Raw genomic sequence first — 72,089 nt, 5'->3', positions numbered from 1 at the left:
ATTGTGCAATTTATTTTTATCGTCCAAGATTTAAAGTTACACTTATTCAATCCCCCCCTTTCTAAGTGTTTTTCTATCCTTCAATTGGCATCAGAGCGCCGGTTCTAAGGTGCAAGCACTTAACCGTGTTTAGAAAAGATTCAGGAAGAGAAAAACGCTTCATTTAAAAGATGGTTGATGAAAGTGAAAGGACTACACCTACACCTGCATCTACATCTGGCTCTGCTGAGCAATACAACGGTAACAATGGTTATACTAGACCGCCGGTATTTGATGGTGAAAACTTTGAATACTGGAAAGATAAACTGGAAAGTTACTTTCTGGGTCTAGATGGTGATCTATGGGATCTTCTGATGGATGGTTACAAACATCCAGTAAATGCTAGTGGCGTAAAGCTGTCTAGGCAAGAGATGAATGATGATCAGAAAAAGCTATTCAGGAATCATCATAAATGCAGAACTGTTTTGCTGAATGCTATCTCTCATGCTGAGTATGAAAAGATATCTAACAGGGAAACGGCCTATGATATATATGAGTCCTTGAAAATGACTCATGAAGGAAATGCTCAAGTCAAGGAGACCAAAGCTCTAGCCTTAATCCAGAAGTATGAAGCCTTCAAGATGGAGGATGATGAAGACATTGAAAAGATGTTTTCAAGATTTCAAACTCTTACTGCTGGATTGAGAGTTCTTGACAAAGGATACACCAAGGCTGATCATGTGAAGAAGATCATCAGAAGCTTACCCAGAAGATGGGGTCCTATGGTGACTGCATTCAAGATTGCAAAGAATCTGAATGAAGTTTCTCTGGAAGAGCTGATTAGTGCCTTGAGAAGCCATGAGATTGAGCTGGACGCAAATGAGCCTCAAAAGAAAGGTAAGTCTATTGCATTAAAATCCAATATCAAGAAATGCACTAACGCTTTTCAGGCTAAAGAAGAAGATCCTGAAGAATCAGAATCTGAAGAAGAAGATGAACTGTCCCTGATCTCCAGAAGACTAAATCAACTCTGGAAGACCAAGCAAAGGAAGTTCAGAGGCTTCAGAAGTTCAAGGAAATTTGAACGTGGAGAATCTTCTGATGAAAGAAGATTTGACAAAAAGAAGGTCATGTGCTATGAATGCAATGAGCCTGGACACTACAAGAATGAATGTCCAAATCTTCAGAAGGAAAGTCCCAAGAAAAAGTTTCATAAGAAGAAAGGTCTTATGGCAACCTGGGATGAGTCAGAAGATGATTCAGAAGATGAGCAGGCCAACTGTGCGCTGATGGCGACAGAAGATGACGGATCAGAATCTACATCAGAATCAGATTCTGAAGAGGTATTTTCTGAACTTACTAGAGATGAGTTAGTTTCCGGTCTAACTGAACTTCTGGAACTCAAGTCTCAGATTAGTCTCAAATACAAAAAGCTGAAAAAGCAATTTGAATTTGAAACAAAGAAGCTTGAGTTGGAAAATTCTGAATTGAAAGATAAACTTTTAAAACTATCCAATAATGTTGGATCTCCTTCTGATTCAGAAAAATCCACTCCCAGTCTAAACCATATTCTGAAAGAATATGATTTAAGTTTCAGAAAGTTCTTATCTAGAAGTATTGGCAGAAGTCAGCTAGCTTCTATGATATATGCCGTATCTGGAAACAAAAGAGTTGGCATTGGTTATGAGGGTGAAACCCCATACAAACTTGAACCTGTTGATGAAATGAAAATTACATACAAGCCATTGTATGATCAGTTCAAGTATGGCCACTCTCATGATATTAGGCACACCTCACATGCACAAAGTTTTCACATAACACACACTAAGAAGCATGTGACACAACCTAGGAAATATCATGAAACTCACATTAAGAATTATCATGCTGTTCCTTCTATTGCTTATAATGTTAAACCCAAGTTCAATCAGAACTTGAGAAAATCTAACAAGAAAGGACCCAAAAAGATGTGGGTACCTAAGGATAAGATTATTCCTATTGCAGATATCCTTGACTGCAAAAAGGACAAGGCACAACATGTCATGGTACCTGGACTCTGGATGCTCGCGACACATGACAGGAAGAAGGTCTATGTTCCAAGACCTGGTGCTTAAGTCTGGAGGAGAAGTCAAGTTCGGAGGAGATCAGAAGGGCAAGATAATTGGCTCTGGAACTATAAAGTCTGGTAACTCTCCTTCCATCTCTAATGTACTTCTTGTAGAAGGATTAACACATAACCTCTTATCTATCAGTCAATTAAGTGACAATGGTTATGATATAATCTTCAATCAAGAGTCTTGCAAGGCTGTAAATCAGAAGGATGGCTCAATCCTATTTACAGGCAAGAGGAAGAACAACATTTATAAAACAGATCTGCAAGATCTTATGAGTCAGAAGGTGACTTGTCTTATGTCTGTTTCTGAAGAGCGGTGGGTCTGGCACAGGAAATTAGGTCATGCTAGTTTGAGAAAGATCTCTCAGATTAACAAACTGAATCTTGTCAGAGGACTCCCTAATCTGAAATTCCAATCAGATGCTCTTTGTGAAGCATGTCAGAAGGGCAAGTTCTCCAAACCTGCATTCAAGTCTAAGAATGTTGTTTCTACCTCAAGGCCATTAGAACTCTTGCACATTGATCTGTTTGGCCCAGTCAAAACAGCATCTGTCAGAGGAAAGAAATATGGATTAGTCATCGTAGATGATTATAGCCGCTGGACATGGGTAAAATTCTTGAAACACAAGGATGAGACTCATTCAGTGTTCTTTGATTTCTGCATTCAGATTCAATCTGAAAAAGAGTGTAAAATCATAAAGGTCAGAAGTGATCATGGTGGTGAATTTGAGAACAGATCCTTTGAAGAATTCTTCAAAGAAAATGGTATTGACCATGATTTCTCTTGTCCTAGAACTCCACAGCAAAATGGGGTTGTAGAACGAAAGAATAGGACTCTGCAAGAAATGGCCAGAACCATGATCAATGAAACCAATATGGCTAAGCATTTCTGGGCAGAAGCAATAAACACTGCATGCTATATTCAGAATAGAATCTCTATCAGACCTATTCTTAATAAGATTCCCTATGAATTGTGGAAGAATAGAAAGCCCAACATTTCATATTTCCATCCTTTTGGATGTGTATGTTTTATTCTGAACACTAAAGATCATCTTGGTAAGTTTGATTCCAAAGCTCAAAAATGTTTTCTTCTTGGATATTCTGAACGCTCAAAAGGCTACAGAGTATACAATACTGAAACATTGGTTGTAGAAGAATCAATCAATATCAGGTTTGATGATAAGCTTGGTTCTGAAAAACCAAAGCAGTTTGATAATTTTGCAGGTTATGATATTGACATATCAGAAGTTGTTGAGCCAAGAAGCAACGCATCAGAAGCAGAGCTTCTCAGAAGCAAAGAATCTGAAGATCAAGTATCAGCTTCTCTGGAGGATCTAAGTATTTCTGAAGAACCGTCTGTCAGAAGATCATCCAGACTCATCTCTGGTCATTCAGAAGATGTCATTCTTGGAAAGAAGGATGATCCAATCAGAACAAGAGCATTCCTTAGAAACAATGCAGACTGTCAATTAGGTCTTGTATCTTTGATCGAGCCAACTTCTGTTGATCATGCTCTAGAAGATCCAGACTGGATAATTGCTATGCAAGAAGAACTGAATCAGTTTACAAGGAATGATGTTTGGGATCTTGTTCCTAGACCAGATGGATTCAATATAATTGGTACAAATTGGGTCTTCAGAAACAAGCTCAGAATGAGAAGATGAGAAATTCTTACGTATGAGTATCCTTTGATATGAAATTTTTTTAAGAAGTTCTGATAGAAATCAATTAGAAATTGTGATTCAGTTATTACTAACGATTCAGTGTTTAAGTTGATTCAGAATCTCTCTAAAAGCAAAACAGCTGTAACTGGCTATCCAGATGGTAAACACGTGTTCACTATTCCTGGACAAGCGTGCGTGCAGTTGAGGGGACGTCTACTTAGGTAACTGTGCAAATCACGTCTTTTGTCATTATTATCTCTCCTCATGTCACGTAACATTAATTGCTTTTCATCATTTACTCTCTTTCAGTTTTTTTTTTATATACTCTTCAAACGTTTCTTTTCCCTCTCATATTTCTCTCTCTCTGCATTCGGTTTCTTTTTTATCTCTCTCTTTTCATATCATAAACCCTAGCAGTTTCCAATATCTGAAAATTCATCATGAATCCATCGTCAAGCTCTGGGAATCAAGACAATGATAGGAAACAAAAGAGAAAGGCATCTGCTGAACCAGAAACCAAACCTAAAAGAGTTAGGATCTCCTATGATCCTCTCAAAGTGTATCAACCCCCTGACGGTTCCCGTCAATCTCCTCCCTCTTCAAAGACCTCCACCACCTCTTCCTCCTCATTCATCCTCTCGGAACCACCTTCTTCACCATCTGATATCTCCTCTCCTTTAACCCTTCCATCAGATATTTCTTCATCCCTCTCATACCCTTTTCCCACCAGAACACCTAATCCCTATAGTGTTGTTCTTCCCGATTCAAGGTTCACTGTCAACCCTCCAACCCCTACCACTCAAACATATCTGGAGCTTTTACATGCTGATGTAAATGGCTGGTTGGAGATTCTAGGTGCTGCTCACCTTAATCATCTGGATGAGTATGCTTCAAACAACCTCTGGAATACCTTTCGTCAGGATTTTCTGGATAAGGTTACAGACACTCAGAGAAGGATTATGTCTGAAGCTCCTGGTGTTCGTGGCCTCCGGTTGGAAGTTGGTGAGAGCAGCCACCACTGTCTCATCAGGAACAGAAGCGTTCTTGAAGAGAAGATACCTGCAGATGAGTTGGAAGAAGAAAATCTCTGCAGAGATATCGTGGTATGGAAACCCCGGTCTTCTGTGCTCTGGTTTCCTGTGCTGACTGGAGATTTTCAGTGGCTGTTCAACTGGTTCAGAATGAATCCCTCTGAAAGAGCACCTCACATGGTCTTTCCAGTAGTGGTTTATCGTGCTGGAGATGCTGGTCCTACTCCTCCAACAAACCTAGCAGCTATTCTTCAAGCGTTGGAAGATGGAACTTCTGAGCTGCCTGAACCAATATTTGCCAAGGCTCCTTATGAGTCAGACTCAGATGAGGAAATGGGAGATGCTCAAGCTGAAGATCTTCCAGAAGATCACCCTGCTGAGATTGCTGTCCCTCTGGGCAGAAATACTGGTGCTTCGTCTTCTGGTGAAACCTCAGCTCTGATGGAGACCTTGGAAACTCTTCATCAGAATCAAGCTATGCTGGCTTCTCGTTTGGACGCGCAAGAAGCAGCCAATGCTGAGTTTCGTTCCTTCATGACAAGGCAAGCTACAAGCACTGACGGGATTCATGATGTTCTGGCACGGATTTTGCGTAGGCTAGGATCTTAGTCTTTTGGTCTTTGTAGTTTCCTTTCCTTGTTGCATCTGTTTTCCTGCATTCCTTTCTTGTAAACCTTTTTAATTATCAATGAAAAAGTTTCCTTGGTTTACATTCCTGTGATTCTATTCGTCTTATGCATCTGAATCTTTTGAAATATTCTTTTTGATGTTGTGACAAAAAGGGGGAGAAGATAAATGATAAATGATTTGATTAAATCTATCAGTTGCTGGGTAAAGGCTCCCACACATTCACTAACAAGAACTGCAAGTTCTATATGGTTTAAGTGTTTTGCAGGTACAGAGAAGTGAAGTGAATCTTCAGAAGCAAACACTAGAAGCAAAACCATAAGGAGCGTTATTCTGTAAAAGGAATAAGCTCTTGGAAACTGAAGCAAGCTGAGTGCTGTCAAGCTTCAGAGATCAGAAGCAAGAAAGAAAAATGAATCATGATAATAGAATTTGAATATATTGTCTATCCTGTTCTGACAAAATTCTATTTGCTCTAATACATATAATGTTATGGCTCTGATACATTATTTGCTCTAATACACGTTTTTAGCCTAAATGCTCTGATACATTTGGCTCTGATTTATATAATGTGTTCAAACATACATTTTATGTTCTAACTCGTTCATGCTGACTTTTGTCGTTTAGTTTTTGTTCTGTAACATTTCAGGATGTAGAGATGCTCTGATGATGCTCTGGTACATTCAACAATGTTCTGATACAAATCTAGCATGAAGCGATGATTGGTAGACATTCAAAGTTCTGAAGCTATCCGAGGGAAGCAGAAATCAGAAGATGTGAATGCTCTAAAAGATCCAGAAATTCAAGTTCTGAAGCTGTCCTGAATGGAAGCAGAAGTCAGAAGCTGTGAATGTTCTGAAGATCAAAGAAACTCAAGTTCTGAAGCTGTCCACGATGGAAGCAGGAATCAGAAGCTGTGAGTGTTCTAAGGATCTAAAGAAATTCAAGTTCTGAAGCTGTCCAATGGAAGCAGAAGTCAGAAGCTATGAATTCTCTGAAGGCAGAAGCTTACATGATCGTCTCTACCGAAATAATCAGGGAAGTCTTTTATCAAAGTTCTTCGAGTATTTATTTCAGGGGGAGATTATTTATCTCAGGGGGAGATTGTTAATCTCAGGGGGAGACATATTCATATGCTTATGCTATAGCTGTGTAATTTGTCTTTTGCCGTCTACTCTTTCTGATCGCAAATTCATATCATTTATATATGTTTTTGTCATCATCAAAAAGGGGGAGATTGTTAGAACAAGATTTGTTCTTATCAATTATCTTAGTTTTGATGATAACAATAATATGAATTTTGCTTAAGATAATATGGTACTCTAATCCAATGCAATTTCCCTTTCAGGAAATATATAAAGAGTACGCATAATTCAGCGCTCAGAAGATGTGTCTCAAATGGTTCAGCATGCAACATCAGAACATGGTCTGGCAAGACATCAGAAGATGGTCGAAGCAGAATCAGAACATGGGTCTATGGAAGCATCAGAAGAACATGAGATCAGAAGCACTGAAGATCAGAAGATGGTATCACGCTCAGAAGCACTTCAAGATCAGAAGATCAGAAGATGCTATGCACCAAGCTGTTTTGACTCTGATGATATTCAAACGTCTTAATCACAAACATCAGATCAGAAGGAAGTACAGGTGGCAGACTACGCTGACTGACAAAAGGAACGTTAAAGCTACTAAAGGCTACGTCAGTAGACACAGCGTGAACAAGGCTCGAGGTAGTTGACAAAAGCGTATAACATTAAATGCAAAGCTGTACGGAACACGCAAAGCATTAAATGCATTCAACGGTCATCTTCTCAACGCCTATAAATATGAAGTTCTGATGAGAAGCAAGGTTAACGATTTTCGCACCAATACAATTCAAATTAACTTGCTGAAACTCTGTTCAAATCTAAACTCAGAATCTTCATCTTCATCAAAGCTCACTACATTGCTGTTGTAATATCTTAGTGAGATTAAGCTTAAACGTTAAGAGATATATCACAGTTGTGATTAAAGCTTTTTAGAAGCATTTGTAAACTCTTGAATTGATTACATTAAGTTGTAAGGAACTAGAGTGATCGTGTTGATCAGTATACTCTAGGAAGTCTTGGCAGTTGGCTGAGCAGTTTGTAACTAGAGTGATCAGGTTGATCAGAATACTCTAGAGGAAGTCTTGGCAGTTGGCTGAGCAGAAAGTCTTAGGAGTGAACTAAGCCTAGAGTGATCGTGTTGATCAGTAGACTCTAGAAAAAGTCTTAGGAGTGAACTAAGCAGTTGTTCCTGGAGTGATCAGGTTGTGATCAGAAGACTCTGGAAGACTTAGTTGCGGCTAAGTGGAAAACCATTGTAATCCGTGCGATTAGTGGATTAAATCCTCAGTTGAGGTAAATCATCTCTGCGGGGGTGGACTGGAGTAGCTTCGTTAACAGCGAACCAGGATAAAAATAATTGTGCAATTTATTTTTATCGTCCAAGATTTAAAGTTACACTTATTCAATCCCCCCCTTTCTAAGTGTTTTTCTATCCTTCAGCTTTTAACGTTCCTTTTGTCAGTCAGCGTAGCTTGCCACTTGTACTTTCTTCTGATCTGATGTTTGTGAATACAACGTTTGAATATCATCAGAGTCAAACAGCTTGGTGCATAGCATCTTCTGATCTTCTGACCTTGAAGTGCTTCTGAGCGTGATACCATCAGAACTTCAGTGCTTCTGTTCTCTTGTTCTTCTGATGCTTCCATAGACCCATGTTGTGATTCTGCTTCGACCATCTTCTGATGTCTTGCCAGACCATGTTCTGATGTTGCATGCTGAACCCTTTGAGACAAAGCTTCTGAGCGCTGAATTATGCGTACTCTTTTATATATTTCCTGAAAGGGAAATTGCATTGGATTAGAGTACCATATTATCTTAAGCAAAATTCATATTATTGTTATCATCAAAGCTAAGATAATTGATCAGAACAAATCTTGTTCTAACAACTTGCATATGAAGTTATAGCCTAAATACTTGAAAAACACTTTAAAATTTCCAAGTGTTTCAACTTTGACTTTTGTTGACTTTTTTATTCTTGATTAATTTTCCTTGATCAAATGACTTTAATAATCATATGTTGGTGATTTTGATCTTTCAAAGTCCATAGTTAACCAAATTCCTTAAAAGTCAAAGGCAGTCTTGAACCGTTGACCTTTTCCAAATGAATTGCACTCTTGTGAATTTCAATTGAATCAAGTTATCCTCTTCAAATCAATGACATTAGTGGATTATAATGTTGTATAGGAGATCCTTGAATCATGTTTTGAGCTATGGATCCATGTCCTGATTAAAAGTCAACTCCCTATATGAATTAGGTCAAAAACCCTAATTTGTGCACTAGGTGAAATTGGAAGTTGTTAATATTGAATTGAGCCACTCTTTTACTTGGATTTTGATGAGGACAGCCATTTGAGTGTATGAGAATGCTTGAGCTTCTTTGTGGTTCTCAAAACCCTAATCTTGTCGGAGTCTCTTGATCAGCCATCTACCTTGGGGAACAAGCAACAAACAAAACACAATCTATTTTTTTGTATATTTGGTTAGCAAATGGTATATGGACAATGATGGTAATGATGATGATGATCATACTATGCGAAAAATGATGTGGGGTCTCTGGGTAAAAAATTAAGGTACAACTGTTGGTTATTAGACATTAATTATTTTTACTAGAATTATCGATCATAAAAATTTAATTAAAAACATGACAACAAAATAAAATAACATAAAATAAAATAGAATAAAAAAACCTAATTGAGTTGTCTTCCATCTCAATAGTGAGAGAAGTTCCGTATGTGTTTTCATAGGATGTCATTTCTCTACCTTCTGGAAGAGAAGTGGAATTCTCCATGGACTTGGTCCTTGCGACATGACCTGTTATATTGCATTATATATAATGCCAAAGGGAAAACATGGATTGTTTTATCCAAGTAAAGGTGAATCTTGGACATGTTGCATTCTTAGGATTTTACATATTCCTAAGGAGTGGGACTGTAAGGACTTGCGGGGTGATGACCTCAAAGAAACCTATCCAATTATCTGACTATCATGTCTATAGAATATGGGTGGATGACCTTTGTATGACGGTTGGAAGTTCACTTATGTACATGGCCTCAAATTTCGACCCTCAAGCGAGGGTATCAGAAGTATATAATGTTTGTAACATCCCTATTAACACTGAATACATGATTTATCCCTTCAGTCATGTGTGGGATTTATGATTATCCTAGTCTCGACGTATAATTCTGATTGTATGCTCATGAAACACTGACTAGAGTTATCATGAGATAAAGTAGGATGGCCAATGATCCGCACACCATAATTGTCATTTGAGAGCTACTTCTGCCATCCATGACCTACGAGTTACAGGGGATGGATGCATTCCGAACTCATTTCCTGATGTATGGGATCATGTGGGGTGGCAGTAGGATAGACTAGATCCTGATGTTATGCTTATTTGAAAACTTTGAATTATCCTTATTGTGTTAATGATGTAGGTGTTATACAATTGTGGAAAATCCACTTGTTTCAATAGAGTCATAGTGAATCCCAATACATAAATGCTTGAATCAAGGTTTACATATAATCATGACATCAAGGTCGGCTTAGTATTGTGGTTACCCTATTATTAGTTGGTGGACCGTGATGGGATACGTACATTATTTTATTGTGTGAATCAACATGTGAGACTATGTAGATGGTGTAAGACCCCAAATTTAGTTAATTATTTTTATTTTAATTTATATTTATTTATTTTATTTATTTGTGTGATATGTGTGTTTTATAAAAACTATTGTTATTTAATTATATTTATTTAATACTAGAAACAATACAATTATGTATTTATTTGAGATAATTGAGTTTATTGGAATAATTAAATAATTATGTCATTTTAATTTAACTAGAGTATTATTTGAATTAAATAATGAAATAATATAGAATAGAAATTAGTGAGTGATAGGTGTGTAAGAACAAGATTGGTTCTGCATCCGGCCTTAAGTTTTGATGATAGCTTTACATGTTATCTTAAAGAACAATTGTTTACTCTAATGGTTTCTTTCTAGTGTGTAGCTTTTGATTTACACGTTCTGAATCTGGTAAGAAGGTGTGTGACGTCATCATGTTTTGAACTCAACACTCTGGAAGACTACCTTTGTTGTGTTACAACATAAGTCAAGATTCTGGAATGCTAATTATGCAACGGTTCTAAGGAACATTAGTAGAAGAGCTTCTGATTGTGACTTTGCAAGGAAGCTTTGGAGGCCTTCTAAAGCTTTGCTTCTGTTTTCCCAAGTTCTAAAGATGCTGAAGACAAGGTTCTGCTGAACAAGTTCTAGAGATCTGAAGACATCACTTCTGAAGGCTAAATGCTGAAGACAAGGTTCTGCTGAACAAGTTCTAAAGACTCCAAAGACTTAGGTTAAGAAGACTCAGGTTCTGATTACTTCTACAACATGCTTCATTCAACATACATCAGAAGCCTCTGAAGACTTAGAAGATCAAGACTGACTTGTACTTGTTGTATACCATTCCCGCCATGACCGTTGGGGACAAAACAACTGGTTTTATGTTTCCTATTCTACCTTCCAATGGATCTATCCTTCAGCTATAAAAGGAAGCCTTGTAAGAATTTGAATACAACGAATCAATTCTACAAAACTACACCAAAACGATGCACAAACCTTGATATAATTTTGTATAGTTTTGTATTCTTAGCAAGGAGCTTTTGTTCGTATCTTGCTATCAACACTTATGTGTTGTTATACTTAAACTTGTGTAATCTACTTATTAAGAGCATCTTTGTATACACACTTGTAATCAATGAAAGTTGATAGATTACTTGGGGGACTGGTGTTAGTCAGAACTCTCAAGAAAACTTTGGTCGCGGTCATAGTCATTTCACAATAAGGATCAGCTGAACTTGTTGGGGTTGTCAGCAAGGTTGACCATACTTATTGTGGTTGTCTACAACTTGGCATTAAGGATTAGCTGAATTTGTTGGGGTTGTCAACAAGGTTGGTCGGGCTTCCTGGAGTAACTTAGTTAACAGTGAACCAGGATAAAAATTATTGTGTTCATTTATTTTTATTCACTTGTTAGCTTTGTAGTTGAGTTGCAAAAAGATTATATTTGGTGAAACTCAATTCAAACCCCCCTTCTTGTGTTTTTCCTACACCTTCAATTGGCATCAGAGCTTCTGTTATGGTATTGATCATTATCAAACACTTAACTGTGTCAGATAAAGATCCATATGAGTTTTAGAAACATTGTGGTTGATCCTACAACGCCACCTTATGCTCCAGTTTTAAATGATAACTACAATTCTAAACCTCACATTTTTTATGGTGAAAAGTTTGAATATTGGAAAGATAGACTAAAAGGTTTATTTCTAGGTCATGATGTTGATCTTTGGGACATGGTAGTTGATGGCTATGAACATCCCACATATGGTAATGGGAAGCAGCTTGAAAGGAAAGTTATGACTGATCAGCAAATTAAGATTTATAAGAATCATCATAAAGTAAGAATCATCTTGATGAATGCTATTTCTTATATTGAGTATGAGAAAGATCGCAAATAGAGATTCATCTAAGTCTATATTTGACTCTCTTAAAATGACTCATGAAGGAAATGATTAGGTCAAGAAGAACAAGGCTCTAGCCTTGATTCAGAAGTACGAAGCCTTCAAGATGGAGGATGATGAAACAGTTGAGACTATGTTCTCAAGGTTTTAAGTATTATTTGCAGGACTGAAAGTTCTGAATAAATTCTACGTCATATCACGTGAAGAAGATTATCATAAGCTAGCCATCTAAATGGAGGCCTATGGTGACTGTACTCAAGCTTCCAAAGGATTGAACAACACTACTCTAGAAGAACTAATGAGTTCTTTGAGAAGTCATGAAATTGAGCTAGAACCAGATGAACCTCAGAAGAGAGGAAAATATGTTACGCTCAAATTTGTCAGAAGATCTGAGAAGTCCAAAGCTCTTCAAGCTAAAGAGATTGAGGATTCAGAAGAAGATTCTGATGAAGTCGAAGATAAGTTATCTCTGCTGTCCAGAAGGGTTAACCGTCTATGGAAGAGAAACCAAGGCAACAAGTTTAGAAGCACTAGAAAGGTTTGATGGTCTCTTCGAGTCTACTTATGGTCAAAGGAAGCCTAGTGGCAGAGAAGTCACTTGCTATGAGTGCAACGAGCTAGGACATCTCAAGAACGAATGTCCTAAACTATTGAAGGACAAGCCCTAGAAAAAAGCTCTCAAGAGCAAGAAGAAAGGGTTGGTGGCAACCTGGCATGATCTGATTCTTCAGAAGATGACTCAAAAGAAGAACATTCTAACGTGACGCTGATGGCTCATGTTAGAACTTTGAATACAAATATCCCTCCAGAAGATGAACCAAACCATGAACTTTGTACACAGTAAATTTTCTGATCTTACTCATTCTGAATTAACTTCTTCTTTACTTGAAATTCTAGAAAGACATGAGTTACTCAAGATTGAATTTAAGGAACTCAAAATGTCCCATGAATCCATATCTTTTGAAAACAGTAGGCTTAAGGGATTAAACATTGTAAGGGATTAAAGAAGGTTTTTCTTGTGATTAATCTAAGCTCTGCAATTTTTGTAAAGGATAAAAAAGAATGTTCAATCAAAATATTAATGTATCATTTTAACTTATATATAAAGCTAATTTTTAAATACTTTTGCATTTTTATTTGTGCAAAAAACCCAAAATTTATTACTTACCATTTTAAAATGCATAATTTTTTCTTAAAAAATAAGAGTGTTGATGAGTGTAGGTCGACCCGCAAATTCATGATCCAAATTGAACCAACCCACTAATCATCTGAACATCTTAATTTAAATAACCTGACCCAACCCATGACAACTCATTTGGGTCAGGTATTAGGTTTGAGTTTCTTAACTTGGGGATTCGTTGACCCAACCCATTGATGTGAAATTAGTGATTTCTTAGTTTTTTGTACTTTAAATGAAAAAAAAAATCGTGTATGACTTCAAACCACTATTTTCCCCTAATTTTGCATTCAACACCAATAATGTTATTAGACTAATATTCGTTTAAAACCTAGTAATATTTCTTATTTGATTTTCATATCATTTTCAACATATAGATTTTATGAAAATGATATGATTTGGTGAATTTGTTAATATTATTGAGTATTATGCTATGGATTAGTTTAATTTGACATTATATGATGTGTTTTATCTTATTTAAATTTTGAAAAAATGGGCACATGTTGTGAACAATGTTCAAATTTTTTTAGAATTAAAAATAAATTTATTTTTCTAACTTGTAAATGAATGGGTTGGTTTGATTTAACTTTGACATTGAAACTACAAGTTGGACAATAAATCCAATCCATTTAAATTTAAACGGGTTGGACAATAGGTTATGCCAAACCTTGTACAATCCAATTCGTAAACACCTCTATTAAAAGTATAGAAGAATTTTTTGAACATGAGAAATAGTTTTCATTAACTTTTTATTCATTTCATATTATTCTCATCTTTACATGATGATTATATGGTAATATTACATTATTGAGTAGCAAATTTAGGATCCTAAATCAGAACTATTTTTTACAGAAGGTGGTACGAAAGCACACCAACACAAATTATTAACACATCGTCCATATTCTTTAAACTTATCACACCATTGTCGACAATCGCCATCAAATTGACATTTTGGCTGCCAATCAAGTTCCCTACCTTCCGATTTCAAGCACATATCTGCATAAACAAACAATAAATATGGATATAAGATCAATCTTGTATATATAAGATGAAAGATTTAAAGCATAAATATGTTTGAAGTAAACATTACACGAGGAAGCAAATAATATTGACTATTAGTCCACAAATTTCTAACCTGATGCAATGATGAAGAAAGCCAATAAGAATATCATTGTCACATTAATAATTCTTTGAAACTCCATCTTGCACATATAAAATATTATATTGTACAGATGTCTATTTATATAGACTTACTTTGAGACCAAATCTTGACCATAATAAATGCTTAATTTAATTCTTTAAATGTAAATATAATTTTTTTAATTAAATGGCAGAATACTTTACACACCTTCTTTAGATTTGAGATATCATTTTTTCAAAGAGGGAAATGGATGCATATTGATTAACCATGCTGTTTTTTTTATGTTGATTATGACATTTGGTAGAATTCATTTTTTATTTCTGATTTTGAAATGTTTTTGAGAGATAGATTTGACATGTCAGTCTAACTATCATTTTTGCTAATTTTTTGATGAGTTAAGTTTTATGTCTCCACATCATTTTTGTTTTACATTTTTATTCATTAAATTTTTTTTATTAAAGAAAGTATGTTAATAATTATATATCTCTATAAGTCAAAATAAATATTAATTTAATATTAAAAATTTTAAAATTTAATTTGATTATGGATAAATTAAAATATATTAATTTTTATAGGAATAAAAAATTTAAAACAATATGTTATACTCCCTCCATTCAAAATTATAAGGCATTTTAAACTTTTCGTAGAAACTAAAAAATTCAATTAAATTTTGAGTCAAGGTCCATTTTAGTCCCTCAGAAAAACTGCAAGGGTCAGATTAGTCCCTGAGAAAAAAAAGTCCTTATTAAATCCCTTGCAAAATTTAACCGAGCCATGTTAGTGCCTCTACTAATATTTTTTTCAAACAGGTTTTTTTCTTACTTTGAACCGTGAGTGGATTGCCAATGAAGACTCACTTTAGTCCCTCACAAAAAAAAGTCCAAATTAGTCCCTAAAAAAAAGTCTCTATTTAATCTCTTATAAAATTTAACTGAGCCATGTTAGTCTCTCTTTTAATAGTTTTTTCAAATGATTTTTTTCTTATTTTTAAATCGTGATTGGACTTGACAAGATAGATGTGCTTTCAGAAATTAAGTATGGGTCATAGGTTAAGTTCTTTTGCACATGGTCTCCAGAGTCTAAGTTTTCACCAGAAGCTAGGTTACCTAGTATACCTAATTGTTCATTAAATACTTTGTTATCATCAAAACTTAAAGAATATGGTATAAACCAATTTTTTCCAACATATCATGCGTATTATTTTTGCCACAAGTATTATTTACAAAAGTAAGAAATTAGCATAAATCACCCCAGCAGCAGAACTAAACCTTCCTAAAAGATCATTAACAACAGAAACAATAACAACACTTAATACACAAGAATACATAACAAGAAAACCCGTAGTCACCCACTCATAAGCCTGATAATAAACTCAACAAAAAAAGAATATTGTGGTATTGCGATGATTTATCTACAATTCCTTTACAAATAATTTCAAATCAACAGTCGTAAAATAGGAGTCTAGTCACAGTTTAACAAAAGGAAAAAATCGTTTGAAAAAAATATTAAAAGAGAGACTAACATGGCTCAATTAAATTTGGTAAGAAATTAAATATGGATTTTTTTCTCATGAACTAATTTGGACTCTCCCTTTTTTGAGTGACTAAAATGAATTTTCACTGGTAACCCAGTCACGGTTCTAAAGAAAAAAACTGTTCGAAAAAAATATTAGTAGAGAGACTATTATGACTTGGTTAAATTTTGTAAGAGATTTAATAGAGACTTTTTTTCACACGGACTAATCTGACCTCTGCAGTTTTTGTAAGGTACTAAAATGAACCTTCACTCTTAAATTTTTATGGGAAATAAAAATTATGCATGACTTTGCAATATCGTCTATCATTAATTATATAAAAAAGAGAAATTAAAATAATTTGAAGAAAGAAAAGTATAATAAATACTAGAGGATAAAATAAAGAAGGTGAAAATCATTAAATACATTATTTGGGTTCATTAATATTATTTAGAAAAGGGAAATTATTAAAAGTTTTATTTAAGACAGAAACAAATTCAAATTTTTTAAACCATAGAGAAAAAAATTGAGATGTTACACATTATTATTTTCTATTTTCTTTTTTTTTTATTTCTAAATACCTCGTTGCATCATGTACATGATCTTCGCATTTTGAAATTATGTTTTATTTATTTACTTGGAATATGATATATATTTATTTATTCTTTTTTGTATGATGTGTTTCTATTTGTTTATTTTTGTGAAATATAATTTTATTTATTTTTTAAAATTTATGTTATTTGTTTTATTTTTCTACACTTACATTAGAAATTTATAACTTGTTCTTAGATTATTTTTATTTGTAGAAAAAAATAAATTTTAATTTGAATGAATGTCCAATAGAAGAAATTTTTTTAGAGAATGATTATTCAAAAACAATTGTTGATCATTTTGATGATAATATGTTATTGTTAATTTATTATAAATTTCTAAATTTTAAATTTTATTTTTAGTAAATCACGTGCATATTGAAATGAGTTATAATATTTGAATCGCTTGATATCATTTATTTTCAATGAATGAATAAATTAATTTGAGTGATTTCATAATTAGGTATATTTAATTATTACTTTTTTTCAAATAAATAAAAGTGTGATTAAAGACCATTTATTATTTTTTAATGTCCCGGGTTATTGGTTAGCAGCACCCATATTAAAAATATTTTGAAAAGTTTTATGTTGGAACAAGTTTTTATATTTCTTTGTGCATAGTAGATATTTTGAAACATACTACATGTTTTATATTTCTAGAGATTAATATGTGAATGCTTCAAAACACGAATTTTTTTTGTAAATAACCATGTATTAGAAAAAAATTACACAAATAACCGTACTTCGGAAAAAATTACGCAAATAACCAAGTTTCAGAAAACATTGACACCAAGGCGCCATGTGAGATGGCGCCACCATTGTATCAGATGAAGGGAGGCGCCATTTGGGATGGCTCCTATGTACAACTTTTCTGCAATAAGCCATCTCAGATGGCGCCTTGGTGCATTTTCAAATGGAAAATTGAACATTAATATACAAGGAGGCGCCATATGAGATGGCTCCTCCTCCTAAAAGTTGAAGGGAGGCGCCATTTGACATGGCTTATTGGGACTGAGTGTGCCATGTCAGATGGCGCCTAGGACTAAAAAAAAGGGAATAAGCCATGTGAGATGGCGCCTTGGTGTTAAGGGTTTCAGAAACCTGGTTATTTGCGTAAATTTTTTCAAAACGTGGTTATTTGCGTAATTTTTTTTTAATACATGGTTATTTTTTAAAAAAAATCTCAAAACACATCATTCATTTATTTTTAAAATCCCCCTTAAATTTATGACTAAATTTATTCACAAAATACATTTTCAAAATGTCTCCAAAAATATATTTATGGAATCTATTGTTTTCTAAGCCACCAATTTCTCAAATGATAATATTATTGATTGCATTTGTTGGTAGTATATAGTATACTTAAGAATTTAAGAAAATAAATTATAAACACTGTCATGTTTTCATAAATTCTTTCGAAACTCATGTAAATAAATAAAGTTTAAATAATATTTTTTTTTATAACAAGGAGGGCCTAAGCCCAAAAAATAAAGAGACTGCACAAAAACAACCCTAGGATATAAAACACATTTTTTATCTTTATCAAAGTTTTCAAAAAGCCAGTTAGGCATATTCAGATAAAAATTGCACCCATTCTTAGTCTCCTTTCCATGTAACAGTTGATTTCCCGATAAATATGGTGAATCTCCACACTCTCCAATCTATTCTTCCAAATGTGAAATTTACGGACTAAATTGCAATCAAGCAACTTATTAATTCAAACTTTGTTGCTAATATCCACCGCCTCCTTAGAATCTGATTCTACTATCACTCTCTTATAGCCATGATCCAACACCATCTTCAACCCATCATGAATTCCCCATAACTCCGCCATAAGGGGGCTACTTCGCCCAACACACTTAGCAAAGCCACCACACCACTTGCCAGCATCATCTCTTATAATCTCCCACAACCTGAATCTCCGTTGGAAGAATAAGCTCCATCCGTATTGACTTTGACAAAATCCTTACAAGGTAAGTTCCATTTTATCAGCCTTTCAACCTTATGCCTCTCCATGACTTTAACATTAGCAGCCACAACATTATATTGGTGCACTTTGGTTGCAATCACCCCATGCATGTCGCAAGGTCTAACAAAGGTATCATCATGGCACTCTCGATTTCTCCACTCCCAAATATAATGTCATGCAGTAGCCCAGTACTTGCACCAATCATCCTTCCCATCCACTTTAAACCAGAATTATCCATGTTCGTATCAAGCCAATCCTGCAAATTTTGATCATAAGAACCATGTAGCAAATTATTAGGAATTTTGTTCTCCCACACCGTTTTGACATAGTTGCAGTCCCTTAACACATGTAGAGTACTCTCATTATACCGCCCACATATACCACAGCTAGCGCTACCAATTCCAAATGGATGCATCCTCTCACCAGTAAGCAACCTATCATGCTTAAGCATCCAAACAAAACATCTAATCCTTTCGAGCACCTTCAAATCCAAAATTCTACTCCACACTCTACTCAAGTCTGGATCATTCACCTCCATTAAATGATTATACAAGCTGTTAACAGAAAATGAACCATCATCTTTTGTAGCTACCTCAAACTTATCCATATTGTTATCCATAATTGGAGGATGTATGGAAGCAATCTAAAGCAATATCTTGAGGCAGCCAATCAAGCAATTCCTAGTTCCAATCACCATTTCCTACAACGAGATCACACACTTTGGTTTCACCTAACTCAGGAGGAATACAAACATTGCAATGCATAATATTGGAGCCTCTACTCACCCAATTGTCTCTCCACGCATCGATAATACCATCATTATCAACATTCCACTTTCCTACTTCCAATAAAGTTGGAGTTGTTCTCACAATGGCCTTCCAAAGATTAGAGTCCATACTCTTAGCTTTAATATCCCTAGTAGCATCAACAACTCTATACTTTACTCTTAAAAATCTACACCATAAATCCTCATCTCCATTCAAAATTCTGCCTCCAAGCTTCATGATGCAGACTTGGTTCATGATGTTAAGATCTCTCAGCCCTAAACCTCCATCACACTTGCTAGATGTGACTTTATCCCAACTAACTGCATGATGTTTTCTCTTTTGATCAGTATCGCCCCAAATAAAAGCTCGCTGCATCTTATGAATCTCTTTAAGATAAGCCTTCGAAAGAAAATTGGTCATCTTCGGGTAAATCGGAATGGCTTCCATAACACTCTTAGAAAGAGTAACTCTCCCAACAAAAGAAAGATGTCTCGCTTTCCAGCTCGACAGATGTTTCGAAATTTGTTCAATCACATAGTTAAAGTCTCCTCTCCTTAGAGTTTTCCCTTTTAAAGGAACTCCCAGATACTTGCCAAAACAGTTGGTTTCTCTGAAGCCCAACCGATGACATAACTTAGCACGCAAGTTTCTAGAAACATTGTTTGAAAACATAATACTCGATTTTTCCAAACTGATCTTCGGACCAGACATACTGCAAAACGCATCCAAAGTACCCTTCATACACCCCAACTGTGCATCTGATGCTTCCCCGAAAATAAATAAATCATCAACTAAAATTAGGTGAGTAATGTTTACACCATGAACACCTACTCGGTAGGGCTTCCACTTCTTACTCACCACCTCATGCTCATTCAAATGAGTTAACTTGTTCATGCAAAGGACAAACAAATAAGGGGAAATAGGATCACCTTGATGGATTCCCCGTTGAGGCCGAAAAAATACATTCCTATTACCATTCCATGTCACATTAATTTCCACACTCGTGACTCCATGCATGGTACGATTAATTATTTTCTCTGGCAGATTTATTTCCTTCAACATTCTCTAGATAAATTCCCAATTGATTTTAGCATACACTTTAGCCAAATCAATTTTTACCACGAAAAACCCTTTCTTTCCTTTCTTATTGCTCATACTGTGTGTTCTAAACTAGCCCAATCCTCATAATTGGCGCAATCCACTCCTTTTCATAGATCCGACCCAATGAGCATTGGTCCATACACTTGGGCAAGCAAGGGCTGCACTTCCCTCTTGCTCACCTATCGAGCATGCGTGAACTATGGCTCATTCGCAATAAAGGATCATCTGAGCATACTGATACTCCCGTCCTCACCAACAGGTAGTTCATCCTGCCCGAAAAAACGAGGACTAATCTAACCGTCACCCGCATTTGGGTACTGGAATCCCGTCCAGCCCAAAATATCAGGTATAATGGTTAAACTCTATGAGAACATTATAAGTAGCCCTCACCTCCTAGAGGGAAAGGTATTGAACTCTTACTAAAACCTATACTTTGTGTTGTACCTTTGCTCTTGGTCTTATTTTGGCATTGGAGTGCCTTACAGGTACAACCCCCTTTTTTCTTAACCATCATCGAATATTACATTGTCGCTGCTGGCCCACCTGTTTTGACTCATAAAGATCAGTGACACCGTCTGTGACAACCTGTACCTCTAGGATGGCCTAACTGCATCTCCCTCCTCAGTAGATGCAAGTGATACCCCCATTATCCACCATCGGAATACTAGTGACAAGAACCATCAAGATCCCATCTTTGACGACATCCCTTTGAGCACAACGCCGATCCGACCGTGGCTGCCTGTTAGAATCCAAAATGTGGATATTTGTTGATAAACTTTTGTGGTATTTTGATAACTTTTCTCATTACTTTTCTATTTAATTTCGGTTCGTAATCGTGTAAATAAATAAAATCGAGTTTAGTAGTAAATATAGTATTTATAAGCTTTTCTTATGTTTTTTGTAGGTTCTATGCATTTTGGGAAGTAATAGGAGGTAAGGATGCATTTTGGAGCAAGTTTGGAGGCTCAATGAAGAAGTCTTGTTCAGCAAGGGCCGCTTAGCGGCGTGTAAGTGCGCTTTCCAGAAGCGAGAGGAATTTTGTGTTCAGCAAGTTCCGCTAAGCGGCCTCCAGTGTGGAAGCAGATATTTTTGGTGCTCCGCTTAGCGGCAGTCTGGGCGCTAAGCGGCGGTACTTTTTCAAGTGGCTACTTTTAGGCACTTAGAGATATTTTGGGACATTCTTATCTTGTTCTTTTGATTCTTACCAACCACACACTCTAGGGCAAGAGAAGAGGAGAGAAAAACTCTTAAGTATTCAAAATTTCTCAAGCATATTCCTTCATCATCTTTGGATTTCTATGCTAGGAGATCTTGTGTTGATGTTTGTTGTTGAAGCTATGGATAGCTAAACTTCTCATGTGTCAAGATTAGAGGTAGTTAGCTTGTAGAGTATGTATTTAGCTTGATCTTTTGTATATGAACCTTATTGGTGATTAATATATGGTGAATATCTTTGTATTCATGTTTATATGTTGTTTTGATACACTATTGAGAGATATGTTTCAAATCTTGACCAAAAGGGTATTCATCTATCAATAATCAAACTCTAGAGATAGATTTGTGAGTTGATAATCACTTGTATCAAACTTTAAAGGTTATTATGTCAACTGTCGGCATGAGAGATCATCTGACGGTTAATATAATAACAATCACGATACTGCTTTAGAGATAAACAGTATCGAGAGGATACGTGATTATATTAATCATTGATATGTTCATATACATGATCAGCAGAGTATATACAAAAGCAAGCTAACAAAAACTAATCTTGACACAGTTTTACCAAACCGTTTTTAAATCCTAAATTATTGTCTTTAATTTCTTTTCATGCGATTTATCTTTCATGACACTAAAAACATCCAGAATCTTAACTCAAAATACACTAAGCTGTAGAACGGCGATAATATCGCATCAATCCCTGAGGAGACGATATTAGAAATACTTATCCTATACTTTCTAACACTGCCATATTTGCATCTTTAAACCATACGAATGCCTTAATTCGACGAAAAAACCACAAGATTGGGGCATTAGAGCAGAAACTTCGTTCTAGGACCCCTCCTCGAAGACACTCTCGTCCCGAGCAAGAAGCCTTGGCATTCAAGAAGCGTCACCACTCTCCTCCCTGGCGCGAGCCTCATTCTACTCTTGCCAAGAAAATCAAGGAGGACCATCATTCTCACCAGCACACTCCATCACCCCGGCCGAAGGAATGCGCTAGAACGCCTCCCCCTTGACCAACATATCGTTCTCAACATAAAACAAAAAGCTACACTTCTTCTCAACATAAATTAACGCTCTCCTCAACTACCGTGGAATCCAGGAGGCGATCAAATGCCGACTGTTCTTGATGACACTTCGGAAAGGAGCAATGGTTTGGTACAAGAGCCTACCAGATGAATCTACCACTTCCTGGAATGGTCTTGGCCGACTGGTATCACAGAATTTTACTGCCTCACGTAGGCACCCTAAATCCGAAGCCTCCTTGGAGGCCATCATCCCAGACAAGGACGAATCACTCAGGGCCTATATCGAAAGCTTTAACAAAGAGGTCGTATAGGTGTCAACCACCACCAATATAAAGAAGTATTTTCTAGAGCGGGAACTTCGTCCTCATTCTGACTTTGCTAAAGTTGTGAGCATAGAGACGCCCGCCACGCTCGAAGCTTTATTCCTCAAAGCTCAAGCTTATATTCAGTACGAAGAGAAAGAATCTTCTCATGCAACTCGAGACTCTAGGCACGAGGAGAGTTCCAAGAACGCGAAGCAAGAAGATAGGTCCCGCTGAAGATCCGAGAAAAAGAGGTAGGACAAAACCCGCGATGCTCGGGATTACAAAGGCCCTCCCGGAAAATTCCGTGGCTACACTCCATTGAATGCCTCTCGCGAGCGCATTCTGATGGAGTGCGTCAATTTAGAATTTAAGAAAGTCGGGGTACGCTTCCCTAAGTAACTGCCTACCCGGCCCAATGTTGACAAATCATAGTTTTGCCGATTCCACAAGAGTCATGGGTATAACACGGAAGACTGCATCCATATGAAGGATGCGATTGAGATACTTATTCAGGAGGGGCACCTTAAATAATACGCCAAGAAGAAGGAAGCTCCCCAAAAAACAAAGACCATCGCCGAGGAAAAACCCTCTTCCGAAGATGCAATTACTCTTCAGGTCGCCATGAGTATTACACGCCCTGAGGATTTTTATGTCCCCGACTGGGCGGATGTTCCTACGCTTTTCTCTTCCCATAGCCCCCGGGAGTCATTTCCATCCACGATGGTCATCTCCGACCGAGGATTCAGCAAATTGTCTGTGGGATCTGTGAAACGTAAATTCGAGGAGCTCATCTTGGCGAGCTCAGGCAAAACTGCTACACTGGACCATGCTTGAGGAAGTTCAGTCCCAATTGCCTTCTACAAGGAGGAACTCCCTAGGGGCGCACCCAACGCTACCATTCCCCAGCTCGTGAGGGCCAAGATGGCGAACTTTGACGTTTGTCGCATCTTGGTCGATCAGGGCAGCTTAGTAGATATTATGTACTCACAACTGTTCTCCACCTTATAGTTGGACGAGAGTCATCTTACTCCATACGTGGGCTCGGACTTGCAGCGATTCAATGGTGAGATGACCAAGCCTTAGGGATTCGTGGAATTGATCGTATTGTTTGGAATAGCTGAGACGGTCAGGGCCATAAAAGTCCAATTCCTGGTCGTCGACTACCCATCCATCGATCAGTGCATCTTCGGCCGTCCCAATCTTGCCGAACTGATAGCAGTACCCTCAACAGTCCACCTCAAAATGATGTTCTACACTACGAAAAGACAGGTTTCCATCCTGCACAGAGATATTGAAGCTGCCCGAAGATTCTTTGCGGCAGCATTTAAGGGCCTCAATTCCATTAAAGTATCGCCTCGGTAGGATGCCAAGTTAGCACTGCCCGCCAGTTCTGAGCCACATAAGCCATTACCGCACGTCGACACCATCGACTTAGACAACTGCTTCTGCAAGGAAGCTGAAGACCAACTTGAGGCAGGGAGCTCTTCATTAGCAACCTCCGAAGACCCTTTGCGCCCTATTCCTGATGGCAACTCCGAGCTCGTTTCTCTTAGTGGTGATCCAAGCAAGGGAGTGAAGATCGGAGCCGATCTCCCCGACCTTCCGAAGAAATAGCTAAAGACATGTCTCCGAAAAAATGTCGACATGTTCGCTTGGAGTGCAGTAGAGATGTCCGACCTCAACCCTGAAGTTTCCTTCCATGATCTAACCATAGATCCTGCTTGCAAAGATGTTGCCCAGCGGAGGAGGAAACAGTCCCCAGAGAAGACGGTTGCGGCCAAATTAACTGTAAAAGACCTCCTAGAGGCAAATTTCATATCGGAAGCCAAGTACACCACTTGGCTGTCTAATGTTGTATTAGTTAAAAAGAATAATGGAAAGTGTCGTATGTATACCGACTACACCGATCTCAATAAGGCTTTCCCTAAAGATGCATATCCCCTTCCCAGCATAGATAAACTATTAGATAATTCCGCAGGTTTTAAATTACTTTCGTTCCTGGACGCGTATTCAGGGTACAGTCAAATCCCCATGGCTAAAGCCGATAAAAATACACAGCCTTCATGACAGAGTCAGACAACTATTACTACAATGTAATGCCATTCGGTCTTAAAAACGATGGCGCAACATATCAACGAATGGTGAACAAAGTCTTTCAAGGAGAAATCAGGGATATGCTCGAAGTTTACATGGAAAACATGATTGTCAAATCCCAAGAGGAGACCGGTCATGCGCTCCATCTTAAAAAGGTCTTCGAATAGGCAGAGAAATGCAAGATGTGATTTAATCTGGAGAAATGCACTTTTGGCGTCCGGACAGGAAAGTTCCTCGGCTTCTACCTCACAGAGCGTGGAATTGAGGCCAACCTTGACAAGTGCATGGCTTTTTTCGAGTTCCCCACATTGAACTCAAAGAAATCTATCCAATCTTTAAACGAAATGCTCACATCACTGTCCCGCTTCGTATCCAAGTTGGCCCAGCACGTTCTTCCCCTTTTTAAGCTTATGCGCAAAGAAGCTACGTTTGAATGGATAAAGGAATGCGCAAAGCCCTCGTCCTCCTTAAACAAGCACTTTCGCGACCACCAGTTCTCTCGCGACCTAGCAACAGGGAAATCTTGTACTTTTATCTCGTTGTGGCCTACAAGGTCGTCAGCGCTGCCCTTATCAGAGAAACTCCAAAATGGCAGAAGCCCATATACTTCACAAGCAAGGCACTTCAGGGTCCAGAGCTCAGATATCAGCAACTCAAGAAGGTAGCTCTAGCTCTTATTAACTCCGCTAGGAGATTAAGGCATTACTTCCTAGTACACACTATCGTGGTACCAACCGAACAACCTATTAAGCAATTGCTCGGACGCCCCAACATGACCAGAAGAATGCTCTGCTGGTCAGTAGAACTATCTGAGTTCAACATCAGATACTAAGGGAGAAAGGCCTTGAAAGCTCAAGCTTTAGCTGATTTCGTAGCTGAGATGACCTTCGCTGAATCTTCAACAAGTGACCAAAAATGGACCATTTATGTTGACAGGGCATCCAGCTCGACATTATCTTTTCCTACTTCCAACAACCAAATCGAATACGAAGCTTTCCTCGCTGGTTTGAGACTCGCTGAGGAATTAGGAGTCGGGGAGGTCAAAATTTTCAACAAGGTACCGTGATTGAGGTATCCCTCACATTATCTTTTCCTACTTCCAACAACCAAGTCTAATACGAAGCTTTCCTCGCTGGTTTGAGACTCGCTGAGGAATTAGGAGCCGAGGAGGTCAAAATTTTCACTGACTCCCAACTTGTCGCATCTTAGGTATCCGGGGAGTATCAGGTCAAAAATGACAACCTTGCGAAATACTTAACCCTGGTACGAGAAAGGATGGTCAAGTTTAAATTAGCTAGAGTAAGGCATGTTCCCCGCGAGCACAATACCCGGGCAGAAATTTTATCCAAACTTACGAGCACCAGGAAGAAAGGAGGAAACAAACCTGTCATCCAAGAGGTACTCCCCCGACCTAGCATCGAAAAACCATCAGTTGTCCTTAACGTATATCCCATCGAAGAGGCCACTTGTTGGATGACTCCGGAATATAAGTACCTCGCGAACGATGAACTACCGAATGATCCAAAAGAGGCTGCCACAGTCAGAAGAAGAGCTTGCTCATGCGTATTAATGGAGGAAAAACTATACCGACGAGGATTCTCCATCCCCCTCCTTAAGTGTGTCAAGGAAACCAAAATCCCTCACATTTTGCGCAAAATTCACGAAGGAATCAATGCCCAACACCTGGGAGGAAGTTCCCTCGCTCGAAAAGCCTAACGAGTAGGATACTACTGGCCCACTATGCAGTAGGACGCAAAAGAGCACGTCAAGAAATGAGATAAATGCCAACGACATGGGGACATGCACATTGCCCCTCCTAACGAGCTCAAATCCTTATCCTCTCCTTGGCCCTTCGCCTGGTGGGGCATGGATCTCCTAGGACCTTTTGTCATTGGTTCAAATCAGATATAAATACCTAATAGTGGTCGTTGACTACTTCACCAAGTGGATCGAATCAGAAGCGCCAACAAAGATTACAGCACAAAACCTGCTTCGTTTCTACAAAAGAAACATACTTCCCCGTTTTGGAGTACCATTGGTGATTGTAAAGGACAATGGGACCCAATTCACTGACAAAAACTTTCAAGAATTCGTCACAAGGCTAGGAACCATACAACATTTCACATCAGTCGAGCATCCCCAGACTAACGGGAAGGCGGAAGTCGCGAACAGAATAATCTTATGAGGTCTTAAGAGAAGGCTCGACGAGGTTAAAAGAAGGTGGGTTGAGGAGCTACACGGCGTACTCTGGGCTTATCGAATTACATCCTATTCGACCATAGGAGAAACGCCATTTTGTCTAGTCTACGAGACAGAGGCAGTGATCCCCATTGAGATCCACGATCCTACTAGACGAATAGAAGCTCCTCTAGACGAGGAAATGAATGACGAAGCTCTCAAAGAAGAGATTGACCTGGTCGAAGAAGTTCGAACAGGTGTTGCCCTCCATGAAGCATCACTTAAATAAAGAATCTCCTTGCGGTACAAACTCAAGGTCATCAAGCGAGAGTTCGAAGTAGGCAATTTGGTACTTAAGAGAAATCACATAGACTCTCGAGAGGGCAAACTGGCAACGAACTGGGAGAGCCCATATCGCATCCGGGAAAAGACAAAAAATGGAGCCTACTACTTCAAAAATTTACAGGTAAAAGAATTTGCTTGACCATGGAACGCTAAAAAGCTAAAGCAATATTACAGCTAAGACCGATCATCCCATCACTTCGACGACAAGGAGATGTTCACGGTCATAGGTGCCATCCTAGGTACAAGCAGGGCACCTCCTCTTGAAACAAAAAAACAAGTATCAGCTCTTTTGATGAGCAGATCCTTAGCCCTTCGGGGGACACTTAAGTCTAGCTCCCCCGTTGTAATCGTACCATGATGGTAGAACACCCCGCTCGCGAAGGGACCATTCACGCCACGAAATTCGGGCACCATATCAACGGAGTCTGAGATTCATCCATGCCAGGCGCATGACCCCGGCTATTTCGATCAAGTTCCCCACACTTGGCGATCACACAACTATCGAGCAAAAATCCCTATAATAATAGCTACACGCACAACATACACAGTAAGGGAAACTATAAAACATGCACGCAAGTACTAAAAACTTAGCATAAAATGGGCAAAGGCCTAAGAGCATTGTGCCCGTCACTCGACCATTACGGCCAAGGACGCTAATATTTAGTACATCAAAATAAGGGGGCATACCCCCGCCAAGAAACGAATAACACGAGTCACAATCAAGCAGCCTCCTCCTCTATAAGCACATCCTGGCTTGCACGAGCACTTGATTTTTCTCCTCTGTTACCATCCTCGAGATTTGGAGCCTCGATCTACCCGTCCACTATCTATTGAAGATGCCCAGTCCCAACAGTCACCAACTCAACCCCTGGATTCACTATCCTCAATTGGGAAATGGTCGAGTTGAAGGTTTCTTGGGCAGTGACCAGGCAATCATCCTCCAGCACCCTGATATGGCCGACCAGCTCTGCCCGAGTCCTGAGAGATTTCACTTCATCAATTTCATCCTTAGAAGAAGCCATATATCGACGAAGAGCAGCCTCTTTGAGATCAGAAGCCTGCATGGTCCCATACAGGGTCCTCACCAAGATAACATACTGATAGGTTTGGTCGAGCAGAGCACCGTCCTTCTTGGCAATAGCTTTAAAATTAACCTCCAATTGCGCATCTTTCCTCCCTAGCTCCTCCTTCTTGCTGGACATCTTCTTATACTCCTCCTCCAGCGTCGCCATCTTTCCTTTTTAATCCTCTACAATCTTTCGCAGGAACTCGACAAAATGAGGACCCTCCTTGGAATACATGACGACCATCTCCAGAATACACATCATAGAAAAAGCGTCCTGCGTGAAACTCCTCCTCTTAACCTCCGACTTCATCCCATCCAAATGAAGAGACTATGCCCGGTGAACGGAGAGGGATGGCCCTTCTTCGAAATAACTCCTCTGCAGGAATGAAGGAGGGAGGTTGTACTAATCGGGAGAATCATCCTTGATCGGATCGACCATGTCTACAAACTCCGCCCGGGAACGCTTCCTCGGAATCAGGGCATCAGGATCAACAAAAGCAAGAGAGGAATGTTGGACGGGAAGCTGCACACACGGGTTCGACTGCTCCACGACTGGAATGGGAGACTGGGCACCCGCTGGAGGCGGTGAAGACGCCCCGGATCCGGATCCTTGAGCAGGCTGCATATCAAAGAGATGGCTCTTGGTGACCTTATTCGCTTTCATCTTGGGCGCAACAGCCTTCATACGATCATGTCTGCTAGCCATCGTTCCTGCAAAACACATAAAAAATATCAATCAACAAAAATTCAAACAAAGATAAACACATACATCCTAAGCACAAACTAATACCAAGAAGAATTAATGCCTCATCGACAGAGCCATATTCCACTAGCTCCTTACATCTTATGAAACGATGCTCCATGTCAAGCCCCCTTCCTCGCTGAGTAGTGGCTACCCGTTCCGATCCACCTTTTGGATGCGAGAGAAGCTCTGCACGAAACTGGCCAGCTTTTGGAAACTAGCTCGGTCATCAGTATTCAAATCCACCACCTGGGTGATGAACTGGTCGGTGGTATATATACTTCAAATGGTCTGTTGACCAGTGAAACCTGAATTTGCCCTTCAGCCGCGTTCTCGGGTCCCCAATATCATTCAAAACTGGTCGACTGTGCCTATCGAGCAAAGGTATCCGGCGGAAGACCGAGTTTATTCTCATCCTCGTCTGTGAACGAAGGAGGAAGTACCTCGCTTTAAACTACTTCACCGAATCAAAAAAGGGCTTGAAGAGTTTCTTTGACTATTTTAAGGAAACCCAGTTATATCGCCCTTTAGCAGTCTGACGCTGAACATGGAAGCAATAGAAGAGGAAGGGAATTGTTGCCCCGATTTGGAGATACTGGCAAGTAAGCTCAAATGCCCTTATAAAGGCAACTGAGTTCGGATGAAGTTGGCTAGGAGAAAGCTCCTGATGGTTGAAGACGACAATTTAAAAATCCCTAAAGGGCACTCAAAAGCCCATTTCTCTAAATACCACCTCGTACATCAGAATCCGATCAGGCTCGTACTTGGTGCAAATTCTCTCCTCATCAGGGACGAACACACCCTAGTCACTTTCGATCAGATTGGCACCTACAAACCCTCTGACCTCGGTGTGAACTCCCGTATAATCCGTGGCAAAAACAGGCTCCGACCTTAACACATCAGTGGTCACCCACTCTTCTACGGGGATCTCCTGCCCGACAGGAGGAGTGGTTGATGAGGAGGCAGACGTTGAGGTAAGGATAACGCCGTCCATAGGGTTGAACAACTTCACTTGAAAAGCAGAGGAAACAAGTGAATTCGACAGCAAATCAAATCCACCCTTCCACCACTAATCAAGTGAAAGGGTGTAGAATGGCCCGAGGACAACGTCCCTGGTCCATACCTTTACTCAAAAAGCAGACAGCCAACCTCCCTGATGAGGAAAACAATGGGCACGACTCCGAAGGCGGTTCCCAACATCTTCGTCGTGAGTAACAAACGGAGTCCCCAAATTCCAGATTCCGATTGAAGTTCCACCAAAAAATTCATGCCATTTTCCAGGAATAGAAGAACTTCAACCTGAATTTGGAAAGCCTTACTCTCAGGACACCTCTCACGACGGAGGTAACAAGGAGCTCGCACTAAAACTCTCATCGGCGACGGTGAAGAAAATAGCATCGCCGCCGTGAACCACCCACTCATCATCAGAGAATGCATAAAATTATCCTAATCTACCATAACTGCATGCATCTCTTAACAAAAACAGAAAAAATGCAACGAAATTAGAGAAGAAAAGGGATTAAACTTACTTGGAATGAGTAGAATAGAGTTTGAAACTTGAGAAGTTGAAGAAGTTGACGGCAGCGGAAACAGTGGCGACGACGAACAGAAGCAGAGAACTGAAGCGTGAAGAGAGAAAAAAAAGAGAAAAAGTAAAAGTTCAAATGAAGGTTTCAAGTATTTATACACGTTGAAACTCCCTCACGTGGCCCGCACGCTCAGTTGGGAAGGGGAAAATCATCATTAAACCCTAAATCCTAGAGCTAGAGTAGCTATCATCATGCATTAAATGCAACACAAGGCTCGAGGCGACCACAAACACGCTATCGCTCCACATTCAGATAACATGTTCAACTCCCAATTTACCGAGCTCAACACGTCACCACCTCATGGATTTCTGCTCGTCAAACAACACTTTCCTCGCTGATTCTCCCCTTCACACTCCTGAGCTAACCTTAAGTCATTACTCCCACGCCCGAAAGTACCGACTTGGGGGGCTCCTGTTCTGGACTAGCTCAATCCTCAGAATTGGTCTAATCCGCTTCTATTCACATATCCGACCCAATAAGCATTGGTCCATACACTTGGGCAAGCAAGGGCTGCACTTCCCTCTTGCCCACCTGCCGAGCACGCGTGAACTACGGCTCTTTCGCAATAAACGATCATTCGAGCACATTGATGGTCTCGTCCTCGCCAACGAATAGTTCATCCTTCCCAGATATACAAGGACTAATCTAACCGTCACCCGCATTTTGGGCTTTGGAATCGCGTCCAGCCCAAAATATTGGGTCCAATGATTAACCTCTAAGGAGAATATTATAAGTAGCCCTCACCGCCTGGAGGGAAAGGTATTGAACTCTTTCTCAAACCTATACTTTCTGTTGTACCTTTTATCTTGTTCTTATTTTGGCATCGGAGTGCCTTGCGGGTTCAACCCCTTTTTTTTCTCAACCATCACCGAAGATTACGCCGTCGCTGCTGGCCCACCTGTTCTGACTCATAAAGATCAAGCACGTTTCAGAAATATATTTTCGGAGACATTTCAAAAATATATTTCTGAAATAAATATTATCATAAAATTGGAGTGTTGTTCAAAAACGAATGAATTGTATGTGTATAAGGTGCCCTCAGATATGCGTTTCCAAAAGTGAGGGGTATTTTCGAATTTTTCTTAGAGTTTTCTTCACCTCGTATGGTGGAATGAGAAGTTCTCCATATGATTATAGGGGTGTTCAAAACTGAACCAGTCCAATAGAAAACAACAAAATCTGACGAAACCAAACAAAAACCGCAAAAAGCCGCAAATAGTTCAGATGTATTTGGATCATTCTTTAACAAAACTGTGTGATTCGATTCGATTTGCGGTTTGTATTTTACAAACCGAACCAAACCGCGTCATATTACAACCCAAACTTCACTTATCCCACATTCAACCCAAACTCAAACCTATTATGCCTTAGCCTTACGATTACGACAGATTTTTTCTTCCTCACGCTTGAGGTTTCAATTTAAGTCTTCCCAAATCTATCATAGCGGTATTGCGCATTCATCTCTTCTTTTTTATCAAGTAAATTTTGCATTTTCTTCTCTAGTATCTCATCTCTTATGTTTTTTCTTTTTCTTCTTATTAATTGTATTCTAGTATTCTTTCTTCTAATTACGTTTTTAATGCCCCTCTACTTCTCTAGTCTCTCCTCTCTTATACTCTTTCTTTTGCATCTTCTCTAATATTTCATCATAATGTTTTTTATATTGTTTTAAGTTACTATTTTATATTTTTTATTCCACTTTTATCTAATCTTAGTTTTGTATATTAAATAAAAAGTTGTTATCCAAATATGATTAAATTTATTATTTTTTGATAACTCATAAATAACTAAATACAAAGCTAGGTTTGATTTGGTTTTGTTTCTAAAAGCCAACCGAACCAAATCAAACCGCACAATTTTTTTCTTGTGGTTCGAATGACTTACAACGCATTTGTTAGTGTAATTTCAAGTGCATCCTGAGGTGCATCTCCATACACAAAAAGACATTTTTGAATTTTCAAAAGGGTGGAAAGAGCATTCCTCTTTGGGTGTTCATTACATTACCTAACGCTTACCTACAAGTGATTAAAAGAGTGTTGCAGATAAATTCACATGCACAAGAATGTAGCCTAAATAATGCACATCCTCAGAAATTCTTTATAAACTAATAATTTCCCTACTAACCTATTTAATTTTCCCCTAGTTTCTCAAAATTAGTTAGTTATCATAAATAATAGTGTCAATCCCTCTTCGTTGCTTTGGCAACTAAAGTTCTTGTAACTGCTATTGCAAGGTATGCCAAGATTGTAAGAGCAATTCCCCCAAACAGAACAACCCAATCGTAAGCAGCAGTTTGGACCGTGTAAACCCGAATGCCTAATGAATTCCAGTTGCTTTCTGTCCAGACTGGGTCTACGACACCCATGTTATCTGAGGCATTGGGGGGCAAAATACTCCATACTCCTGATTCAAATTTTAATCGTGTCGAATATGCTGGAACATACCTGCAAAAGATTATATATCGAGGTAAAATTACAGTCAACTTAGCCATTTAATCATGTCAACCAAACAAGAAGTGCTGTACCTAGAAAATTGAAGTTGGCATATAATTCGTGAATAGTCTAAACATGAAAATATGCAGCCTACCCCAACGACGTACATCAGCAAACTTAACAATGGTGCTTATGACATAAATCTTAGAAATGGTGTGGTTTCTAGCATCAAATCCATTTTAGGAGGCACGCCGAGAAGGACACAACCTCTTGAGTTTGATAGAAAAACTATTTAGTTAATCTAAACTATTACCAAGTGTAGTAAATATGAGTTTAATAGAAAAACTATTGGGTTAATCTAAATAGAAAAACGTCGAGAAGGCACGTGAATGTCAGAACCTGCGAGCGTGTATATGCTGTGCTGAAAATCAATCTAACATAAATACAAACATGTAATTTGAAATTCGCAAATATCCAATTTTATACAACCATTGACAGCTTTTATCAGCTTTGTGAAATATAAAATATTCAATTTAAAAGACAAATATTCAGACATTATTATAATCTGAAAACAGCCATGGATTGTACTTCATGGGAATAATGGCTAGGCAGAAGTAGTGAAACAGACGGGGGAATTGGGGTTACGTCCAAGTTTCATTTTAACGCAAATTGAACTCAAGGTCGAGACATACAGGGTTTTTACGTTCCATACATGGTTTGGTCGTGTTCCCAGAATAAAATGAATACATTACCTATCCAATTCTGCGGATTTTAAAACACAAACCAATTGTGATAAAAAAAAAAAAACAAACCAATTGTGATAAAAAAAAAAAACACAAACCAATTAATCACTAAAAAAAAGGGGATTCAATTTTTGGGGCAGAAGCACAGCATTAAACGATAGCAAACATGCCTAATCCTCAAAAGAATACCAATAAGAAACTACAGAATACCAGAAACATATATCCTAAATTCAGGACCAAGAAACATATATTAGTTTATTAAATCTATAAAGTACATTTAGACAAGAAAATACCTAGTTGTAGAGAGAGTGCAGACGCCTTTTCCATCAGTCTCTGCTTTAATGCAAATTTCATTGCTACCACTGCAACCCTGTTGACAGTCTGAGCCATTATTCTCCGTTGGGATAGAAGTTATGTCTGCTAGAAAATTCCAGATGAACCTAGGAACATCATTAATGTATCCTTGATAAGGTGTGGATGAAGGTTCATCTAAGATAACACCAACATAATTGCTTGCGCAGGTTGAAGCGGGTGAAATATATTTCTTCACCAACTCACAAGAAAGACCAGGATCACAATCCAACAAGCAACCCATGAGTTGTTCAACAAGTGAGACATTTACATTTATAGCAGCCAAAGTTGAATTTTGTACATCATCAGTTTCACTAGCCAGTATGTAAAGGGTTCGAGCAACAAGAGAAGCAGCAGCAACTACAGCTGATGAGTTCACATTTGCTGCATTAATCATACAGATTATACAAATGAGAAGGCATGGGACATGAGAGTAAGTCAATCAAGTAACCAAAAAATAATGCCAGGCCCATAGGTTAACTCACATAAATCATCAAGATGACTACGGTAGAACTTGTTGACAAAGGAAGAGTCAAAATCTTCTAGCACGACACCAGAGACTTTGGGGTTCTGATAAAATGAGAGAAAAAGAAAAGAAAACTAATGAACAATGGAAAACTACAGAATTCAATATATGCCAATATCAGTCAAAAACAAAGTCTCAATACATGGATCAAATTCGGCCATAATATTTTATTTAATATCATGTTTTTATCCAATTCGGTAATCTCAAGATCTTTCTTAATAGTTTTTCTAGGTCTTCCTCTACCCTTTGTCGTTTGACTCCTCTCCAGCTGATCCACTCTCCTTACATCATAATCTACAGATCTTTTCGCTAGATGCCAAAACCACCTAAGCCTATTTTCCACCATCTTTTCTACTATAGGTGCTACCCCAACACTCTCTAATATTCCCATACTAGTTGATATAAATAATATGATTCAATGTGGCACGTTAATAATTCGGCCAAATGCATATGTTATGCAGCTTCTGTAGCTGCTTTTTATTTGGATTTTTAAGTATGCTAGTGCGATGAAGGACTTCACCACACACCCTTCCCTTCAATAAGGACTTCACTATTGAACTTTATGAAGTCTGATGTTTAAGACGTTGTTTTTGAAGAAACCACTATTACTTTTAAATTGTGTATATTCTAGTAACTAGTAAGCACTAAGCACTGCTGTGCTCCATAGCCAGCTCCTTTCATAGTAATAACATTATAGGGAATGGGGTGAAAAGTGCATTATCCAGAACCTTATTCAAAAAGGTCATTAAAGATGATGGAGGTATCCCAGGATTGGAGACACTTGCAGATGCAATATTTATATCTTCAGACGGTAGCGACTCTTGCGCATGTTTCAGGGCAGCCATTATCTGATTTGTGGCAGAAGAATCCTGCAATGAAGTTGTGTAAGACAAAAGCAGGATTGGCACAATACTCTAATTCTGATGGTGCAGTGTGCAGACACAAATTATATAACGAAATACATTATATCCAATTAAAATTGCAAAAGGGCATTGCTGTGCACATATTTGTCAGATCAATCATCTCACCCCCTCTGCATGAGCAAAGTAGTTTTTAGCACCTTGATTGAGACCCTTTCCAACAGAACCAATTTCAAAGACCTGTGAAACACCCCACCCACCACAAAAGTATAAGTTAGGTTGTTAGCAAATAAAGTAATTCTAGAGTGGTCATAAACTTAAACAGTGTGCATTAGGTCAACCAACAAACTAGAGTGGTCATATTTACTACAGAGTACCTTTTCAATTAATGAGTGATTAAGGCCATGAACAGCATCTGAGTGCTCGTCAAGTTCTACTAAAAATCTTCTGCTTCCGAGATAACCCCATGCTTCTCCAGTGAAAACTACAAAAACAAGCTGCATTGAGTTTATGAAACTATCAGCAATAAAGTTCAGAGAACCATTAACATGTCGGTAAACTACTTGGTTCTTGAGTATTATAACTCCACTTGTTCATTTTTTAAAATAACATTTTCTTTAAGGGAAAAAAATGTTTAAATTTGTTTATCATAATCATAAAAGAATTAAAAAGAGAAAAAAGCCAATTTTTTTTGTGCTTCTCTAAAAAGCTAGGAAAAGTAGCTTTTGAATAAAAGTTACATGCATATATCATAAGTTTTTTCCTGTCTTCTTTAATTTAAAAGCTTATCCAAATGCCTCCTACACAAAGGTTTTAAAAAAGCAACCCTGATAGTTATTGCATAAGAAAATATACTGAGTAAGAGAAACATGCATCAATTAATCCAAGGGAAAAACTAACTGTGGTTTGAAAGCATTAAGCACCATATAATAGAAACTGTAACATGAGTACATATTATAATAATGATAAACAATATATTTGGGCTCTTCTAAAAATGAAACCCACAAGAAAGGACGGAGAAGAAACCCCAGAAGTTCGCTGTGCAGCAACGAAAAAGGGGGAGTGCATCAGGTTTCCTGCCAATGGTGCAATTATTGCATTCCAAATAACAAAATGTAATCGCAATCCCATCACAAAGAAACAGGAAAGAATGGCAGAAAAATTATCTCACAAGCCTCACGAAGATACCAATTATTAAGAAACATTGACCAATCAGGATACTTTTCCCCACAAAGAGATCTTCTTTCAAGGTAAATAAAACTAGAAAGACGCCAGGAAACTTATATAACTCAAAGCTTTGCGAGCATTAACAAAATTAAGCTATTGGTATTTGATAGTAACAGTTTCCACCAAACACCATTGCCAGAGTGAAAACTGGAACAATTTATAAAATGTAAGAGTAGATTCTCCCGGCCTTAGTGAACACCTTTGGCCCCAACCTATAAGCTGAACAACTGATATGGAATTCCCATAACCCCTTTTCCCTCCAAATTTCCCTATATAAACATATCTGAAATATAATTACTCTCTCTACTAACTAACTCCCCTCCAATTTGCTGTATACAAGTTACTCCCTCTCCTGAAGCAGGAACTGGCCTGCACAGCCAGACCATTAGAGCCTTATCAAGCCGCTTCCTAGTTCCTATTACTAGTAGTCTAAAACCTATTAATTATGAACAGTCCAAAAACTGAAACCTTAAAGCTCCATTGATTATTTTGTACACACCTGTTTACTAAGGCCACCAAGACCATCCAAACGAGAAAGTGCATCAGCAGCTGCCAGTAATGCAATTAAGCCCTGTAAAGTAGTCGATGTATTAGACCATGTTTTGATCCTGGAACAGACATTATAAATGAACACTTAATTTGGCCCAAAAAATTATTCAACATACTACAGTAAATGCAGTTGCACTTACAGAAATAGGGGAATCTGCACCAAGGCTTTTGTCCCGGAAAAAGGAAGCAGAATCCATAGAGGCTACTGTCAATATAATGGGCTTAGGCGGTTTTAAGGATGAAACATTGATTGGTGGAAGTGACGACCAAACACTGTCTTCCATATGAAACATACAGAGTTAACATCAACCATAACAATGCTAAGATTTTAAATTTCTCTGCAAAATAAGATGCGGGTGATATTAATATATTCTTAATCTAGATCCAGGACAACCCATTTCTACTATGCAAACCCATGTGATGCTTCATCATATGGATAATTGCCCTTGTGTTTTCCCCGGCATATAAACACACATTCCTTAAGGTAAATATAATCTAGAAGCTGACTGTATTTTATTGTTATATATGCAATTTATTCTATATATACACAAAAGGATTGGTCTTGATACTCAGATTTTGTGGGAGGAATCTGAAATTTTTATGCATGTTCACTATCTTTTGTTATTGACTTGTATCTAGTTTTGCAGCAACATGCGATTTACAACTACAAATGTCATTCAAGAATTACATGTCATAACTCATAATCCCGCACATACAAATCATATTTACAATAAAAAACCTGGAGACCTACTCTAAACTGGGGGCAGCCACCCTTGACCCCACATTTATTCCCACCAAATAAAAAAGTCACATCCATAAATATTTGCAGATTTTAGAGAGTAGAATCTAGGAAACTTCACCTGTATCCACCTAAAGGGAGACAAGTTCCTTCTTTTAAACAAGACTCTGAATCATGTGTTCCAGATTTCATTGTCTAATCCAAGATAATCAAAAAAGAAACAAGCAAATAATGAAACATTTTTCTTCATATGCCAGAAAATAACAATTCTAAACAATAACTTGGGTCCTACCTGCATCACAAGATCAAACTCGGCCACATTAGCAGTATAAGCTTCCTTTTTGTCCTTACTCTTTAATACAAACTGTACAAACAAGATATAGAGAATAAATTTTCCTGATGTTCATATAAACAATAAGATTCATATCATCATATAAACAATAAGATTCATAAGATTCATATCAGGGCATTATAAAGTAAATAAAAACAACAAACAAGTCTTATCTCACTAAATGGGGTCGGCTAGATGGATAAAATTATTTCATAATGTTCTATCTAAGACCATGTTTTTATCCAAATCGCTAATCTCGAAACTTTTCTTAATAGTTTCTCTTATAGTTTTTCTAGGTCTTCCTCTACCACTAGTTGTTCGACTCCTCTCTATCTTATTCTGATCTACTCTCCTTACAACAGAATCTACAAGTCTTTCCTCTACATGCCCAAACCACTTAAGTCTATTTTCAACCATTTTTTCTACTATAGGTGTTACCCCAATACTCTCTCTAATATTGCAACTTTTAATCTTATCCTGTCTAGTATTACCACACATATAACATACCATCCTCATCTCTGCTACACTTACTTTAATTTTGTGTTGATTCTTAATCACCCAACATTTTGTCTCGTACAACATCGCGGGTCTTACCATTGTCCGAAAAATTTCCCCTTTAGCTTGAGCGGAATTTGTGTGACATAAAACCCCTGAGGCCCTCCTCCATTTCACTCACAGAGCTTGAATTCGATGGTTTACATCTCCTTCTGTTTCTCCATCGTTTTGTATTACGGACCCTAGATATTTAAACTCGTGACTTGTGAGATGGTATAGTCTCCAACTTTCATCTCTAGGTTAGAAACGGTTCTCCTTTTGCTGAAATATGTATATTGTGTAGGCTAGCCAATAAAAAATATCTAACAATAATAAAATATAAAAGTAAACCAACAATTATCTTTCCCACTAAACCATCCCTGAGTGGAACTTTTCAATATCAAATAACATGCAAAGCACTCCTTCGTTGCATCTATCCCACTTAGAACCTATATTTTTAAATTTTTATCTCTATTTCCCCATCATTTTGCATGATCACCTTACCTAAGATACAAATCTTATGATTTGTGAATTGTGATATGTTATGATCTCTAATTTTCACCATTAAAATAGAACTAGTGTGCCTTCTTCTTAACTTGCACCCTTTCTACTTAAACAAAAGTCCATCACTAATATCTTGTGTTGCTTGCAAGTTTAATAAAAAAAAAACACGACAATACTCTCATACTATGCGATACCTCTTGAAGAATCTTTGCGCCACTTTCTGTGAGTAAAAACACAGGAAAATTGTAGGATTTCCACATAATATCGGAACCCTGTAGATGTTGAACCAAAAAGAGAACACAAATAAATTAATTATTCTAAGTTATTGATTTGATTGTGTTGTCTCAACTCTCAAGACTAATATTGAATTATATCCAAAAGATAATTGTCTTTCTTATCCTACCACCTTGTCACTGAATACCAACAATGATATAATGTACATCCACAAAAATAAAGAACTTCATAGAAACCAGAAAGCATCTATTAATTATTAACTCCCTTCTATTGGAAATAATTGAACCAGAATTGGAAAATAATTGGCAGGAACAATCAAAGAAAAAGAAAAGGACAAATAAATTATGTTGACATGAGATATAAATATCCCCATGAACTAGAAAAAAATGTAATTCCATATCGTACAATTGGATTCCATTCATAGCTGATATTATGGTAAGGAGCAAACTCAGCTTGCGGAAACTTTTTATCAGGAGAAAATCCTACATATGACCAAAGAAATGTTATTACGGGAGCAGCTTTAAAAGAAAATACTACTCTATCTATGTTTAAAGAAAACCAATAGTATTTACTACCATTTAACTTCTTTTGTGAATCAATAACTGGTTCAACTAGTACACCACCAACTTTGCTTGCAAAGCTTGGATCATCTGATAATCTGAAAGGGAAAAATCACATTCGGGAAAGTTTTAAATAAAAAATCACAAATCACAAGTGAGCATGCAAGCATTAACTATCATGATTCATGCCACTAAACAAGGACTAATTCATGTTTACATTCACATTTCTACTATACATACGTTTTGGTACAAACTACAAATCAATATTTTATCATAAAAGAACTCTAGAACCCTACATTTATAGCTTTTCAACTGAAATGCAAACATAAAGGCTCCTAATAACTCTAAATATAACTAAGATGCAATAAAATTTAGCAATTCAATAAACATAAATGCTGAAATATGATACCTGGCAAAGAAAGCAGGAAACTCATCGAATGACACCAATATAGAAGATAACTCTGATACATGATCAACATCTTCAAACCTTACAATTGGAGCAACAACCTTATCTCGTCCAGGATCTAAGAAATTATAATCAACCAGCTTAAAATCGTAAACAACACTTGAAATTTCGATTAAACCCTAAAAACACAATGAATCGTGATAATCGAGACTCACTTGAACAACCGATGGTTCCAGAGAGACTCAGCAACCGGACACAAGGAAATCCATCGACGTCCGTGTACATGGTGTTCTGAAGATCGGGAACCGATTCCATGGGGGCGGATTGTCCTGTGAAACGCAAGAGGTGAGAAATGAGTGTGAATCCAAAATTGAAGTCAAACGTGTGAGATGATGGGTAGAAACAAACCAGAGTTGGAAGAGAGAAGGTGAGAGAAGAAGAAGAGGAAGAAGAAGGTTAGCGCCATGGGTGAATAAACCCTAGTGAGTGAGTGAGGGAGTGAGTGTGTGTGTGTTCTATTTCGTCTTTCTTCTCAGTTTAGTTCCTCTGATTCGGAATTTACATGATGTGATTTGATAGAGATGAACGCATCGCATGGTTTCGACTTTCCATTAACGTGGACTAGTTTGTTTGGGGAGTTGGGTTTCACTAATCACTACTTTTTGTCTAAAACTAGTACACTAGTACCGGGACCCGCGGCGTTACAAGGGTGACCTTGTAATATTGAATTTCATGTGTGTAGTGTGTACATCTCGGAAAATTGCAATGGTCAAAAAGTCGGAAAAACATAGTTGAAGATTTGAAGTATTCGGGTAGATTCTCCCTTAAGCTTCTCGCCCATCGGAGTCTCATGTTTGAAAGACGGTGTACATCTCGAAAAATGAAGGTGGACCGGGGTATGGTTGATGATGTAGATATCTCAAAAGCAGATTGGGATGTGGTTATTGGTCAGACCAAGCACGACTATGAATGGTCATTATGTAAATTAATGGCATTCAAATTCCTTGTCTCGAATCCAAATAACGAAGAATCAATACAAAATGGGGTCACGACAGCAAGGAAAAGGCATGCTCGATTTTCTAAGGAGTACTTACCTATTGTGACTCTTTTTGACTTACATCAGAGAAGTTATCGCTCGGTGTTCTTCCATGAACATATGGCGGTCACCGTGAGGCTCTACTAAAACTTATCTGAGCCACATAGCAACATTTCAAACCATCGATCTCGTCCTTCCCATATGATGAGAGCAAGCAGTAGCAATCAAGGATCACAGACTGTGGAAGACATGTGCCACCATAACGAATTGTTGCAAGGCAGCGTGCATGCCTTGTAGTACAATCAACACCAGTCTCCACCAAAGAACGAAGACTTAAAAGATTTGATCGATCATCAACCGGTGACAATGGAAATTTGGGATGATCAAGCCCTAGATAATTTCAAGCCACCTCCATTGGCCACCTTTGACGGGGAAGAGCGATCCTCAGGAGCATATCATAATGGTCAACACTCGGATGGACATCATTGAAGCTACTCACTCGTTGAAATGCAAGCTAATGAAGAGCATGTTGAAGGATGTCGCCTTACGCTAGTATATGAGCCTTCCTAGATTCTCTGTATTAACTATGAGATGCAATCTAAGAGGGAGAGTGAATTAGGATTATTGAAATTTTCTCGTTTTAGCGCTAATTTTATCAGCTTGTTAAATTATCCGGAAGCAATGATATGAATGTTACTTTAGGAAGAATGTAAAGTGCATAATTTAAAGTGCATAAAGTAAAAAACACACAAAGATTTATACTAGTTTCCCTTAACAATTTGTGGGCACATCTAATTTTACTATTCCCTTAGAGGATTTTCCACTATAATCAAATGCTCTTTACAAGTCTCACACTAAGCACTCTAATGAACACCTATCACTCAACCATGAAAGCACGTCACTTCCTTGTTTATTAAACAAACACCAAACCCTATGGTGGACTTTGAATCACCTCGACTCAAAGAAATTTTTTCACAGTCACCAAAGACTATTATGATCTTCACCAAACACTATGGTGAAACAAGTCACACTAACTTTGTTGAGAAATGAAAAACTTATGTTGGTTATACAATAATCACATTCAAACTTTGATTGTTGATTCTTATCAATAATATAGTTCAAATGTATACCACTTAATGCTTAAAATGTGTTTTAATTTTGATACTTTTCTGGTTTATGAAAGTTTACAAAGTTTTAAACCATTTTAAAAATGAATGATATTTGAAAATGATATTTGAATTATGTAAATGAGAATGTGAAAGTTCTTAATTTGTTTTCTAGTGTACAGTGATTTATATACACCTCTAAAAACCTCTATGAATGATTGCATATCTTTGAAAAGGTTTTATGAAATTTTTGTAAGAACAAGATTGGTTCTGCATATGGCCTTAGATTTTGATGATGAATTTACATGTTATCTTAAGGAACAATTATATACATTAACGATTTTATTTCTAGTGTGTGGCTTTTGCCTTGCAGGTACTGACTATGGTAAGAAGGCGTGTGACGTCATCAGGTTCTGAAGTCAATACTCTAGAAGAATACTAGTGGTGTATTACAATTAAAGTCAAGATTCTAGAATGCTACTTATGCAACGGTTCCAAGAAACGTTAGTACAAGAACTTATGGTCGTGACTTTGTAAGGAAGCTTTTGAGACCTTCTAAAGCTTTACTTATGTGTCCTATGTTCTGAAGATGCTGAAGATGAGGTTCTGTTATATAGGTTCTGAAGATCTAAAGACATCGCTTCTGAAGACAAAGTGCTGAAGACTCTGAAGATAAGGTTTTGTTGAACGAGCTCTGAAGACTCAAATACTTATGTGCTGAAGATTCAAGTTATGATCATCTACAACATGCTTCAATCAACATACAATCAGAAGCCTCTAAAGACTTATAAGATCAAGAATTACTTGCGAGTGATGGTGAGCATAAAAGTCCTAACGTAAACTGTGACCTCTACTCTTATAGGGTGGCGTAAGGACAATCCAACATATACTTGTTATCTACCATTCCTACCATGACTGTTGGGGACTTTACAGCTCTACTTTGCATTTTCTATTCTACCCTCCAACGGATCTATCCTTCTCTATAGAGGAAGTCATTGGAAGAATTTAAAATCAACGAGTCAGTTCTACAAAACTACACCAAAACGCTGCACAAATTTTGTTAGAGAAATCTTGGTATAGTTTTGTATTGTAGCAAGGAGCTTTTGTTCGTATCTTGCTTAGCAACACTTTTGTGTTGCTGTACTTAAACATTGTGTAATATTCTTATTAGAAGCATCTTTGTAATGCACACTTATAATTAACTTGGTTGATTGTTTTCCTTGGGGGACTAGGTGCTAGTCAGAAGCCTTGAGAAGATTGTGGTTGTGCTCATAGTGGTTTCACGATAAGGATTAGCTGAACTTGTTGGGGTTGTCAGCAAGGTTGATCGGAAGCTTATTATGGTTGTTTCCTTGAGAAGACTAGGTGCTAGTCAGGAGTCTCAAGAAGGCATTGGATGCAGTCAATGTGGTTGTTTGTAATCGGTTTGGTTATACTGGATTAAGTCCTTATTGAGAAGACAAAATTACCTTGACGAGTGGGCTGGAGTAACTTCATTAACAGTAAACTAGGATAAAAATATTTGTGTTCATCTATTTTTTATTCACTTGTTAACCTTGTGTTTTGAGTTGCAAAAAAAGGAGAAGATTTTATTCAGTGCAACAAAATTCAAACCCCCATTTCTTGCGTGTTCTTGAACTTTCAATTTTGCCATTCATAACAATGATTCTGTTTTATGAAAAGTAGCACTACTTTAGAGTTTGTAATCGATTACAAGTATGTAGTAGTCGATTATAGCTTTCCAACATTCAAATTTTTTGAAATGAGTCAACCTGTAATTGATTACAGATATGTTGTCATTGATTGCAACTTCACTTTCAGCAAAAAAAGAACAACATTTTAAGGCATAATTTCAATGATTTTTATGCACAATCTTTAAAAATATTTTAGATTAACTTTGAATGATATTTTCCGAGCTTTTAAGTGATATAATAGATGAATCGTGATGTTTTAAAGATCAATAAATTCAACCTAATTTACTTTCCATTTGCTTCTTGATTGATCAATGCCTTCATCTTTTGCTTTATTTGTTGTCAATGTTGACTTTATCTTGTTCTTCTTTTGTTGATGTATTATCTTCATCAAAACCCTAGGCAAGATCAAGATGAGGCTCATCCTCACAATCTCACCCTTTTTGATGATGACAAACACTCTTTGAAATTTCTAGTTCAACAATGAGTTGCTTCAATATTTTTGAATCTTACAATTTGTGTAGAAACTAGAAACTCCCTCTATCATGTATCTCTCCATTTGTCTTTTACAATTTAAGACTTTCTTGTGTTTTCTAAAAATATTATGAACAAAACAATAATACTCTACAATTTCTCCCTCTTTTGTCTTCATTAAAAAGAAGAAAAGGTAGAATAATCTAGAGAATATAATGAAAAGGAAATAACACAATTCATACGATAAAAATTAATTCATGGGATAAAGATTCATTATGATAATCAAAGTGTTAGATAAAATGATAAAATGGAATAAACTTACTCTTCTCCTTAATGCTAATTAAAAGTGTCAAACTTTTCAATTAATCTTCAAGACGAAATTATACCTTACTGTATCAAATATCAAATGATATCTTTGTATCTTGAACAACCAATTTTTATATTACAATGTTAGCATAAGGTTTTCAAGTACACCTACGAAAATAAATTGATGTTTCTTTCAAGGTATCCTAAACTCTTTGGATCTTTTTGGTTAGTTCTTTTCTCAACCCAAACATATTTTCCACTTAGTACACCAAATCTTCTCATATAGCATGTATTAAGGGCGTGTCCCTTATAATTACAATAAAAACATGAAGATTTATTAAATTATAAATGACTCATTTCTTTTAGAAGTATAGAAAGTATTTCTCACATAAGTCATTCTTGGTTGAAGATTATTTTGCACCTTCTTTGATTGAACATTGTTGTAAGCATTGCTAGATTTGACAAATATAGTCTTTTTACTTGGACTAGGTTTATCGAGTTTGGAATTCCTAGTTCACTTATTTTTACTTAGAACACTTTCTTAACCGAATTGCCATTTTGCATACTTGCATATCACTTGATTTAATTCAATAATCTTTAATTCAAAAGAATTACATTTATTACATGTTGAACTTGTTTTAACTTTGTCTAATTCCACTTGTGTGGTATTAGCTTTACTTTTTAGGGATGAAATTGTTTTATTTTACTTAGCACATATTCTAGAAAGCTTTAGACACTCGTCATGCAAATCATTAAAAGAATCTTACAATTTATCATAAGAAGGTTTATCACTTAAGTCAAAATTATTAACCTCGTCATCATCATCATCAGAGTGATGTGAAACTATAAAAGATAGACATGCGTGTTCTTCATTTCCAGACCTTGTACTCATAACATTGTCTTCCTGAGCGATGTAGCTCTTCTTGATTGTTTATCCTTGTTGTTGTCTTCCAAACTTCTACACCTTATGCCTCAAGGAACATGTGCATTCTAATTTTCCAAAAATTGTAATATTCACCGGTGAAACTAGGTGGTCTATTAATGTTAGAGCCTTCTCCTATTAATGCTAGAGCCTTCTCCTATGAAGTACGCAACGACGTAAAAAAGGATGAATCGGCAAATAATGTTAAACTAGTTGAAGTTAATCATGATGTTAAACCGAAAAAAGTGAAGGATGATGTTAATCAGAAACTAAGCGGAGAAATTGGAAACAACCAAAAAAGATTAGGGATTAGGGTTTATCAATTTAATCTCTATAAACTGAAAGAGCAATAAACTATACCAAAATCAGAATGATGTATCCTTATATAACTTTGTCTTCATATTCAAAGAACTCAAAAATCCTTGCAATATAATCATATTTATCATCTTCAGCCTAAAACAACAGAAAACAAACACAATAAGAAAACCCCAAATCAACAAAACATATAAACCCTAAAACCCTTCATCTTCAACATTGAACATACCTTGAGGCAAATAGCGACGTTGGTGGTGAAATATGAACGATGGAACCAAACCGGCAACCCCATACGAAGCGGCATAACTCATAACTCACCAACAAAAATTTGGGATGGGACGTGTTTTACTGCAGACGAAAAGGAAGAGGAAAAAGAAAATTTTCTCCAACGGTCTTGCCATGTAGAAAACTCGGAGGAAGGCGATGAAGATGGTTGAGCTTTAAAGATGGAAGATGGTTTAGGGTTGAAGATAGATTAGGGTTGAGTTTTGAAGCTGAAGAGAGAGAAAGATATTAGAGAGAACGAAGACCTCATGTTTGAAAAAACAATTAGTAGATTTTGGAAGCAAATTGATAAAAAATAGTGCCAAGTAAGAAGAAGATGTGAGGAGCTTGTTTTCCTGGTGACTGGAAGGAATTCGAGGGCGAATTCTATTTAAGAGGGGGAGAATGTAACACCTATTTATTTAAGTATGTCTATTTATCACCAAGAATTATCAGAAGGAGTATATGCTTGGGAAAGTGGTCGAGCTTGTATTATGTGAGGGTTAAGTTTTCCGGTCAAGAATGTTAGAACACAAGTGATATGATGGAATTCGTATTTGAATTGTTGGGAAACCTAAGGATGAGTTGGAATACTATTGGAACTGGTTTTATACAAGAAAAATGTGATTTTTGGCTCTGGTTCAGATTGCACTGTAAAAATTTGACTTTTTGCGTTTCTGGTATGCAAAAGGTATCCACATGGCGCATTGAGGAGCAAGAGGAGTAGATTGATACTTTCTAGAACAATTGATTTTCTTATATTGTAGATAGCAAGGTGCAATGAAAAAGGATGATCGGTTCCATTTGCTTTGTGCACCCCTTTGTGCACCCCTGCTGTGAGTGTGGCAAAATATTAACTCCAAGGATCCATTTCCCTCTTATTCAGGTCTTGTGTGTACTCTTTTCATCACAATCAACAGTAATTTTGGGAGTGAAAAGTACTATTGTTTATGATCTTAATCTATGCGCTATGCGATGCGACTATTCTATTGTGAAGATTGAGTAAAAATAAAATGCTAATTTTGGAACTCGTCCGTGAAAATGTAGAAGCTACAAACTGTGGCTTCAAAAGCAACGCACACTGTAACCACACGCGTCAATGGGGACCATAAGCGTTCTACTCGTTACTCAAGTAGCTCCTTACTTAGAACAACAACTCAACAAACGCTATAACCTTTTCCGCCTATGGGATTACCCCCAAAAATCACACTTCTTCACTCAACACGGCGCTTCAATCCGTGCGCTGGTTGGACGCTCCACCGCCGGCGCCGATTCCGAACTCATTGACGCACTTCCGAATCTGGAAATCATTTCGAGCTCCAGCGTTGGTGTTGATAAGATCGATCTTGTCAAGTGCAAGGAGAAAGGGATTCGCGTTACGAATACGCCGGATGTATTGACCGATGAAGTTGCTGATTTGACTATTGGTTTGATTCTAGCGCTGTTAAGCATAGTAAAGAAAGCTTAGAGTAATCACCTTTTATTGTATTAGCAACTGCCATAAGCATAGTTAGTTAAGTTAGTTATAGTAGTTAGTTGAGTTGTAACTAACTCAGTATTGCTATATATACTTGGCTCTATGCATTGTTGTAAGTTCAGTTGTGTAATAAAGTTTTTTTTTTGCCTTTCTCTTTCTCTATTCAAGCTTCTCAGCTTATCATTCATGGCTGCTAGGTAGTGAGTTCACATGGTATCATCGACCTGTGGCTACCCCATTATTGCTTCTTTTCCGCTGCGATCTTATTCACAACTCAGTTCCTTTCTTCTTCCCGATCTTCTTTCCTCTTGTGGTGGATAAGGAAATAAATGTTCAAAAAAGATAACATCTCTGGACAGAAATATTTCTTTAGATTTTAGATCAAAAAGAATATGGCCTTTGACTCCAAGTTTGACACCTAAATAAAGACACTTTCTGGATCTAGAATCAAGTTTATGTCTATGTGCTGGTAAAGTAGTAGCATAACATAAGGAACCAAAAACTCTAAGGGATTTTATGTTGGGCAGGCTGGTATATAAAATTTCAAAAGGTGACTTGTTTTGTAAGAAAGGTGTGGGGAGTCTGTTGATAATATGAATAGCATGACTGACTGCATAAGACCAAAAAATTTTGGGAAGATGGGATTGGAAAAGAAGGGCTCTGGTGATGGCAAGTATGTGTTGATGCTTTCTCTCAACTATGCCATTTTGTTGAGGGGTACCAACACATGATGTGTGATGAAGAATGCCATGAGTTTGGTAGTAATCATGCATGAGAAACTCACTGCCATTGTCTGATCTTATGCATTTGATGGATTTGTTATGCTGAGTAAGGGCCATGGATACAAAATTTTTGATCAAATTTCTGGTTTCAGTTTTGTGTTTCATAAGGAAGATCCAAGTAAAACGACTCTTGTCATCTACAATAGTAAGAAAATATTTGTGGCCATTAATAGAAGGGATGGAGATTGGTCCCCAAATGTCCATATGGACCAAATCAAAGACTGCATTAGACACATGAGTACTATCAGGAAAAGGTAACCTTTTCTGCTTGGCATAAAAGCAAATGTCACAAGGAACATTAGAAGAATCAACATTGATAAAAGGAAAAGATTTCTTTATTTCAATTAACTTGGCATTGGAAATATGTCCAAGTCGTAAATGCCAAAGATTACATGCATTGGTAGGGCTAAGGTTTACAAAGTTATGTGGAGGTGCTAGAGAGTTAAGTGCTAGAGAGTGATGTGGAAAGTTGGGAATGACTGCAAGTGGCTGAGTGAGAATATACAGTCCTCCTCGCAATTCAGCTAAACCAATCCTCTTCTTGGAGTAAGTGTTCTGTATGAAACAAGTAGAATTGTCAAAAAGCAGTTGGCAATCTAAATGTGAAGTGAGTTTAGGTACAGAAATGAGATTAAAAGTAAAGTGTGGCATATAGAGGACATTGGTCAGCACAAAATTATCATCAAATTGAATGGTGCCAGCATAATGAGTAGACACTAAAGTTCCATTTGGCAACTTTACAGTGATTTCAGGAATGCGTGTGATGCAAGAAAAAAGTCTTTTGGAAAAGCAAACATGATCAGTAGCTCCTGTATCTAGAATGAATGATTCATTCAAGTCCTGAGAAGGAATAGTACAGATAATACCTGAGCTAGAGTTAGGTTGAGCAACAACATGATTCACACTGTGAGAGGAGGAGGATTGCTGAAGCAAAGCCAAAAGAGCTTTGTGCTGAGCAGGTGTGAATCCATAAGTGCCCGATGCTGTGTCATTAACTTGGTCGTCAGGAAGATCATGTGGAGCTTCATCTTCAGGTTCTTGTTCAACTGAAACATTGTTGATATGGTTTTGTTGCTGCCAATGGGGAGGGTAACCATGCTTTTTGAAGCATGTGTCAATAGTATGATTAGTCATACCACAATGAGTGCATACCCTCATTCCTCTACCACGACCATTAGAGAATCCACCACATCCTCCTACATCTTCTCCTCCATCTATTCAATCCTCACCTGAATATTTTGACTTTCCTTTCATTCATGAGTCTGCTCCTTCATCTAATATTTCTCCATCTCCCAATATTTCCACTAATGAGTCTTTTTCTAATAATTCTGCTCATCCATCCTCTTCTCCATCCCATAACACATCTCCTAATCTCCCTATACAAGCTTCTGATCCCATTATCCCTCTTAGGAAATCTACCAGACCTACCAAAGCTCCAACTTACCTTCAGGATTTTCACTGCAATCTGATTGAGAACACAGTCCAATTCAACAATCCAGCCAATGCTCAATCTTCTTCCCAAAGTAAGTATCCCCTTTCTGATTTTCTTTCTTATCATCATACATCTCCTGCTCACAATCAATATATTTTGCATCTTTCCTCCATTCCTGAGCCTCATACTTATGAGGAAGCTATAGGTAACCAGCATTGGAGTGATGCCATCCAATCTGAGTTACAATCTCTCACACAGACTAATACTTGGTCACTTGTTCCTCTACCTGAACATAAAAGAGCTATTGGATGTCGATGGGTTTTTCAAACTCAAGCAACATGCTGATGGCTCTGTAGAAAGGTATAAAGCACGATTGGTTGCTAAGGGCTTCACCCAAACTGAAGGTTTGGACTACATGGACACATTCAGTCCTGTTGTTAAAATGACCACCATCAGAGTTTTTCTTGCCATAGCAGCTGTTCATCAATGGCCCTTGTTTCAACTTGATGTGAACACAGCATTCCTTCATGGTGATCTCAATGAAGAAGTATATATGCAGCCTCCCCCTGGTCTCACACTACCTCATCCTAATCTTGTTTGTAAGCTTCAAAAATCTCTCTATGGTTTGAAGCAAGCAAGTAGACAATGGAACACAAAACTGACTGAGACTCTCTTACACTCGGGTTACATCCAATCCAAGTCAGATTATTCCTTGTACAGCAAATCCAATGGTCCTCACTTCACTATCATTCTTGTCTATGTAGATGATTTGGTCTTAGGAGGGACTGATGTTGATGAGATCACTAACATTAAGACCCTTCTACATAACAAGTTCAGCATCAAGGATTTAGGTGCCCTCAAATACTTTCTTGGCTTTGAAGTAAGTAGATCCAAAGAAGGAATTTCTCTTTGTCAAAGAAAGTATACATTGGATTTGTTACAAGATGCAGGCCTGACTGGTGCCAAACCTTGTAATACCCCTATGCAGCCTCATCTCCAATTACATCAAGAATCTGGCAAGCCTCTTTCAGATCCTACTGCATATAGGAGACTGATTGGTAGACTGTTGTACCTCACTCACTCTAGACCTGAAATTTCCTACACAGTTAGTAAACTTAGCCAATTCCTGAGTAATCCTACTGATGCACACATGCTTGCTGGTATTCATGTTCTAAAGTATCTCAAAAGCAATCCTGGAAATGGTTTGTTTTTTAGCTCATCATCCACTCTCACACTCAAAGGATTTTCAGATTCGGATTGGGGAGCATGTCCAGATACAAGGAGATCAACAACTGGAATTTGCTTTTTTCTTGGAGATTCCTTGATTAGTTGGAAGAGTAAGAAGCAAACAGTTGTATCCAGGTCATCTTCCGAAGCAGAGTATCGAGCATTGGCACAAGCTACTTGTGAAGGTCAATGGATTTTGTACTTGCTGCAAGATTTCAACATTAAACATTCTGGTCCATTTCTGATCTATTGTGACAATAAGTCTGCCCTTCACATAGCTGCTAATCCTGTGTTTCATGAGAGGACAAAGCACATAGAGATTGATTGTCATGTTGTGAGGGATAAAGTACAGGCAGGAATCCTACACTTGCTCCCTATTGCTTCAAAAGATCAAGTAGCAGATATTTTAACAAAATCTCTGCATGTTGGACCTTTTAATACCTTACAGAGCAAGCTTGGAATGCTGAACATCTATTCCAGCTTGAGGGGGGATGTTAAGCATAGTAAAGAAAGCTTAGAGTAATCACCTTTTATTGTATTAGCAACTGCCATAAGCATAGTTAGTTAAGTTAGTTATAGTAGTTAGTTGAGTTGTAACTAACTCAGTATTGCTATATATACTTGGCTCTATGCATTGTTGTAAGTTCAGTTGTGTAATAAAGTTTTTTTTTTGCCTTTCTCTTTCTCTATTCAAGCTTCTCAGCTTATCATTCATGGCTGCTAGGTAGTGAGTTCACAAGCGCTTCTTAGAAGGATTTGCGAATGTGATCGATATGTTAGAAGTGGGAATTGGATGCGTGGTGACTACAAACTCACCACTAAGGTAAACCCTAATAACCAAGCGAATGTGATTTTGTTAAAGCTATGAAGACATTCGTGATTATGTTTAATTTATTAAATTTTTTCAAATTATTATCCATGCTGCTGAGTCGGTGTCGTGTTCGGGGTGCCGGTCTGTACATCACAGGCCAAAATTGTAACTGTCAGTGAAGTTGTAATATCTCACTATCATTCCACTAATCTCACTGCCAATTTAATTTTGCACTGGAAATATTTTAGGTAGGAATGCAGTTTTAAATAGGAAAACTGAGTTAACTTTTCAGATAGGAAAACTGAGTTCAATTGCATGCCAACTCGTGTTTTAGCAAACCCAGTTGAACTTATATGGACTCGTTGATACTTACGCTTGCTCAGAATTGCGAGTTTATACTCAAGTAGGGGAGTTTGATAAAAAGTCAAAGAGCCAATATCATGTGTTTCACTGTAGGGTTACTACATTTTTGTTCCCTCTCGGTGCTTCCCTGTGAAGTGAAACTGTCTTTGCCATTGTTCCCACTGGTGTCATCAGTAATTTCCGATTAGCATCTTCATTCTATATGAAATCAAACACAATTGATACATAACAGAGTGTGATTCTCTTTTAGATCTCTCAGCATGTATCCCAATTCATTTTGCTTAAACTCATGGAGTTGGGAGTTGTAAATCTCGTTGAATTGCATGATATAATTCAATCATGTGTACATCCCAAACACATGCTGAATTGTCGTTGTGCAACATGGTTTCTAAATATTTTTACTGATGAATTTTTTTTACTTAAAGCGTCATTTTTTTATTGAGTTTGCATAAGCTCTACTAGTTTACGCATGCTCTCCAATTTGACAAACCACCTATTTTTCAATGTTTACAATTTGTAAGCTTTCAGAAAATGGTGAAAACATTTTAAATTGGACACAATAATCTATCATCATATTGTAAGAGTTGCAGAGCTTCAATCATATATGTGTCATACTGCTCTTTAAAATCAGTTACATGTTTTCTCATGTTGTAATTAGTATCCCCCACTCCATTTTCCAAAAAGAAGTTAATAACTTTTTTCATCTGGATTTTCCTTTCAGTTCTCGGGGAAAACTGTCGGCATTGTTGGGCTGGGAAGGATTGGCACAGCAATTGCCAAGAGAGCTGAAGGTTTCAATTGTTCAATATGCTACTATTCTAGAACTCAAAAGCCGGAATCAAAATACAAGTACTATCCAAGTGTTGTTGAGGTCGCATCCAACTGCGACATACTGATTGTTGCCTGCTCTCTTACAGAGGAAACACATCATATCATCAACCGGGAGGTCATTAGTGCACTTGGTCCAAAGGGTTTCCTAATAAACATCGGTCGAGGTAAGCATGTTGATGAGCCAGAGCTGGTCTCTGCATTGCTTGAAGGTCGTTTGGGTGGAGCTGGACTCGATGTGTTTGAAAATGAGCCTCATGTTCCTGAAGAGCTACTTCGGCTAGAAAATGTTGTCTTGTTGCCTCATGTTGGAAGCGCCACAGTAGAAACACGAACCGTCATGGCTGACCTTGTTCTTGGAAACCTGGAGGCTCATTTCCTTGGAAAGCCACTGTTAACTCCCTTGATTTAATCTACAGGCCGGTCTCTATTGAACTGTGGACATAAGATTGATTGCCCATTGATCTAGAAAATTTGATGGAATGGTCTCCATTAAGTTACATCATCAATTAATGATTCTTGTGATGTGGAATTGATGATTGTGAGAGCTTCAAATATCATCTATTGGTGCCTTGCAAAGTATAAATCAGTTCATCTTAATTGTGTGACATCTTAATATGATTATCAATGAGATTTGGCTGAACTTTAGCAAAAAAATTACTTGGCGGAATAGCTTATTTTATTTGAGAAAAAAATTTGGTGTAATTTTCTACGGACATTTTGTATTCTTCTTCCGTGGTAGTTTATCCTATAGTTTGTACATATGGTAAATCTAATAGTGTAAATGTTGGAACAAGTTTGATTCGTCAATTAATCTTTGAAGTTTTGATAATAACAAGTACATTTGTATAAAGAATAAATTTGTTCTCTAACGGTTGTTCAAAGTGGAGAATTAAGAAAGTAATAGATGCTGAGCTAAGCATGATGAATCTGGAGATCAGTGGAATCTAAAGATGAATCTGGAGATCAGTGGAATCTAAAGATTGGGGAATGAAGCAAGCAAAATTTGATGTAAGAGAATGACTTTGAATTTTGAATAAACTTCATCACTATTTATCATAAGTCTCTAATTCAAAGGAATAACGTTTGAAAGGTCTTAAATAAGCAGCAAATAGATCTAGAATATGAGTTATCAAGTTAATGCATCTATAAGGCTCTGTCCAAAAGACATTTGTGATAGACTCTAACTCTCTACGACCCTAATATCTTAAAGATCGAAGACTAACTCTGATCAAGCTTCATCATAACCTATCAGAAACCTTTGACTCAAGTAGTTAAATACGAAGAAGATAATAACTTTGACCTCTGATCAAGCTTCATCTAATTTTATCAGAAGTCTCTGAACCATGAAGTTAGATGTAAAAGAAGTATGTGTGAAAATATTTTTAAACTACATCATCACGTGACTATAGTACAATATCCTATCCACTACCTTGCAAATCAGGATAAAGGATTGTACACTATACTGTTACTTACTGTTCACACATCTCATCATAGTGCTTCTACCACCACTCTACTCTTGTTCTAACTAACGTCTCCAATAGCTATATGTTGTGTGGATACTCAATCTCCCTTTCTCCAACAGATCTACTTTCTTTATCTATTTAAAGAGAAACTGGTTTATTGAAAAAGTTGAAGAACTGCATATCAACAATGTAAACAATTTACACGAGAGAGTGAGATACAAAAATAAAAAAGAGAAGATAAAGAAGATGCTGTAATAAAGAAGAATTGATCAAGCAAAATTCAGAAGAGTATTTTTGCAAGCAAGAAAAGGATATTGCAAGTGCTTATGAGAAACGAAATTATCACACCCAAGCACATGATGAAAGAAAAAATTCAATGAAGATATATCGTGGTACAGAAAGCTGATATCAAAGAGCAGAGTAATATGGTTGCAATTTATACACAAGAAAAATCATACATAATCAGAAGCAGCTACAAAGAAGAAGAAAATTGAAGAAAGGTACAATATGAAGAATAATTATCACCTGAAATCCTTAGCCTTCATCAAAGTGATAAAAAAAAAGAATGCAAAGCAATAATCACTAAAAAGCCGAAAGGGAAAAGCACAATTCAGAAGAAAATCTATGCAGAAGCCAACACAACGAAAGAACTCCTTAAAAGCATATTATCTTTATTTCTTTCCATTGTGTAAATCTAGAATGTAAATTTGTGTATTTGATATCTAAGAAGCTCTCTTAAACACAAATCTATTTTAACCAAATTTGATTGTTTTCCTCAAGAGACCAGACGAGTCAGAGTTCTTAAGATGTCAATGACGGTTCGTCATTGAAGTGGTTTTCCTCAAGAGATCCGGGGTCTTGCTTGTCTGATTTCTTTAATGACCTTTTTCATTGATATTGTGATAGACATGTTCAATCAATTTCTCTTTTAGTTGTAGGTGGATATTGTTGACGACCATTGATGGTCATTTGTTCATTTTCAACTTTAGGACACTTGATTGAGAATTTGTCAAACTTTTTTTTTAAACATCTCAATAAAATAGGTTGCCAATACATCCACTTTTTGTTTAAGGTTCATTAGATTTTCTAGTACTACCACATGTCGAGGCTAGTAAAACTGTTATGGAAACATATCCATGTCATAAAACCATTGGCATGGACTCTGATTTTGAAGCTTCTTACAATCGTTGTTGACCCGACTTCTTTGTAGATGATGGTGATGATCAATCCATATTATTAAGGGTCTTTCCAAAGCACATGCACATACAGTTGTGACCTATGAAGCCCGGACTCGGACACGGATACGGGACACGACACGGATACGAACACGAGAGCTCCGCTAATATAAAAAACATAGGACACGGCCACGGCTATATATATTTTATATATTAATATAATAATGCAATGAATGAGAAACGAGAAGTAAAAGTTATATATATATATATATATATATATATATATATATATATATATATTTAAACTTAGTACTTTCGATTAACAAAAAAAAGACATAAATCCATCGAAACAAAGTAATACAAATCATATCATAGTCACTCTATTTTGATAAAAGCAGTCTCGAAACCGTGGAATAAGAAAAAAAATAAGAAATCCTAATTATGTTATTTTTATAGTGGAGAAGTGAAATATGAAAGGTAAAAAAATCCTATTATTTTATAAATCAAAATCTGATAATTATTGAGTTGGATTTTTTTTTATAAAAAAATCTAAATTTCTTTGAGTTGAGTGTGTCTTTTATTCGAAACAAGGTGTCGTATTCGTGTCCGTTGCAATTAAATTATTATTTTTTCATTAGACACTGCAAAAACGTGTCAAATACGTGTCGTACGCGTGTCGTACGAGTATCTGTGTCCGATACGTGTCCGACGCGACGACACGTCTTCTGAATGGCGTGTCGGCGCTTCATAGGTTGTGACCCATTGAAAACTTTTAGTGTTATTGGTAGTAGCGTTCCATTAAACATGCCAAATTTGTTTAATAGTTCTCAACAATAATTCCCCTTTTTTAAAAATGATTGTGTTAATTGAGGAACTCAATCTCTCAAATCCGGGCTTCTTAACTACCTCAAAGAGCATTAAGTATAAATGAGAGAAGTTGAACTACTAGTTTGAAAAATACATAGAATTAAGTAATGATAAAGACGATAAAATGTATAAATTATTTGATTGATTGGAAGTTGTTTGAAATTTATATAACGTAATGAGGAGTGCTAGCAACACTCTCTTTTGAACACTCTCTGAAGCACTCGCTTTCTTATTGGTTGATACATGTGTGGGCCCCTCACTTTGAAAATAGGTCCCACATAAAGTAGTAGGACCCACACATGTTTCAACCAATAAAAGAGAAAGTATTTGAGAGAGTGTTTAAAAGAGAGTGTCGCTAGCATTTCTCATAACGTAATATTTATAAAGAAAACTATCCTATTAGCCATAGCATCTAACCATATAGAAAATGTTACCGCATTAACTATTTTCACTGATAATGTGTAATTGCTCCATTTATTTTTAGGATAAACGACATTTCACACTTGGATGTTGTCTTTTTCACATAAGCATGTTCCATTGTCCACATGTGTACAACTCTCTCAGAGCTAGTAGTTCCACCATTCTCACATTTTTAGGTTAGCAGTGCTACAAATATGGAATGTGGTCACAAAACCTAGTTATCTAATGTTATTGTGATTTTGAGTAAGTCTAAAGTTTTGAAAACTATACAAAACTCCAATATATTTGAGAAATAATAGGTTGACTCATGTTTGATTGTGTTTGTGAAAGTATGACTCTATCCCAATTGAGGATTATTGATTATCTTTAAAATAGTTTGTCTGACGATTTTTTGGGGTCAAGTAGTCTAATGATTGAAATTCACCTTTTAAAGATGAACAAGTGAAATGTCGCAGATTCGCAAATTTAAACCGATAATTTTTTACCTGATGTCTTTACACAACTACCAACTGAGCCGACTTAATAGAATAAAGAGTGAAGACCCATTTTGGTCCCTCACAAAAACTACAGAACCCAAATTAGTCCTCCACAAAAAATAGGACCCGATTTAATCCCTTACAAAATATAACCGGGTCATATTAGTCTTTCTGTAAATATTTTTTTCAAACCGGTTTTTTCTTCTACTTTTAAACCGTGACTGGACCGCCAAGTCGTATTTTATTTTTCATTTTTCATTTTTTAAATACTAAATTGATTTTTATTTTTAATTTCGATTTTATTTTTAAACAATTCAGATTTTAAAATATAAAAAAAGATAAGATTTGTTCTAAGAAGGAATCGAACTCAAGACATTTAGGTCACATCCTATGCCTTTACCACTATGTCAACATACATTGATGACAAATAATTGACATGATTTATAGTAATATTAAACAATTCTGAATTTAAAACAAAAAATATAAATTTTGATACCTACGGGGTCTCAAACCCAAGTCCCTTCAAATTAAATAGTAGTCACTTTATTGTAAATATGAAAAGTAATATAAGAGGGGTTGCATGAATTAGATTAATTGATATTAGTGAATTTTTCTCGATAATGAATGTTAACAATGTTTTGATTTTTTTGAAACTATTATAACAATTTCGAAAAAATTAGAACAATATTGCTAACATTCATAATCGAGAAAATTCACTAATACCGATTAATCTAACTGATTCACCCGCTCTTAAATCACTTTTCATATTTACAGTGAAGTGACTATCATTAAATTTGAAGGGACTTGAGTTTGAGACCTCATGGGTACAAATTTTATATTTTATATTTTAAATTTAGAATTGTTTAATATTACTATAAATCATGTGAATTATTTGTCACAAGTGTATGTTGGCATAGTGGTAAAGGCATAGGATGTGACATAAATGTCTTGAGTTCGAATCGAATCCTTTTCAGAACAAATCTTATATTTTTTTGTATTTTAAAATCTGAATTGTTTAAAAATAAAATCGAAATTAAAAATAAAAATCAATTTAGTATTTAAAAAATGAAAAAATAAAAATAAAATACGACTTGGCGGTCCAGTCACGGTTTAAAAGTAGAAGAAAAAATCGGTTTGAAAAAAATATTTACAGAAAGACTAATATGACCCGGTTATATTTTGTAAGGGATTAAATCGGGTCCTATTTTTTGTGGAGGACTAATTTGGGTTCTGTAGTTTTTGTGAGGGACAAAAATGAATCTTCACTCTAGAATAAAAATACTATTTTCAAGAAACATTCTAACACTTTTTTTCATGTGAAATTCAAGTGAATTTTTATACGATGCTCATTTAGTGTGGGATTTATATTAACTTTACCTTATAAAAGATATAATATTATAGTAATTGCTAAAAATAGAATACTCTTAATGCTTTTTATAAAACAAAATATATATACCACACTATCACAATAATAATCACTTTAGGATATCTTATTTAGTAAGATATATTTTGTCAAATCTCGTGTAGCTGTCACAAACAGGACTTTCTTTCATATGCACTAAAATAATAAATATTACTAAATAGAGTATTGACTAGTCCAAAAGGCTTAGCTAGCTCATTTACAACGTGACTATAGTTAGATCGAATATTTTCATCTCTACCACAAAAAGAGAGTAATGAGCTACTATTTGTGAGAGATTTGACAAAATATATCTTACTCTATTAGCATGGTTAATAAAGACAATGAATCTTCAATCTAGAAGAGAAAATATACAAAGAACAATCCTCATAGGATGGGGAGAAGAAAACTCATTACAATCTAATCTAGAAAATATTATTTTGATTCTCCATTTGAAATGCATTTAATCTTGACATCTCCAATTCATAACACATATATTATACATTTAAAATTGACATCTCTAAATTCATAGCACAAATATTTGATAATGAATGTCTCATAATGTTCCATCAAGGACATACTATCAGATAAGTTTGATCCTCTCAAACCAATCTATATAAATAAGAAAGCGTTTTTCTTCCTGTCCCTCCATCACCACCATGACTAGAAAGAAGGTGAAACTAGCATACATACTCAACGACTCCGCGAGGAAGGCGACATTCAAGAAAAGGAAGAAAGGTCTAATGAAAAAGGTTAGTGAACTTAGCACCCTTTGTGGGATTGATGCCTGCGCTATAATTTACAGTCCCTACGATCCTCAACCCGAGGTTTGGCCATCACCAATAGGTGTCCAAAGGGTGCTTTCGAAGTTCCGAAGAATGCCTGAATTGGAACAAAGCAAGAAGATGGTGAACCAAGAGAGTTTTTTGAAGCAGAGGATTCAAAAGGCGAAAGATCAATTGACTAAACAAAGAAAAGATAATAGAGAAAAAGAAATGACTCAATTAATGTTTCAATATCTTAGTGATGATAAAACTATGCAAAATATAAGTATGCTTGATTTGAATGATATGGCATGGTTGATTGATCAGTATTTGAAAGATATTAATAGAAGGGTTGAAATGTTGAGTAAGAATGGTCAAGGTCAATCTCAAATGGTAGCACCAACAATGGTGACTAATGGTGTGGCTAAGATTGAAGATATTGGACAAGGGAGTCAGGGTGGTCATGTTTTGGATATGAATATGGATGTTGTGCAAAAGCAACATTGGTTTATGAATATGATGAATAATAGTGGTGGGGATGAGGCACCACCTCCTTTGGGAGATGTTAATCAACAAAATGGATTTTGGCCAAATCCATTTTTTCCTTGAAGAGTCATTTGCTGTTTGTTTGCCATTGTGTTTTGAAAATAAGTGACTTTGGATTGATCCATGGTCTAGGATTTTTGCATGTTTGTTTCATTGTTTCACTACTTTTGCATCTTTCTAGTTTATAAAGGTGTTGTGAAGTTGAATAAACATTGTTTTGGAGTGGTTTCTTATGTGATATTTACATGAATGAAAACAATATTTTGAGCTATGAATCACGACACTGAGAATACAACAGCGACAATGATAATAATTTGAAGAAAAAGAAAATAAACGAAACCACAGGTGTCGAAGTTGATTTCAGACGCTGATACATACACAAATAACATTTTTCATAGTTGATGCAATATTTTTTAAGCATATAATTTCTATTAAGAACTTGAATCATGTGTGTATCTTTATACATCAAAGAATTTTGTCTCTATAAATGAATCTACCCTATACAAAAAAAATGATCAAATCTCATTCTCATAAATCAATATTGAGAAATGCATCTTAATTCTTAAGATACTTGAACTCTAATGAAGACTCAACACATTCTGCTTTGCTTCTATAACCATTCAACATCTTCAACAACTCAGTAACATTCTCCTTAGTCTTCTCCTCACACCCAACTTGCAACATAACCAACAATTTCTGAAAACCACCAAGTTGAATCACCTCAATCAAAACACCTTCTTCCTTCTTCTCACACATCTTCCTAACAACACCAACAGCAAAACTAGAAGCCAAAGGAGAAACCCTCAAGATTTTCTTAATCACAAGAGGCAAAGTCAAAGCATTCATTTTCACAACCTCTTTCCCCTTTTTGCAATCACATAAACAATCCAACACACCAAGTGCTTTCTCACACACCCCTTTCTCTCCATCAACTATTGATTCAAGCAAAAATGAAACCAAACCCAATTCAACAAACTTCTCACCAACTTCAACTCTATTTTTAGCCGATGAAAATGAAACCATCTTGAAAATTGTTGTCAAACATGCTTTTGTAGCACTAGACCCAATTGGTTCCTTGATAATCTTAACCAAACCTTCAACAACACCTTCCACTTTTGATAACTCCTCAACATTCATTTCCTTAAGCAACAAAACAGCATTTTGTCTTGCTCCTAAATCTTTCCCATCTAGAAACCAAACCAAACAATCTAAAGAAGATAAAGATAAACAAAGCTTGGATTTTGTTATAACAACCATCCATGTTAAAATCTCCAAAATCTCCTCCAAAACAACAACATGATTCTCAAAAGAAACACTTGAAAAAGAATCAAAAACCGTTGCAAGAACGGAACAAACTCCATTTCCAATTATAACCCTCTTATTCCTCTCACTCTCTCTCCACCAAACCTTAATCTTCCCGACAAACTCCACACACTTTTTCTCATCCAAACTCTTAGAACCAGACAGCAACCTCGTACAAACCTCGTTAACCTCGTAGCTGGAAACCGGTATACGAGGAGTCGGAATTCTCTCAATCCCATAAGAACTATTCTCAACGCACCAACTCTGAATCATTTTTCTTATTGTATGATTCGGTGTGATCTCAAACGTCGTAAGCTTCTGATTAGTAACCGGACATGTTTTGTTTCCAGATTCAATCCATTTCTCGATGCTTCCTCTGTCGTAGGTGATTCCAGTTGATAGAGTCACCGGATCTTTCATCAAGTCGAGGCTCACCGGACACCGGAAGTGAGACGGGATTGTTATCTCCTCCACCGTTAAATCAACGCCGGGGAGTTGTTTATTCGCCTTGTGAGCACGGCGGAAAACGGTTCTTCTTGTCCATGACAAAACCATTTTTTTTGTTAAATGATAGTATTAATTTTGTTTAATGAAAATTGTGTTTGTGTGAAGTGGTTAATGTTATGATGATGAGAAAGAGGTTGAGTTGTTTGGTTTTATATGTGAGTATGATACACGGGTCAAAGCTAGGTAAGATGAAAGGTTGAATGATAATATTTAAATGTGGGAGAGGGTATTTTTGTATTGTATTGTAGTGTAGGTGAGTATTTGAATGTTGACCGTTGAATGTTTCAATATTTTGAGGAGGAGAAGGAAAGGACTATTATTATTATTATGAGGTGTGATGTGAATAATAAAGATGATGGGGATGGTGGGTGTGTGTGACTGAGAAATTGAAGTTTTGAAGGTACTAGTGCCGGCTAGCATCGACTGTTGAGTGTTATGTTATGCGCGTGAGGAGGCAACATGGTATATCCGTGTAGCGTGTCCTTGTGCTACACACGCCTCTTTTATGTTGTGTTTTCATCGCATAGAGATTTACTATTAGATAGGTGGATTTTAGCATCGACAAGTAATCTACTTGTCCACCATACATTAGTAGAGCTTTAAATTGTAATGGACAACTTGAATAGTCTATATATTTCAAAATTTATTATTTTAAATATTGATGTTGTTTGGCTAGAAATTAAAAATAGAAGATGAGGGTAGAGTTGTGTTTGATTAAAATGAAGTGAAATAAAAGGTTAACACTACGTCACTTAAGTTAATGAGAGAATTAAAAATAATGTGAAGATGATAATAAATTTGAATATTTGAAATGATTTACTTTTTTTTTTTATATATTAGGAGTAGTAGAAACCGTTTGTGTCATGTTGTGCAAGCATTGTCTGATTGAATTGGACAGTGATTGATGCAAGGTGATGTGTTGGAAGGAAGAATTGTCTGCTTTTTCTATTTACATATTTTGCGCGTCTTCCTACTTGATTTTGCTTTTAGGCCTTTTGCCATGGGGCTTAAGGACAATCTAGAACAGTTTCTCTCCAAGTCCTTATTATTATATATAATAAAGGTTTCGTCGTGCACACCTTTAGGTCGGATGTTAACATGAGTAAGTGAAGAGTCTTGACGAGATGTCACTAGCATTGGAAACAAATCCATTCAATGTTGTGTTCTTGTTCGACGATGTTTCACAGATAAGTCTTGCTGTGTGTCCATATGTTTGACAATAATGATATCTTTTTTGTCCCTTGATACTTAAGTACTCTAAATAGTTCACAATGAGATATTGATTATTGGTGGTATTGTCCATGATTTCCAATGTATTGGATTACACAATTCACCCCTGTTGAGACACGTATAAGGAGTTCTAGAACTACTAGTTTCTCTTTTTACATCATTTGTGGATTTCTAAACTCTTTTCCCCATTTCCCATACCTTCTTATCTCGAGGTCATTCTTTCTACATTGTTCTTCATACCTAACCTCTTTGCACCGCTCTTTTTGGAAAGATCTGCAACTCGTGGACCATTAACTTCAGTTTCTTGAAGTAATGCTCACACCTTATTCTTTTACATTATTGTTTTCTTCGTTAGAGTTTTTGGAGAAGAGGGTTATGAAATTTATGGTTTTTCTGTTTTTCATTTTGATGAACTTCCTTGCCATAGATGTACTTTTACAAGAATGCCAAATTTATCTTTAAATCTGCTTTAGGATGTTATTCGTATTTATTTCCTTTTATGTGTTGCCAGAACCTTTTATAATGGAGAATTTTCTAATTATAATCTAGAAGACGACCGGAGACAACTCATCGGTGTAGATGGATCAAAAGATGTTGGATACCGCCCCCGCCTTTGAGGGTGAAGGCGGTTTGAACCATGTCTTTGTCAAAGTGGGATCTTCTTCAGAATGGGATTGCCCCCTGGGAAGATAAGAGAACATGTAGAAAATACAACGGGTGTATCATTCCTCTTTATGAATGCCTTTTCTTTTGTAGGTTTTCGTCTTCTTTTCAACGACTTTGACGTTGGTGTTCTAAATCATTTATTAGTTTTTCCTTCGCAATTGCATTTAGTGAGCCATGCATATGTCAAATTTTTTCTAATATTAGTGAGAGTATGAGAAAAGAGGGTCGTCTGTAAAATTTTTCTTCCATATCGTTAAGGCCCAACGCATCTCCTCTGACTTAGCATGACGCCAAGGCAAGTTATCTCTCATACAGTGTTTCGAGATGTTCGACATGTACAGTGAGAGTGTGAATCATTTCAAGGACCGACACTTCTTGGTTGCTCCCTTCACTAAGATGACTCATGTTAACCTGTTTACCATAGAACATGGGACACCTTATTAATGTTCGTATAAAATCTCCAAGTTCTGGTTTCAGATCCATTTCTTGGCGAACTTCGAGACTTACATCTATAAGATGGATGAATTTCCTTAAGCAGATATTTATCTGAAGAGTAAATTGATATTCTTCTTCGAGGGTTTGGGTTTGTTCAACGGTGTTACCCCCTTGGTAAGTACCAAAAATACGTAAAATACATAAGCACTTCTTAACTTATTTTGCAAGCAATCAATGAAAAGACTGATTTATCAATAAAACATAATAAAACGTGTGTATTAAATTTTTAACTAAGTATTTACCAAGTACGTGTAAAGAGTACCAAGAAAACATCAAAATCAATCAAAAATCATATTCCAATAACCAAAGATCGCTAAGCCAATAACATGGTCTTGTTGAGCAAGATATGGCGGCAAAAGAAAACTTTAGAGTTAAGTAACTTCAAGGCTAATAAAAAACGCTCGCTTAGCTTAATATCATGCGCCTAAGTAAGGTATGGTTGTTCATGAATTTAAGGCTACGTTACTTCATGGAAAAGGAAGGGTCTACTTGTTATGCGAGCTTGGGCAGTGCGCTAAGCGAGAAAGTTAGAAAATACAACTTGCAATAAGATGGAAAAACTTAGGAGAGAAGAAAGTATGTGCGCTAAGAAACTATGAGCCTCACTTAATCGAATGGTAGATTAGAACCTTATAAATAGGGGTTCGTTAGTTAATTTGAAGATGTTGTGAATTGAATACCAAGAACAAAGTATAATAGGGAATTAGGGAGGAGAAGAAGAACACAAGAATTGGTTATAACTGCTATTCTTTCACTTTCTCTTAAAACAAGATTACAAGTTTACAAGAATAACAAATAACCTCTCTCACCCTAAATTAGGATTTGCAGCTTGGCAATGATGAGAGACTAGTATGCTATTTATAATAAAACCTAACATACTAACTAATGGGCTTTTTCCACAAGGCCCATTACACAAGCCAACTTAATAAACAAGCTAACTTAACAAATTAGGGTTTAAACACTAAAACCTAATTTAACATGCTAACAACCCTAGCATCTTCGACACAAGCATGTGTACAACCTTCGACTTCATGCTTAACCCTGTCGAACCAAGAAGCTACCCTTCGGCCATACTAGAGTTCGATCCAATATCTCATAAATCTCCACCTTGGACCTAACTCTACAACGTCAAGGAACAAACTAGCTTTCTTCATGCAGCTTTATCAACTGCATACAGTGGAAAAACTTGCAACTCGGCAATGTCTTGGTGATCATATCAGCAGCATTGTCTTCAGTCGAAACCTTCAGCACTTGGACTTCTCCACGCTCGATTACTCCTCTGACGAAATGCAGCCTCACATCAATGTGCTTAGTTCGCTCATGATAGGCTGAATTCTTCGACAGGTGTATTGCACTTTGACTATCACATTTAACAGTGATACCTCGACCTTGAAGTTTCAGCTCCTTCGCAAAACCTTCAAGCCACAATGCTTCTTTCACAGCTTCAGTTAGGGCAATATACTCCGCTTCAGTGGTTGATAGAGCAACAACCTTCTGAAGAGTTGCTTTCCAACTAATTGCTGTGCTAAACATAGTGAAAACATATCCAGAAATAGATTTCCTGGAATCCATACAACCTGCATAATCAGAGTCGACATATCCTTCGATTACTGCTTTACCATCTTCACCCAAGGCTCCACCATAAATTAGGACTCTATTCAGAGACCCATTTATGTACCTTAAAATCCACTTCAATGCTTGCCAGTGAGCCTTTCCAGGATTCGCCATGTATCTGCTTACAAGACTTACTGCGTATGCTATGTCGGGTCTAGTACAAACCATAGCATACATCAAAGAACCAACTATATTAGCATATGGGATGCTATTCATATAGGCTCTTTCCACATCAGTACTGGGACACTGATCAATACTCAGCTTGAATTGAGGGTTTGTTGGAGTCACAACTGGCTTCGAATTCGACATACCAAACTTTTCAAGAATCTTCCGTAGATATGCCTCTTGAGATAGGCATAACTTCGACTTCTTTCTATCTCTTCGAATGTCAATTCCAAGAATCCTGGAAGCAGCTCCCAGATCCTTCATATCGAACTCCTTATTGAGTTCAGCCTTCACCCTCATCACATCTTCAACATTGTTGCTTGCTATGAGAATATCATCCACATAAAGCAACAAAATAACAAATGAATTACCAGGTCGAAATCTGAAGTAAACGCAGTGGTCGAACTGACTTCTAATGAAACTTATGCGTGCCATGAACTTGTCGAATCTCCTATTCCACTGTCGAGGAGATTGTTTCAGCCCATACAAAGATCTCTTTAACTTACACACATAATCTTCCTTCCCCTTTTCGACATACCCTTCAGGTTGCCTCATCAGGATCGTTTCATCTAGATCACCATACAAGAACGCAGTCTTCACATCCATCTGTTCCAGTTCAAGATCGAACTGTGCCACCATGGCAAGCAACATTCGAATGGACCTATGCTTCACAACAGGAGAAAACACATCATTGAAGTCGACACCTTCTTTCTGAGTGAAACCCCTTGCAACTAACCTTGCCTTGTATCTTTTCGACGTCACTCCTTCAATTCCTTCCTTAACTTTGAAAATCCATTTACAGCTGACTAACCTTGCCCCAGCAGGTTTCTTGATCAGTTCCCAAGTGTGATTATCATGAAGAGATTTCATCTCATCATCCATGGCCTTCAGCCATTCAGTCTTATTTCGACTCCTCATAACTTCCTTATAGTCTCTAGGTTCTTCGTCTAGAACCTCACTTGCAGAGATTAAGGCATAAGCTATAAGATCTGCATATCCAAGTCTTTGAGGTGGCTTGATGACTCTTCTCGACCTATCTCTCGACAATAGGTAGTCATCGTCAGTTTCCTCAACTTCAGCATCTTCTGCTTCTTCTTCGACTTCATCTGGGATATGCAATTCAGCATCAACATGCTCCACCTCAACAGGAATTTCTACCTGTTCCAGCTCTTCGTCAGATGTTTCTGTACTTCGACCAACATCATCAGTTTTCTTAAAAGCCATTTCAGCTTCATTGAAGACTACATCTCGACTGGTGATACACCTCATGTGACCTGGCTCTAGGCACCATAGCCTATAAGCTTTGACTCCTTCAGGGTATCCCATGAACATGCATTTCAGAGCTCTAGGTTCGACCTTGTCTTGCCTAATGTGAGCATAGGCTACACAGCCAAATACTCTCAGTTTGTCGAGATCTGGTGGATGTCCCGACCAAACTTCTTCAGGTGTCTTCATATCTAACGCTGTCGAAGGACATCTGTTTATCAGATATGTTGCTGTCGAAACAGCCTCAGCCCAGAACACCTTCTTTAACCCCGCACTAGTCAACATGCATCTGACTCTCTCCAAAATAGTTCGATTAAACCTTTCAGCCAAACCATTTTGCTGTGGAGTACCTGCAGTAGTTCTATGCCTTGCAATACCAGAGGCAGCACAAAAACTGTCGAATGCCTCATTGCAAAATTCAAGGCCATTGTCGGTTCTCAACCTCTTGACCTTTCTGCCAGTCTGATTTTCAACCAGAGTCTTCCAACTTTTGAAATTCTCAAAAGTTTCATCCTTAGTCTTCTGGATGAATACCCATAATTTTCTGGAATAATCATCTACTATGGATAGAAAATACCTTGCTCCTGAATGTGATGGACACCTTGCAGGCCCCCAAAGATCAGCATGGATGTAATCAAGGGATCCATGTGTTCTTTGTTTGCCTTTGTTGAACTTCACTCTGCAAGATTTTCCAAGTACACAGGGTTCACAAAACTTCAGCTTTTCGACTTTGTCTCCACCAAGCAGATTTTGTTTCCCTAATTCGACCAGACCCCTTTCACTGACATGGCCCAATCTCATGTGCCAGATTTCTGTTTTCGACAAAGGTTTCGTGGATGCAACATTTGTCGAACCACTTACAACTTCAGCCTCAAGGGTATACAAGCCTTGTTTCTTCACGCCTCTCAAGACTTCCTTCGACCCCTTCATGACTCTTAGGATACTTTTCTCTCCTTGGAAAACATATCCTTTCTTGTCGAATTCACCAAGAGAAAGCAAATTTCTCTTCAAATCAGGAACATACCTGACTTCAGTCAACAACCTTATTGACTCATCATGGAGCTTGAATCTTACAGATCCAACACCTGCAATCTTGCAAGCCTTGTTGTTTCCCAGCAATACTGATCCACCATCTTGATCACATAATTCCTCGAACAAGTCTTTGTTTGGAGTCATGTGCCAAGTGCAACCTGAATCCATAATCCACTCCTTCTTAGAGTCTCTGCTTGAAACCACAAGAACATCAGATGATTCGAAATCATCTTGAACAATGGCAGCGTTGCCATTATCCTTACCTCCATGATATTTCAGGCGTTCAGGGCACACCTTTCTTGTGTGACCCTCCTTCTTACAATGGTAGCATCGAATGCCAGATGCTTCGCCACCGTAAGACTTCGACTGGCTTTTGCCTTTCTTCTTGTCAAACTTACCATCCTTTCGTAAGAGTTTTCCTTTAACGGCCAAACCTTCGCCAACAGTCGAAGGTTTATGCTCCTTTCGTTCATTCAAGTCCTTAGAGTACAAGGCTGATTGAACTTCTTCAAACGTCAGGGACTCCCTTCCATACAAGAGAGTTTCTTTGAAGTGAGCATGTGATCGAGGCAAAGAACACAATAGTAACAGCGCTTGATCTTCATCATCGATCTTCACATCAATATTTTCAAGATCAAGAATCAGCTTGTTGAACATATCCAACTGCTCAGCCAATACTTTGTCTTCAATCATCTTGAATGAATACAAAGCTTGCTTCAGGTAGAGTCGATTTACCAGCGATTTGGTCATATACAAACTTTCAAGTTTCACCCATAACCCTGATGCCGTCGTCTCCTTTGATACCTGCCGGAGAACCTTATCACCAAGGCTCAACAGAATTGCGCTGTGAGCTTTCTCGATCATAGTTGTCTTCTCCGCTGCCGTTAATGCAGCATTCATGGCTGCCTCTCCCTTCAACGCTTCCAAACAACCCTGCTGAACCAGTAGGGCTTTCATCTTCAAGCGCCACAGACCGAAATCATTCACTCCGGTGAACTTTTCAATCTCATACTTTGTTGAAGGCATCTTCTCCACGCTCACCGCACCAATTTGTTGTGAATTGAATACCAAGAACAAAGTATAATAGGGAATTAGGGAGGAGAAGAAGAACACAAGAATTGGTTATAACTGCTATTCTTTCACTTTCTCTTAAAACAAGATTACAAGTTTACAAGAATAACAAATAACCTCTCTCACCCTAAATTAGGATTTGCAGCTTGGCAATGATGAGAGACTAGTATGCTATTTATAATAAAACCTAACATACTAACTAATGGGCTTTTTCCACAAGGCCCATTACACAAGCCAACTTAATAAACAAGCTAACTTAACAAATTAGGGTTTAAACACTAAAACCTAATTTAACATGCTAACAACCCTAGCATCTTCGACACAAGCATGTGTACAACCTTCGACTTCATGCTTAACCCTGTCGAACCAAGAAGCTACCCTTCGGCCATACTAGAGTTCGATCCAATATCTCACAGAAGACAACTTGTTGTGGAAATTTGGTAGTGATTAGGAGAAACATGTTGTATACCAAAAACAAAACAGGAGAGTGAAGGGGGGGAGATTTAGTACATAAGTGTTGCCAAAGGAATCGACACCTAGTGCTTTTCAACTTCTTTCTGTTAGGTCTTAATTGCAAATCTATAATGAGTAAGCTTAGCTAAATTCTTTTTTGTTATGGGGTAAGATGTAGTCGTTTTAATGCTCATGTATCAATTGTGATTATGGTGTTCTATGTACTTCTTCTCATCCTTTAATATTGATGAATTCTATGTTTGTAATGCTTGTTATGGATTAGTCACCTAAAACATGTTTTCATGGTTTGATTTGATATTCAAAAGATATAGATCTTTATTAGATCCAAGCTTTTTATTATCTAGAGAAAAATTTAGGTTTAGTATCTGTTTGAACTATTGAAGCATAATGATATCATATTGGTTAATAGGCTGCGAGATCATCTATTAGGTAATATGATTGATCTCACATTATTGACTCAGACATGAGCTATGATGTAGAGCGATGGGCGGTAATATTAATAGTTTATTAGAATTGCATATCTGATCCTTACCATACATGAGAACAAATCGATGAAATCTAACGCTAACAAGTTTTCTCAATTATTAAATACCAAAGTTCAATTTACTTGTTGTTATTTTACTTTTTGTCATTTCAAAATTTCATAAACAACCATCATTTAATAAATCATCATTAAAATCATAGAAACTATTGAACAATCTTTGAAACACAACCAGCCCCAATGGATATGATAAAAATTGTAATTTCTATTGAACATCGCAACAAAATGGCGTTGTTGCTAGGGAATGTGGGTAGTTTTTAAAGACATTGAGCTAGTTTTTATCATTTTAAGTATTCTTGTAAAAATGTTCATATTCATGCATAAGTGTAATTATTTAAACTAAGAAAACTCCAGTCAAAGATTTCACAAAGAAATGTAGGATGTGCCTACGCACTGGAAATTTTTTTATTGTTAGTTTTGCACTAGAAACCATCCCACGCTTTACTTCCCTGCACCATATGAAGTGATAAACTTTTTAAACAACCATAAAAGACTGTGGAAATATTTAAGCAACAACAACTTCAATTATAGGCAATATGCAAAAGATAGCAACCATGCCAATATTCTTTTCAACAAAATAGTACATCAAGACTAGAGGATACACTAAATCAGTTCATATAATTATTTGTAGCAAAATACCTCAACAAGATAAGTAAAACATGATAAAATGCTTGTATGAACTTTTTAACTATGTATTTATTAAGTACGAGTAAAAAGCACCACGAAAACAACAAAAT

The 72,089-nt window shown here is 37.1% G+C and overlaps 4 protein-coding genes across 4 annotated transcripts; 2 read left to right on the top strand and 2 right to left on the bottom strand.

Moving 5' to 3' along the window:
- Window positions 1–32,893: 32,893 nt before the first annotated feature.
- On the bottom strand, window positions 32,894–41,518 carry LOC131625517 (nicastrin). The gene is made up of 16 exons (XM_058896367.1): window positions 41,251–41,518; window positions 41,058–41,171; window positions 40,846–40,960; window positions 40,452–40,534; window positions 40,282–40,358; window positions 39,837–39,914; window positions 38,566–38,637; window positions 38,395–38,468; window positions 37,675–37,807; window positions 37,485–37,556; window positions 36,136–36,255; window positions 35,927–35,998; window positions 35,627–35,767; window positions 34,858–34,942; window positions 34,315–34,756; window positions 32,894–33,290 (listed from the first exon to the last, which is right to left on the bottom strand). Exons 1-16 carry the CDS (start codon window positions 41,306–41,308, stop codon window positions 33,026–33,028), a joined length of 2,001 nt encoding a protein of 666 aa, XP_058752350.1. The 5' UTR covers window positions 41,309–41,518; the 3' UTR covers window positions 32,894–33,025.
- Window positions 41,519–47,903: 6,385 nt separating this feature from the next.
- Window positions 47,904–54,443, top strand: LOC131625516 (glyoxylate/hydroxypyruvate/pyruvate reductase 2KGR-like). Its single transcript, XM_058896366.1, has 3 exons — window positions 47,904–48,399; window positions 52,619–52,697; window positions 53,770–54,443. The coding sequence occupies exons 1-3, from the start codon at window positions 48,056–48,058 to the stop codon at window positions 54,286–54,288; spliced, it is 942 nt and encodes a 313-aa protein (XP_058752349.1). The 5' UTR covers window positions 47,904–48,055; the 3' UTR covers window positions 54,289–54,443.
- A 5,895-nt stretch (window positions 54,444–60,338) lies between these two features.
- On the top strand, window positions 60,339–61,206 carry LOC131625514 (agamous-like MADS-box protein AGL80). The gene has a single exon (XM_058896365.1). The coding sequence runs from the start codon at window positions 60,339–60,341 to the stop codon at window positions 61,050–61,052; it is 714 nt and encodes a 237-aa protein (XP_058752348.1). The 3' UTR covers window positions 61,053–61,206.
- Window positions 61,207–61,367: 161 nt separating this feature from the next.
- On the bottom strand, window positions 61,368–63,038 carry LOC131625513 (U-box domain-containing protein 21-like). The gene has a single exon (XM_058896364.1). The coding sequence runs from the start codon at window positions 62,844–62,846 to the stop codon at window positions 61,545–61,547; it is 1,302 nt and encodes a 433-aa protein (XP_058752347.1). The 5' UTR covers window positions 62,847–63,038; the 3' UTR covers window positions 61,368–61,544.
- Between the last annotated feature and the right edge of the window lie 9,051 nt (window positions 63,039–72,089).

Source organism: Vicia villosa, unplaced genomic scaffold (genome assembly GCF_029867415.1).
Source record: "Vicia villosa cultivar HV-30 ecotype Madison, WI unplaced genomic scaffold, Vvil1.0 ctg.000218F_1_1, whole genome shotgun sequence".
Lineage (NCBI taxonomy): Eukaryota > Viridiplantae > Streptophyta > Magnoliopsida > Fabales > Fabaceae > Vicia > Vicia villosa.
This window is presented reverse-complemented; position numbering and strand designations above follow the sequence as displayed.

What these genes read in the sequence shown, in the direction of transcription:
- LOC131625513 (XM_058896364.1), bottom strand. Translation starts at nt 62,846, where the DNA reads ATGGTTTTGTCATGGACAAGAAGAACCGTTTTCCGCCGTGCTCACAAG.
- LOC131625517 (XM_058896367.1), bottom strand. Translation starts at nt 41,308, where the DNA reads ATGGCGCTAACCTTCTTCTTCCTCTTCTTCTTCTCTCACCTTCTCTCT. An exon ending in CCTTCTCTCTTCCAACTCTG is followed by an intron (nt 41,172 to 41,250) that starts GTTTGTTTCTAC and finishes TGCGTTTCACAG; the next exon opens with GACAATCCGCCCCCATGGAA. An exon ending in CTCCCTTTAGGTGGATACAG is followed by an intron (nt 37,808 to 38,394) that starts GTGAAGTTTCCT and finishes TATGGAAGACAG; the next exon opens with TGTTTGGTCGTCACTTCCAC.
- LOC131625516 (XM_058896366.1), top strand. Translation starts at nt 48,056, where the DNA reads ATGGGGACCATAAGCGTTCTACTCGTTACTCAAGTAGCTCCTTACTTA. An exon ending in ATTGGTTTGATTCTAGCGCT is followed by an intron (nt 48,400 to 52,618) that starts GTTAAGCATAGT and finishes TTCACAAGCGCT; the next exon opens with TCTTAGAAGGATTTGCGAAT. An exon ending in ACTACAAACTCACCACTAAG is followed by an intron (nt 52,698 to 53,769) that starts GTAAACCCTAAT and finishes TTTTCCTTTCAG; the next exon opens with TTCTCGGGGAAAACTGTCGG.
- LOC131625514 (XM_058896365.1), top strand. Translation starts at nt 60,339, where the DNA reads ATGACTAGAAAGAAGGTGAAACTAGCATACATACTCAACGACTCCGCG.